Genomic DNA, 66779 nt, shown 5'->3' on the forward strand with positions numbered 1-66779 from the left:
ACTCGAAGATGAAGTGCCACAAGTGCGGACTGATCGGTCACCGGGCGAAAAATTGTGAGAAGACAAAGAAACCGAGCGAATCATCCGAGAAAAGTGTCGAAAGTGTATGTCTCGCCGCGACGTCGGACACGTCGGAATACGGAACATTTCGAACCGGGAATAACACGGATCGCGGCGGTTGGTGCTTTGATAGCGGTAGCACGTCACACATGTGCAAAGACATCGAATCGTTCGTACAGATTAATCGAAAATTCAACCGCGGAAAACTAAATCTCGCGAACAGCGCATGTGCGGACATTGAGGGAGTAGGCACAGTATCGTTCGAAGCATGCACAAACGGTAAAAGGAAAGCGATCGAATTTAGCGAAATGCTATTCATACCGGACCTACGGGCAAACCTTATCTCGGTTGGGAAGATTACCGATAAAGGGCATAAAGTCGTGTTTAGTGATACGAAAGCCGAGGTCATTGATCGCGCCGACAAAGTGTTGCTCACCGCGAAACGCGAAGGGGGACTTTATTATTTTTCCGCGTCGACAGACGCAGAGTGCAGGAAGATCTCCGGATCGGATAACGCGACGAAAACGATGAAGAAGAATTCCCTCGAAGACTGGCATATTCGGATGGGACATCTCAATGTCCAATCTCTTCGCGAGGCCATCAAGACGGGATCCATTCAAGGAGTCGACGTCGAAGACATCAGCGAAGATTTCCAATGCCATGTCTGCCTCCAGGGGAAGATGTGTCGAGCACCATTTCCAAGGGTTTCGGAGAGAGTGACAGACGCGGGTCAGCTCATTCATTCTGACATCTGTGGCCCGATGAGAGTCAATTCACACGGAAAGAAGCAGTACTTCGCAACCTTCATAGATGATTTTTCGGGATGGTGCGAGGTAAGATTTATCGGCCAAAAGAATGAAGTAATGAGCGAGTTCGAGAGTTTCAGAGCGATGATGAGCACGCAACACGGGAAGGAGATAAAGTGTCTACAGTCCGATAACGGACGAGAGTACGTTAATCAAGATTTCGACCAGTTGCTCAGGAAACACGGCATCTTGAGACGGTTGACGGCCCCATATAACTCGGAGCAGAACGGCGTTGCCGAGAGACGAAACAGAACGCTGATGGAGATGGCGAGATGTTTGTTGATTCAGTCAGGACTACCACCAACTTTCTGGGCGGAGGCCGTCAACACGGCTAACTTCACCCACAACAGGTCACCGACCAGTAAGCTCAAAGGAAGAACCCCCTACGAAGCGTGGTTCGGAAAACCACCGGACGTGTCCAGCTTTAGACGTTTTGGAAGCAAAGTATACGTCATGGACAGATCGCCAAGCAAGGGGAAGCTGGAAGCACGGTCAAGGAAAGGGATCTTCGTGGGCTACAGCTCTCAATCAAAGCGTATAGCAAATCAAAAGCGTATAGAATATGGGTGCCGGAGGAAAGGAGGATCGAGACGTCCCGGGACGTGACATTCACGGACAAGGTCTCAACTCAGTCAATTGATAACTGGGAGGACTTCCTCCCGCGGGACAACCCTCCCCCCCAAGAGATGTCCAGTTCATCAAAAGACGCCGACGCAGTGGAAAGCGAAGCACCACATGTAATGATAAATCTCTTCAACAACCGGGACTTATACTTCGATACCGAGGATCAAACACCAGAGGTGCGAAGTGACGACGAGGAGACTGACCACGATGACGAAGAAGCTACCCGCGAGGAATGTGAACCAGCAAGTATATCAAAACGAGGTCCGGGTAGACCGAGGATAGTACGAACCGGGCGCCCCGGAAGACCTCGCAAGGTTCATGGAACGGCGAGCTATGTCGACGAGAAGGATTTTGCTTTCCTGAGTGAAATTCCAGTAGCTCGAGCAATGGCCAGCCCGGAATCGGCTGAATGGACGAGGGCCATGGCTGACGAAGTGAAATCGATTCTCATAAAGGACACGTGGGATCTAGTGGACAGATCAAAGGCATCCAAGGTAATCGGTAGTTGTTTCGTACTGCGGGATAAATACAGCACGGATGGCGTCCTGGAAAAACATAAGGCCAGGGTAGTAGCAAAGGGCTACGCCCAGCAATACGGTAAAGATTTCCACGAGACATACGCACCAGTCGTACGATTAGCTTCAATACGATCAACGATTGCATTTGCGGCGCAAAGCGGAATGCATATACGACAATACGTGGCGACAGCGTACCTGAACGGAAGACTGGACGAGGAGGTGTACATGGAAGTACCAGACCGGATGATAGAGATTCTGGAGTATATCGTCCGCACGGAGAGAAACAAGGACCAGTCGTCTATCAAGGCGACAGCCATGCTGAACGAGTTGGCTGCGGGAGACAAGGTTTGCCTTATGAACAAAGCTCTGTACGGTCTAAAGCAAACCGGCCGCGCCTGGAATAAACGACTGGACAAGGAACTGCGCGCATTGGGCGCGAAACCCACCAACGCAGATCCCTGCGTCTACACGAAAAATCAGAAAGAAACCCTGATCATTATCATCTACGTCGACGACATAATAGTAATGAGTCGTGACTCAGAGGAAATCACTCGTTTCGGACGGGGGTTGGCGAACATCTTCGAGGTAAAGGATCTCGGCGACCTCAAACGCTGTTTGGGGATGAACTTCTCCCGAAACGACGGGGGAATATTCGTCAATCAGGGGACGTACATTAAAGATGTTCTTCATAGATTTGGGATGTCAGACTGCAACGCCGTTTCGACCCCTCTAGACGTCGGGACGAAGTTGACGAGGGGCGAGGCTTGGTTAATCGTCGACGGCGAGAGACCCCCTTACCGGGAATTAGTCGGGTGCCTGCTCTATCTATCGCTGGCAACACGCCCGGATATAGCTCATCCTGCAAGCGCATTGAGCCAATTCAACGATTGCTTCAACAAGACACATTGGGGCGCAGCAAAAAGAGTGCTTCGATATCTCAAGGGCACTGATGACCAGGGGATCTTCTATAGCCACGGGGACAGTTTTCTGGCAGGTTACGTGGACGCAGATTGGGGAGGATCAGCCGATGACAGGCGCTCTTTCACTGGGTACGCGTTCATCATGAATGGAGGAGCTGTGGTCTGGGATTCGAGGAAGCAACGGACCATTGCCCTTTCAACCACGGAGGCCGAATATATGGCTTTAAGCGAGGCGGCAAAAGAAGCCGTACATCTTCAACGTTTTCTGCTGGAGTTGGGCGCGACAGACGTCAGGCCAGTTAAGTTATTCAACGACAACGTGAGTGCGCAGAAAATGGCAACCAATCCGGTCTTCCACTGACGGACCAAACATATAGACATTCGGCACCACTTCGTGCGCGAAGTCGTGGAGTCGGGTCAAGTGATTCTGGAGCACGTGGCATCGGACGAGATGCCGACAGACGTACTAACCAAGGGTTTGGCGAGACCGAAGCACGTTCGATGCGTCGATCTTCTAGAGCTGAAGATGTCAACCTAGGATCCAGCGGATGTTTCGAGGGGAAGTGTTGGAATTACCGACACGCACGATCCAGCCACTGCCGATCCGTTGCAGGGAGAGCCACCGTCGGCGGTCTAACGAGCTTACCTCAGTCTTCTCTAGCACACTACACACGACACGTCTATCTTTCTTATCTCTCATTTTGTACGCGAGTATCCTCGTACTCTTTGACAACATATATAAATCCGTAAGGCGTATTGACGTACGTGTCCTATATATGCGAGAACCTAACTTTTACATACGGTTGGACGGAAAATGGCGGACGATTATACCTGCTCTTACAGAGCCTTAGTTTAACCAGAGGTTAAAGTTAACCTGGCGTTGGTGAAATTTTGCGTCCTCATCTGACAAGTAAACCTACGGAAGTGTCACTCTCCGATTTTTCTGAAATTTGGATATGTTATAATACATGAAAAACTAAGGGACACGTATTTTTTTTTAGCGGCGGAAAAACATATTTAGGGGGTGAAACGACCCCTCCAAAATAGGGGGTAAAATGGAAAAATTGCGGTATCTTTGAGATCAGTGAAGCGATTTTAATGATTTTTGGTATGAAAGTATCTTTTGATAGAAGACGAAAATCGGCCTAGGTATGTTCGAGGGGGAGTGAAAATTAGGGGGCCAACTACCCCTAAAGTGACCAATTTTTTGCTGCAAAAAATCAGTTTTGATCTAATCGAAGTGAAATCTATTAAAACTTCAAAAGGAAAGCTAATTAAGGAACACGTATTTTTTTGTTTTTTTTTAATATAAATATTTGGGGGGTAAACAACCCCTATATTGCCGCGCTCGTTTGACATTGCGCATGAAACACCTTGTGAAACTATATTTTTGAACTGTTCGATCTTTTTAATATATTGGTTTTTGAAGTCGCTGAATCCGAATCTGAAATCAGATCTTCAAAATTCAATATGGCGGAAGCCAATATGGCGGACGAAAACTCGAAAAATTACTTGAATAGACAGTAACTCGACATGCGACTTTCAAAATACAATAAAATCAACTTTTGACATTTATTGTTAGTTATGTGAAGTGAATTAAACATATTAAAAATATTAATTGTTTATAACCGCCGGCGTTAGCGTTACCCGAGATGTACCGCGCGGAGGTCGCACGGTCGGATTTACATCTCTTCGGGGTGCTTGATTAGGGTGAGTCCCCTTGCCTCTCACTATTTTCTGTAAGTGTGTCAGAACACGATTCATTGTTAGAACGCTTATGTACAGGTAACGAAAGATTTTTTTTGTTATTTCAATTTTATTATTTTTTTTGTCGTTTTAATTTTATTTTTTTTTTGTTTTTATTTCATTTAGTTTTTTATTATTACTGTTATTTTATAAATGGCTGATTTGACGATTAAATCATTTTTTGAAAGTTTTGCATACATGATATTCGTTAAAAAAATGTATTATGCACAAAGATTTTTTGCACCAAGCACATCTTATTACTGCACACACATTGCAGAACCCGCAAGATGTCTCACAATTTTTAAAACAGAAATCAACGGGGTTATCAAATTCCAACGGTTTTTCTTTTATATACCCACTTTTATACCATGAGTATTTAATGAGATTTTGAAATCGAGGAGAAGCAAACTGATTGTGTATCAGCGATTGCAGTTTAATGACGTTATTTCGATGGTGCAAATTTATGTCATATTGATAGTTGTGTAAATTGACATTATCTGAAAAATACCTAATAAAATTCTTCCAAGGTCGAAAGAAAAAGACATCTAGGGGTTGAATCATCCCCGTTGTACCAGCAGGAATTGTTTTAATTAGAACGGATTTTCCAGACGTTGATAAAGTATTAAGCATTTGTGAATTCTGTCCACTCCAAGAATCTAACAATAGAATACTTTCATTGTTAGTTGATGGCAGGAAAACCTCTTTAAACCATTCTTGGACTAGGTTTGACGTTAATTTATCTGATTTAGAGGCAAGTACATGGACATTTTCAGGAGTGAATAAATTCTTTTTTATTTTAATATACCATCTTTTTCTTGGAGTACCATTAACAACGGAGATAATAAAGTACCATTAGCAGAAATAAGAGGTTGAATCGTGTAACTGGGAGTCATCGAATTTAAAGATTGCGCCAGTGCTTCGATTTTTAGTTCTCCTTTAAATGACAGAGTGCATCCAGTATGCATCTCCAAATTAAATCCAGACTGATCAGTATTAAATATATTACATTCCCCTACTTCTGAAATAAGTCTGCTTATATCAACGAATTCTGTAGCTTGTTCTTTAAGTTTAACTTGATCACGTACAGATTTTTGCGTTATAAACTTATTAACTTTTCTTGACACAATCTTGTACTTTGTTTTAAAAGTGTGAAGCCATTTCGATGATGCTGTGAATGAATCAGGGGAAAGTGAAAAGTCATCTCGAGCTTTTAAAGCCCATCTACGAATATCAACATCGTGAATCGTTATTGACTTTTCAACCGTTTCTTGAAATTGGGATATAACATATTCAGAAATTTTTTTCAATTTCTCATTCCTAGTTCCACCTTTTTCAAGTTGAGCTTCCCAACGATATAACTGACGCTTTGATTTTAATCGCTTAAATTTACTTTGAACGTTTTCAAATTTCACTTTTCTTTTTTTTCCTGATTTCCAATATTCAATGACTTTTCGTTTATATTCATCATCAACTTCATCAACTTTGGAAGAGTCTAACTGTAAGTCAGAAGATGTTTCATCCTCAAAATCAGAAATGTCGTCATCTTTGATTAAAATAGGACCTTGAATATCATTTTGATCTTCAAAAATTAAGGTTTCATGTGTTTCTACAAAAAAGGCATCATTTATTGAATCTTTTATTAGAGTTTCTAATTGAAAACTAAAAGTCCTCTCATCGTCGTTTACAGCAGATTCAAAATCATACTGCGGTTGATCAAACGCTTCTTGCAAAAGCCGTATAATATTTTTTGGATTCATAGCGGACAGTGATACCGAACGGCGGAGAATTTCCTTTTCCATCAATTACGCCGCGCCGCTATAGATCTCGGCCCTCCACCATTCGGCCGCGCGGAGGCTATACAAACAAACACGGCGTGTCCGTCTGATGTGAATCCTCTCCGCGCTACCGTCTCGTTTTACTTTTCCCTGCTTTTTCACGAAAGACGGTTCTGCTTAATTTTTTTTTGTTTCATTATACATGTCTTTGCACTATAACCACAATTTTGTTATAAACAATTAATATTTTTAACATGTTTAATTCACTTCACATAACTAACAATAAATGTCAAAAGTTGATTTTATTGTATTTTGAAAGTCGCATGTCGAGTTACTGTCTATTCAAGTAATTTTTCGAGTTTTCGTCCGCCATATTGGATCCGCCATATTGAATTTTGAAAATCTGATTTCAGATTCGGATTCAGCGACTTCAAAAACCAATATATTAAAAAGATCGAACAGTTCAAAAATATAGTTTCACAAGGTGTTTCATGCGCAATGTCAAATAGCGCGGCAATATAGGGGTTGTTTACCCCCCAAATATTTATATAAAAAAAAACAAAAAAATACGTATTCCTTAATTAGCTTTCCTTTTGAAGTTTTAATAGATTTCACTTCGATTAGATCAAAACTGATTTTTTGCAGCAAAAAATTGGTCACTTTAGGGGTAGTTGGCCCCCTAATTTTCACTCCCCCTCCAACATACCTAGGCCGATTTTCGTCTTCTATCAAAAGATACTTTCATACCAAAAATCATTAAAATCGCTTCACTGATCTCAAAGATACCGCAATTTTTCCATTTTACCCCCTATTTTGGGGGGGTCGTTTCACCCCCTAAATATGTTTTTCCGCCGCTAAAAAAAATACGTGTCCCTTAGTTTTTCATGTATTATAACATATCCAAATTTCAGAAAAATCGGAGAGTGACACTTCCGTAGGTTTACTTGTGAGAGGAACTAAAATTGTCGATAATTGTTGATAATTTTAGTTCTGCCATACCGACAGCGTTATGCATATTAAAAGAGCAATAAAAAAGCAAATAAAAATTGTGTTCAATATGTTAAAAAGACATCATATATTATGTCTACTGTTCTATCGCTTCGTACGCGAATCAAAGAATATCGAAGCGCATAGATAACAGTATATCATATGTGTGTCTGCCTTTATTATATGTATGTACATGTTTGAACACAATTATTCATATATGTGAACGTATTGCGTTTATAAATTTCTATTATATATAAATATTTATTTATACTGTTATAGCCCGAACTATAACCAGTAGTTATTAGAAATTAGAATTTACTGAATATCTTTATAGAATACTGTAAAACATTTTTGCTTATAAAAGAGCGCTCTCGACAAACGCTCGTCGCGTGAAAACGCTAACGCAGCGAGACACGCGCGAAGCACCGGAAACCGCGAGATGCAAGCGAAGACCAGGGACTTCGACCTGCTTCGCTTGCAATTAGACCAAAAACGCGTGAGTATTGTTAACCAATCAGAGACCTGTTTCCAAGGGCCTCTCCCGAAAGAAATCCAAGAAACAAAGAGGATATAGGACGGAGAGCCCGCCCGCGAAGGCAGTCTCGAATACAACTCCTAAACATCAAGACGGAGTCTCGAATACAACTCCTAAACATCAAGACGGAGTCTCGAATACAACTCCTAAACATCAAGACGGAGTCTCGAATAAAACTCCTAAACATCAAGACGGAGTCTCGAATACAATTCCTAAACATCAAGACGTGGTCGCTAATAAGAAACCAGAACATCAGAACGAGACTCACTAACAACGACCTGAATTATTGAGAGGAATACGAATATACGCTCATCGAATGTTACGCGAATATATATTTAAAGAAAGGACGAGAAATAAAGCGAAACCATATTCAATCCGAAATAAAAGTGTATTTTAAGAGAAAGAAAAGAGTACAACACTCCTAACTTCCTACGAAGTCCTGCACGACCCGAGGATCCTCATCCTTAATTCGGCGCAACCCCAGTGCCTTGTTCGAGGCACACAACAATACAATCAAAAATATATATACCTATAATGTTTATCTAAATAATACATTGTTATAGTATATAACCGTCGATTATATCGATTAGAAAAAAACGAACTGTTAGATTGTATTATAATTTACTAGAACGTTACATTATAATATCCAGTTATATATGTATTATGCACATACTTTGTATGCATTATATACATTTCTTACATTTACATACATATATGCTTAAATAATACATATATATATGTATATATATACGAGATATTTTATTTGATACAGTAGAGATTATCACAAAAATAAAACATTTTCGGAAAAAATGTTTCATATAAAAATTATAAGATTTCGAAGGGGGACAATATCGTGAATTGTTCTTGAGTGGCCTTTTTCAATTAAATTTAGACCTAGTTATTTTAATTGAACTATATTATTTGTATAATACCTATATATAAATCGAACTCTTGCAACATTCAACATAAAAAGTTATAGGATGGCTAAAAAATGAAAACTTTATGAGATATTTTATAATTGATATAATTTTATATAAACTATGAAATATTTCATAAAATATTCATTTTTCAATAATTTTATCTCAATACTTATGCACAAGATAAAGAAAAAAATTGGTGTAAGAAAAACATAATTGTTTTCAAGGAAAAAATATGTAGCCCTTAATTTCAATTTACATACTTTTTCTTGAAAACAACTATATGTATTTTTTTACAGCAATTTATTTCTCATTATTTTGTGCATAAGTAGAGGTAAGATTATCAAAAAAATTAATATATTATATGAGATATATTTCATAGTTTATGTAATTATATTAAAATTATAAAATATCTCGTAGAGTTTTCATTTTTTAACCATTTTATAATTTTTTATATTGAATGTTGCGAGGATTCGATTTATATATAATAAAAATATAATAAAATATAAAACTATAATAAAAATAAAGTAGCTTTATTTAAAAAAACTAGGTTGACCTCTAAAAATATCTTAGAAAAACGCCAATCAAGAACAATTTTAAATCACGATATCGTCCTCCTTCGACACCTTACAACTTTTATATGAAACATTTTTCCCGAAAATGTTTTATTTATTATTTTTATAATAAAATTTATTTTTATAATCCACTGTATCAAATAAAATACGTATTATATATGTATATGTATTATTTATGTATGCATACGTATATATAAATATAAGAAATGTATACGACGCATGCAGATATGTGTGGATAATACCTATATATTTTGGATATTACAATGTAGTTTACACATTACATACATATACCTATATATATACAGGGTGTCTCTAAAATCTGACCCAGGCTCTTTATTTCGGAAACAGCTTTCGATATGGAAAAATGTTTCAGACAAAAGTTGTAGGACTTGAAGGGGGACAGATGATGAAAATATGGACTTGACCTTGAGTGACCTATTGAAGGTCAGGTGAAGGTCATCGATGTTTTCTTAAATGGAACCCCCTATTTTTTATTGCATATTCTTATAACCCTTGTCGAGACGTTTTCAAAACAGTCTGCTTTTTTAGAGCCACTTGATGTACAAATTCGACTTCAACCTCCCCGCGGTGTACATCGGATAATGCGAATGCCGATGATATGTCAACTTTGAAACTTCGTACCTTGGGAACGGCTTCCGCAAAAGACCCACATAGGTAGTGTTTTGAAAACGTCTCGACAAGGATTACAAAAATATGCAATAAAAAATAGGGGGTTTCATTTAAGAGAACATCGATGACCTTCATCTGATCTTCAATAGGTCACTCAAGGTCAAGTCCATATTTTCCTCATCTGTCCCCCTTCAAGTCCTACAATTTTTGTCTAAAACATTTTTCGATATCTAAAACCGTTTCCAAGATAAAGAGCCTGGGTCAGACTTTAGAGACACCCTGTATAAACGTGTGCATGAACGAGTATAATAGCATAAATGTTATATTATATTCGTTATAAATAATTAATAATATGGTTTTATCTGCCTGTTTATTGTGCAAAACAATATGAAATTTTGAAATGCCTCATGGCCCCGTAGCTCCATGAGCCGCTACTGGCCACATCGTCTTGTCTCTTTCTACGTCTGTCAACACGGTTTTGGTAACATGCTCCATCCAGTACTATATATCGATGAAAGAGACGAAGATAATAATATGATTTTGTCCTTGTCAACTACACAGATTGCAGCTCTCTTTATCGCGATATCACGCAACTAATTTTTTGCTCTGTTTTATGCCTCATCTCGCACACACACATATAAATGAAATATTTCTATATCGAAATCTTTTTTATAGGGTGCGAACCCATGCAGCGGAATAGCAGAACGCGGAACGAGAGCGGAACCAATCGCGAGCGTTTTTCATTCCGTGAATTTCAAATCTCTACATCTCCATGGAGCGGAACGAGCGTAAGCGAAACGAGCAACATGTCCCTTAAATGACTTTAATATTGTATTTATCACTCGTTTTTATTATTATTTATTTTATTATTATGTAAATGTTGAAATGAATTAGTTTCTTATTGGAAATATTTGCTAAAAATATTAAATAAATTTTAAACGATTTTAATCCTTGTAAAATAATGACTCGTGATTGATTGCGCAAAGTCCGCGATGCGCTCATTACGCTCCATTGGTACTAAGGACTCGCGTTTTCGCGTAACAAAAATGACGGAATTGTATGTGCACATATACTTTTGTGTGTTAAATTTTTGTGACGACTTGGAATAGCGAGTCAACAGAGTCTACAGAGAAATAAGTAATTATTAATGTAAATTGATACTAATTTTTATTACTAACAGTTGAAAAATAAAGGAAAATTGAAACTTAATAATTGACAGGTAAGATTTATGATATATAATATATTAATAATATAATATACATATATAATATATTAATAAATATAATATACATATACCTATAATATATTAATAATATAATATACATATATAATATATTAATAATATAATATACATATATATAATATATTAATAATACAATATATACATATATAATATTGTTACGTCCTTGGATTACATCCCCTATGCGTTTCCAAGATAACATCGTCAAGGAGATTATTTATTAACAACCGACACGAGATTGTTTCTGGACGCCATGATTTGGACTGGAGTGACAGCTGTCGAGCTGATCGGTCGCGCGGTCTCTTGTTACATTTATTTAACGTGCTCTTGTATTCTAATTCCATTAAAGTTATCGAGTTCTTTTATATATCGTCTGGTTCATTTCCCGGCGCGAGTGTGTGTGAGAGTGTGACGTTGCGTTGCGCGCTTTGAGCTATCGCGAAACTGTCGCGCGGACGTAACATTTTGGGGGCTCAGCCGGGATCGAACGAGCAACGAGTTATCAAAGATCGTCTACGAGAACAACGCTGAGAACGATGATGCTGCAGGCGGTGGAGAGCGAGACTAAGGAGCGTCGCGAAAAACAGCTGAGTCTTTTCTAATAATAAAGATCAAATATGGAAATCGCGTATATATATCAGTTCTGATATAGAATTATGGCTTTCGTAGAGATGAGGGATTAATTCGCGTTAAAAATTTTGAATACTCGTGCGTTTTTTTTGTTTTCGTGCGTGCAGGAAATTGTTTATTTGGAATGGACGTCGTTGTTTGTGGCGTCTCTCTTACCGACTACCAACTATTTATGTATTCAAGTTACCGACGAAGATTATGTATTGATTTATATATGTAACTAATTTCAATTATTTTATTGTTATTGATTTATCCTTGACAACGTTATTCATTCTTTGTAAAAACTTTTATTCTTTTATTCGTTCTCTGTATTACAATCTGTTCAGACGTTTATACAACAAATTAAATATTTGTAATATAAATATAAAGAGTCTAGTTATTCAGCTTTAGAATACTAGTTCCTCTACAGTGGTGACCCCGATAAGCTTTGGCGCGAGAAGTTTAATTCGGCCATCTGTGAAATCCTCAAGAATCATCTTTGTTGTGGAGATTTATTTCGTCGAGATCTTCTGGACTTTGTTTCGAGATACAGTTATTGCTTTCCAAGATGCCCGTCGTTAGATCTCCTCCACCTCAACAACCTAGTATTCTAAGTACATCAACATCAGCCTTAGAAGAGCAAAAGGATCTACATGTCAGTATGGAGAGATCTTTTCAACTTACCAATCTCGAGTCGTCTAATTCAGGTGAGTCACGAGAAATGAATGCCAATGAGTTTCGTCTTCTTAAACTTCCAACGTTCTGGCATAAACAACCAAGACTCTGGTTTGTCCAGCTTGAGAGCGAATTTTTGATATTTCGAATTCGTTCGGATGACATTAAATACAGTACCGTAATTAGACATCTTGACGAACAAGCTCTCGTAATGGTTGCGGAATTTATTGAAAGACCTGAAAAAGATAAATACGATAATTTAAAAAATCTTATTAATCGTTTTACTGATTCTGATGAAAAACGGCTTCGACAATTATTAGCTGGAATTGAATTAAATGATAAAAAACCGTCTGATTTATTAAGAGAACTGAAACATTTAGCGGGAGGAACTATTTCTGACAATGTATTACATTCTATATGGCTTCAAAGGTTACCATATCGTGCACAAGCGACTTTAGCTGTAGTTGAAGATAGTCCTTTGATTAAATTAGCTGAATTAGCCGACAAGATTATTGATCGTGAGTCCGGTCTTCAAGTTGCTACAATAACTCCGTCAGCTGAGTCTAGCAGTGCTAAATGTTGTGATTTCACTGAACTTGAACGTCGAATTTCAGCTTTAGAAGTCAGACATTCTCGAGACAGGTCAAAATCTAGATTTAATGGAAAAAGAAGATTTAGATCAAATTCAAGAAATAAAAAATTTGATAAAAAGGAAGAAAAAATTTGTTTTTATCATAAGAAATTCGGTGATAAAGCTGTTAAGTGCACAATACCTTGTAGTATGTCTAAATCCCTCACAGATAATGAAAAAAACTAAGTATTCCGTTGAGGGTGGAGACGGCTGTCAACGGTTCAACCAGCAATCGTCTCATCATCACTGATAAATATTCAGGCCTTAATTTTTTAATTGATACAGGTGCTGATGTATCCCTGGTTCCAAAAAGGTCAGTATCAAATGCTCAATCTTCTTTCCTTAAACTTTTTGCTGCCAACGGTACCAAGATTGACACCTATGGATCAAAAACCTTAGCATTAAATCTTGGATTACGCAGAGTTTTTAAATGGAGATTTTGTATCGCAAGCATTCAACGACCTATTTTAGGAGCAGATTTTTTAAGTCATTACGGATTACTCGTTGATATGAAACGTAAACGATTAATTGATACTGTTACTGGATTAACTCATAAAGGAAGACTGTCGAAAATTAATCACTTAACAGTTTGTACAACTTCTCCAGATTCACCATTTCATAAAATACTTACTGATTTTCCGGAATTAACTCGTTTTGCTCCGATTTCTAATGACAAGATTCACCAGGTAGAACATTTTATCATCACCGAAGGCCCTCCAATAGCTTCGACTCCCCGTCGATTATCTCCAGAGAAATTAAAGTTCGCACGAGACGAATTTAATTTTATGATCGAACAAGGAATCTGTCGTCCGTCAAATAGTCCATGGGCAGCTCCAATCCACATGGTTCCTAAAAATGGACCTAATTCTTGGCGAATTTGTGGAGACTACCATGCGTTGAATGCAGCTACTACACCAGACCGATATCCCCTTCCGCACATTCAAGATTTCACTGCAGGGTTACATCATAAAAGTATATTTTCAAAGATAGACTTAGTTAAAGCATATTACCAAGTTCCGGTTGCCAAAGAGGATGTTTCCAAGACCGCTGTAATCACTCCTTTCGGATTATTTGAGTTTCTGTTAATGCCTTTTGGTCTTCGAAATGCTGCCCAAACCTTTCAACGTTTGATGAATTCTATTCTTTCCGGACTTGATTTTTGCTTTTGTTACCTCGACGACATTTTAATTGCTTCTTCCAATGAAAATGAACACATCAGTCACCTGAATACTATTTTTACACGTTTAAAACAATTCGGTATGACGATTAATGTTTCTAAATGTCTTTTTGGAGAAGAAGAAATTCCTTTTCTAGGATATTTGGTTTCCAAACAAGGAATTAAACCCACTACAGAAAAAATTAAAGCAATAATGGATTACAGGAAACCTAAAACAATTCATGAATTAAGAAGATTTTTAGGAATTATTAATTTTTATCGTCGTTGTTTGAAGAATGCGGCGACACATCAAACTATACTCACTGACTATTTAAAGGATAGCAAGAAGAAAGACAAGAGGTTAGTTATCTGGACACCTGAAGCTGAAGAAGCATTCAAATTTTGCAAAGATGAACTTTTAAGGATTACAACCTTAACTCATCCTGCTCCTACAGTCCCCCTTATATTGACTTGTGATGCTTCTGATTTAGCAGTAGGCGCTTCACTAGAACAGATTATTGACAATGTAAACAAGCCTATAGCATTTTTCTCAAAAAAACTAGATAGTTCTCAATGCAATTATAGCACATATGATCGGGAACTTTTAAGTATTTATTTAGCTATTAAACATTTTAGATATCTCCTCGAAGGACGTCAAATACTTATACAAACTGATCACAAACCTTTAATTTATGCCTTTAAACAGAGACTGGATAAAGCTTCTCCCCGGCAAGTTCGTCAATTGGACTATATTGCCCAATTTTCAAGATATTAAACATATTGCTGGAAAAGATAATGTCGTTGCTGATTCTCTTTCTAGAGTGGAATCTATTTCTTTACCAATTATTGTTTCTTTGGAAGATCTAGCAACTCACCAAAAAGATGATGAAGAATTAAAATGCCTTTTAACAAATTCCTCTCTCAAGTTGCAGAAGCTTATTCTTACTGGATCTACTTCCCCAATATTTTGTGATTGCTCCTCTATCAATATCCGTCCTTATATTCCTCAACTATTACGAAGAAGGATATTTGATGTTGCACATGGACTCTCTCATCCCAGTGGCCGTTCAACCTGCAAGTTAATTCAAGAAAAATTTGTTTGGCCTTCCATGAAGAAAGATATTAAGGAATGGTCAAGAACTTGTTTACCTTGTCAGCGTGCCAAGATTCACAGACACACGAAGAATTTTCCTCAGAAGATCTCCATTCCAGATCAACGATTTCAACATGTCCCTTTGGATTTAATTGGTCCACTTCCTGTTTGCCAAAATTTCAGATATTGCCTTACTATGATTGATAGGTTTTCACGATGGCCAGAAGCAATTCCTTTAGTTGAAATTTCTGCAGACACCGTTACCACTGCCTTTTACTCACATTGGGTAGCAAGATTTGGTGCTCCACAGATTATTACTACGGATCAAGGTCCTCAATTCGAAGCAGCACTTTTCAGAGCTCTCACCAACCTTATTGGTTGTGAACGCATTAGGACTTCAGTTTACTATCCGGCTTCCAATGGGATCCTTGAAAGATGGCATCGTACTTTAAAAAGTTCTATTATGTGTCATTCTAATAAGAACTGGATAGAAATTTTACCAACTGTTTTGCTTGGCTTACGTACCTGTTTCAAAGAGGATTTGCAAGCATCTCCAGCAGAAATGCTTTATGGAACTACTTTACGAATTCCAGGGGAATTTTTCATTGAAGAAGATTTTCCTGTTGATCCGGAAATTTTTGTGGAAAAACATAGAGTTCACATGAGGGAGATTAGATCTCAACCAACTGCACATCATCACAAAAAAACACCTTTTTTTCACAAAAATTTATTTGATTGTACACACGTTTGGATTCGAGAAGACACTATTAAAAAATCTCTTCAACCACCTTACACTGATCCTTTTCGTGTTATTAATAGAATAAACAATAATCTTTTCACTATTGATGTTTCAGGCAAACTTGTTAACGTCTCTACGGAGCGACTTAAACCTGTATTTTTACCCAAGGAGATTGATTCTGATGTAATTATTGCTAATTCACCTTCTAATCCTGCTGTTTCAACAAACACTGGCCATAGAACACTGAGAACCTATTCTGGCCCTAAGAAGAAAGTACTTTTCGCAACATAAGATGTCGCTAGGAGGGGAGTACTGTGGCGTCTCTCTTACCGACTACCAACTATTTATGTATTCAAGTTACCGACGAAGATTATGTATTGATTTATATATGTAACTAATTTCAATTATTTTATTGTTATTGATTTATCCTTGACAACGTTATTCATTCTTTGTAAAAACTTTTATTCTTTTATTCGTTCTCTGTATTACAATTTGTTCAGACGTTTATACAACAAATTAAATATTTGTAATATAAATATAAAGAGTCTAGTTATTCAGCTTTAGAATACTAGTTTCTCTACATGTTATTGGGAAGAGGGACCACCTATCGTGTCGTGAAAGATGTAAAGAAAGTTCATAAGAAGACTGCCTCACTCGCGGTTTTTGACCGTAGTTTTTCCGTGGGTCGTAGAGCAAATGCCGAGGCAGGAACTTGGGCATGGGTCCATGGAAAAGTTACCCCACCCTTGTTCGAAGACCCCTAGGATGCCGGAAGTCGCAGCCAAAGGATGCTAGGACGTGTCAAGAGAAAGTCGCTGAAAGTCGATTGGGTTCAGGATGGCGGATCGCTCGGTAACCTGGGCAGGAGCTCAGGGTAGAGCAGGAAGATTCGTCGGAGCCCTGGAGTCGACGTTTGGAAGTGTTCGTCAATTGGGACCAGTTTGGCGGATTGCTCGGTAACCTGGGCAGGAGTCCAGGGTAGAGCAGGGAAATTCGTCGGTGCCCTGGAGTTGACATTGGAGCACAAGAAAAGATTCAGCTAAGAAGAGACTCCCCATTGTTGATTGTCGGGACGACAATCTTGAAGAAGGGGGGTAGTGTTACGTCCCTGGATTACATCCCCTATGCGTTTCCAAAATAACATCGTCAAGGAGATTATTTATTAACAACCGACACGAGATTGTTTCTGGACGCCATGATTTGGACTGGAGTGACAGCTGTCGAGCTGATCGATCGCGCGGTCTCTTGTTACATTTATTTAACGTGCTCTTGTATTCTAATTCCATTAAAGTTATCGAGTTCTTTTATATATCGTCTGGTTCATTTCCCGGCGCGAATGTGTGTGAGAGTGTGACGTTGCGTTGCGCGCTTCGAGCTATCGCGAAACTGTCGCGCGGACGTAACAATATATTAATAATATAAATATAATTTTATCCGCAATAACTTATGTCCTTGGATAGGACACTTACAATAATTTAATTATTCTAGTAGTATTTATTTTAAGCTGTTATAATTTTATAAAGATATATTGTGTTAAATGTAATATATATCAATTAAATTTAGAATCAATAACTTCAAAATTTAAATTAAAACTACATGTGCTATGTGCGTACATTACACAATATATACTGTGATATTACGCAGTCTGTGAAAAAGCTATTCCGCTAAAAGCTGCTAAAAATCGCGAGCGTTCCGCTTTTTTCAGTAGTTTTAGTGGAATAGCTTTTTCGCAGCGGAATAGCAGAACGCGGAACGAGAGCGGAACCAATCGCGAGCGTTCCGCGTTTTTCAGTAGTTTTTAGCGGAATAGCTTTTTCGCAAACTGCGTAATGACTGCGTAATATACGCACACAATTGCATATTGCATGATCTAACCTCCAAATAAGTGCAATAAAAACGTAGTGCAATAAGCGGCAGGAAAAGAAAAATCCGACATGAGCAATATTAATGAATTACCACAAATAGTAAGTACATATACATAATATTAAAATTAAGATGAATTAGTTTTAATTAGTTAATATACAGTTAATGCCAGTTTACTTTAAATAATGTTTGGAATTGAAATATTTATTTTCTGTATAAAGGAATATTATATTTAGGAATTATTTGAATGTTTTATGAATCGCAATTACATTATTTTTATATGTATTGTATTTGATCTTATTGACGTTTCTCATATACTTTTCATATGTATATATGTAAAATACATCGGAAAACTAGACCTGCTTTTGTATATATAAAATCCTGTAACTTCACATACATTTTTTTTCTATCCTAGGCAATTATCTGTATGTACTAAATGTATTAAAATTGATCTGTGCAGAACAAAAAATGCGGATACTGCGGGTGGATTATAACACCACACGTACCTGGACTTGTTCCAACCATGGAGGTAAGAAATAACAGGAGGGAGTGTAAAGCCTTTTAAGTAGGGGGGGTAACAACACCAAATGTGATTGGTTGGCCACAGTAATATGGCGTTTTGTATTTTTTTAAAATCTTATCTAACCTAACTGAACCAAGTAAGTGAGAAACATGTTTGGCGAATAAATCGGATCTCACATTAATTTTGTTTTAAAAAGATATAAAAGTTATAAAATATTATAAAACAAAATGCCCATGCTACTAAATACATACAGATTCGCTTACAATAGGCTTGTTTTCTATTCCTGAACTGATGCAATAAGTTAGAATGAAACAATAAAGTATATTTTGTCTCACTCTAATTTATTGCACCAGTGTGCACAGTTCAGCCAGTGCAGGAATAGAAAACAAACCTTATATGGCATAGCACAATATATATATTACTATTATACATACAATATATATATATATATCATATTTATAAATATTAAAAATGACGAAGATTAAATCGACCAATTCTGGTAAAATTGAACTTTATTAATTCACGACGTTTCGACCGTAGATTTCGGTTCTTATCAAGTGCTATGATACAAAAATATATACAATTATGAAACCAAAAATTAAAAAGTCACGCTAAATTATTTCACAATTTTTTACACATTTTGCAACATACCTGTGTTCTTAAGACATTAGTCAAATAAATAAGTTATTCGATGTACAGAAGATAACATGTTTAAATAATTAGAGAAGAGAAACGACTGTGTTGTATATGATAGAAATGATGAGTAATCTAGGAACAGAACCGAGGCCCCTTATACGACCTTTATTACTTTATCATAAATATTATTTAAATTCTCCGTATCTGTTTGTAAGTTGATTGTTTCGTTGTGTTTTTTAATATAGAACATCTCAGCAATTTCTCTTTTCTTGACAAATTTTTCATTATGTAAAATAATTGGATCTAACCAATTAGTAAGTACATAAAGAGGGTTTCCCATTACGGATTATAGTATCGTCAATAGGTGGGCCATTATATAATTTGTCTAACTATATGCATAAGATTCTGTTTAACTCCATTAAAAAACCTAGATCGTTCATTAAAGATGGATGGTCATTTGCTTTAAATATGAAAGATAAATACATTAGTGACAGCGAACTATTAATTTCCCTAGATGTCACATCACTCTTTACGAACATCCCGAAAGAATTAGTAATCAATGGTATCAAAGACAGGTGGACAGAGATTTCTTCTAACACGAAATTTAACTTACCCCAATTTGTACATGCGATCGAGTTTATTATGGGGTCGACTAGTTTTTCTTTCAATGGACAGTATTACGAACAAATTTTTGGCACACCGATGGGATCTCCGCTTTCACCTATATTAGCGGACATTGTAATGGACGATTTAGAGATTTATTGCTTGGAGAAATTGAGTTTTAAAACGTCGATGTTCTATCGTTATGTTGACGATATTTTTGCGATTATCCCTGTCAATAGTGTCGATGAAATCTTATCCGTTTTTAATAGTTACAACCCTAGACTCAAATTCACTCACGAAATGGAAAACAGTGACTGCATTAATTTTTTGAATACTACGGTCTTTAGAAAAAATGGCATACTCATGACTAACTGGTTTATGAAACCTACTTGCTCTGGTAGATACATCAATTATCATTCGAATCACCCATTTATACATAAAAAGAATACGATTTTTAGCCTAGTGGATCACGCAATTTTACTATCTGACGATCAATTCTATAAAAAGAATATTGACATCGTTAAATTGATTTTGTCTAACAATTGTTTCCCGCGGAATATTATTAATAAGTTTGTTAGTGATAGATTAAATATACTTAAGAAACGTAGTAATGTTGATCAAACCGGTGATAATGACATCCTGAGTAACAGAGAACATGATTATATACAGATACCATACGTTAGAGACCTTAGTGAAAATATCGCTAGATTGTTACGAGATATAGGCCTTAACACGGTTTTTAGCATACCGAAAAAACTGAATACAGTGATTAGACGGGTTAAAGACACAATACCTATAAAAAATAGAACGGAGGTCGTCTATAGAATTAATTGTGAAAATTGTCCTTCAATTTATATTGGTCAAACTAAGAGACATTTAAGTACTCGGTTGAAAGAACATTTTAATAATATCAAAGCACACGCTAGCAATCATTCTGTAATTAGTAAACATAAATTGGAATGTGGTCATGAGTTTAATTGGTTAGATCCAATTATTTTACATAATGAAAAATTTGTCAAGAAAAGAGAAATTGCTGAGATGTTCTATATTAAAAAACACAACGAAACAATCAACTTACAAACAGATACGGAGAATTTAAATAATATTTATGATAAAGTAATAAAGGTCGTATAAGGGGCCTCGGTTCTGTTCCTAGATTACTCATCATTTCTATCATATACAACACAGTCGTTTCTCTTCTTTAATTATTTAAACATGTTATCTTCTGTACATCGAATAACTTATTTATTTGACTAATGTCTTACGAACACAGGTATTGCAAAATGTGTAAAAAATTGTGAAATAATTTAGCGTGACTTTTTAATTTTTGGTTTCATAATTGTATATATTTTTGTATCATAGCACTTGATAAGGACCGAAATCTACGGTCGAAACGTCGTGAATTAATAAAGTTCAATTTTGCCAGAATTGGTCGATTTAATCTTCGTCATTTTTAATTATTGTCTGGTGACCCTACAGTTAACATTTGTTATTTATAAATATTATTTATGAATTTTTCCTTTTTTTGTGTGTGCTTTCATCACTATTTCAAATGTCGCGCTTCGATAAGCACACCAATATGGCGCTTAGTGTTCCCCCCTTACGTCTGCTTGCCAGGCAAGGGGGGTATATCCTCCCTCCTGTTATTTCTTACCTCCATGGTTCCAACATTCATGTTTCTCTCAATATGACGAAGCCAGAAACACAATCGTCATCGATGAGAATAATGTTGTGACTATAGGTAAGTTTATCATTATTTATTATCCACGAAATATTTCTTTTCGCATTATCGTCGGATCTATTTACAGTTATTAGGTTAATAGTGCCTATATTATGACAATTATATGTATATTTTTCAGGAAATAAACTCTGTCCCGTTATTGATCTTCTTGAGTCACAGGATGCAGAAATGACAATGGACAAACTTTTAATATCATGTGTTGGCCAAAAACCCGCTTTGTACGATCACCGGTTACCGGTTGCCGAGCGGACACAATTAAAAAAAAACGCTTTGTGGCAAGAGGTCTGCAATATGATGGGAGGTATATAACTGTATAATTATTTTTTACAATTAACATACAAAAACCAATTGGATGTTTTAATACAATGCGAGAATCAGTTTTCTAAATCTTTAACTGTATATTAATTTTATTGTATTTTCATGTATTATATGTATGTACCGTAAAATATAATCTTTTGTAAAATAATATCTTCAATATCACAAAGATATCATGGACGTCGCCAGCGCAAAAAAAAGATGGAAATACTTGAACACTATACTTATACTTGACTGTTATGCGAAGAACAAGAAAAAAAACAATGAATACATCCCAAGTGGGTCGGCAGCTCCTCCAAAACGAAAAAGTACTTTCCGCTTTTATGAGGCCATGAGTTTCTTAAGCGACTGTATGGAAACGAGACAGTATGTATAGGGTGTCTCAGACCACCCGTACATGCCGAATATTTTGAAAACGATTTTAAAGTTGACCTTGCGACTTCTTTCATAATTGCTGCCAAGTCAAATATGTATCACCATTTCATGTATTTGTTAAAGACCTACAACTTTTGTTCAAAACATTTTTATCTGTCGTGCTCAGTTTTCAAAATATTCGGCATGTACGGGTGGTCTGAGACACCCTGTATATCACTTTTAATAAATAAGAACTGAAAATGTAGGTTTGTTGGTGTCAAGTTAAAAATTTTTTAACGATTTTAAGAATTGCATATTTCTTCATATTTAATTTTTTAAATTCAATGTTTATTTTAAGTTTCTAAAATTAAACGTAGAAAATGTCTTTTCTTTATATATGTTTTTTATTTTTTATATATCGCTAGTAAATTAATCAACAGGGTAGTTAAATTAATCGACCACACTAGCCAATGAATTTGTCTAAGCTATGACTTTATCGACCATATGGTTGTGGTCTTTATAAAGTACAACTTGAAATTATTAATTACAAATTTTTCTTAAGTGAGAAAAATATTGGTCCGAAAGTCGCTGAATCGGGAATAGCTTAGAGGTAAGAGCAGTCGCCCGGCAAGCGAAAGACTCGGGTTCGATTCCCGATTCAGCGACTTTCGGACCAATATTTTTCTCACTTAAGAAAAATTTGTAATTAATAATTTCAAGTTGTACTTTATAAAGACCACAACCATATGGTCGATAAAGTCATAGCTTAGACAAATTCATTGGCTAGTGTGGTCGATTAATTTAACTACCCTGTCTTTTCTTTATGTTGTACCATATTTTTAAGTTATGAACTAATTTTTTAACTGTTATTTTCTTTCTTTATTAATTAGGACAGTATAAGTTCTCTGCTCAGAAAGTCGTCGTCGATATTATCTTCACCGATGTCACCGATATCATAGATATCACCGATATCATTCGCATCAGACCTCAATGTATCAAGAAACACTGCACCGATCTCGCCTGCGAATGCAGAGGAATGTTCTATGTCGACATCAAGCTTAGGAAACAGCTTTAATTTGCATTAATCGAAAAGTATGTACAATTACTATTATATGTATAATTTGTCTTAAATGTTTATTACAATTATGTTTATAATGTTTATTTATTATGTTTATTATGTTTATCATATTGTAAATTATAAAAGTCGTGTAAAGTAATATACATTTTATTTCCCTTATATTTTAATTTATTTTCTATAATAATCTCTAATAAACGAGAATTCACAGTTAATCAAAATCTGCGTAATGAAACGAATTCGCGTATTAGGAATTATAAAAACACCTAGAAATATTCATTCTTCAATTTCAAATTTACAAGAATATGAATTTAAAATATAATGTTTCAATAAGTTTTTGTTTGTTGGTAAGCTTACACTCATTTTTTAAATTAGATATCAATCTTATGTATTACCTGTATGTTCTTTTAGAAAGAAAATCACCGAAAACAAATGAAGGCAATTTAGAAGCCTTCATTACGACACTGATGGCCGAGCCAGTGGCACAAACTAATGACCCCATACATGGCTTTGTGCTAAGCTTAGCTGATGGGCTCCGTCGGCTCCCTTACAAGGAGAGAGCAAAATTGCAGATAGAGTTTCTCAGTAGGATAATGGAAGTTCAGAACAGATTAGGTAATGATTGCACATACATAGGGTTTGTTTTCTGTTCCTGCACTAATAAACTAGTGCACACTGGTGCAATAAGTTAGAGTGAGACAAAAATATACTTGTCTCATTCTAACTTATTGCACCAGTGTGCACTAGTTCATTAGTGCAGGAACAGAAAACAAACCTATAATATGTACGTATATAATAAGCATACAATAAGTATATTCGGATGTATAGACTCATGTGTTCTTCTGCTTTTTTTCGCATCAATTCTACATGACAAATATTTTCATTTCAGATTCGGAACTCTGTCCATCATAAAGACCATTGCACGTAAAAAAATTTAAGTCGTAACCGTAAAGCGTAAGCAAATTAACGGTTACGACTAAAACTTTTTTACGTGCAATGGTTTTAACACTACGATGTAAAGGGCTTTCTGGCCCTTTAGTGACAAATTGATGTTATACTGTGTTCACTGTTCAATATTACATATATACTACATATATAAAAATTATAAAGTTATATTATATAAAGTTTATTACACAAATATGAAGTGTTACTATATAAAACAAATAAAAATTATTTATATATTTTCATAAATTAAAGCTGCTTACATTTACATTTTATCTCCTTTCTTTTGAATCCTTCTTGAATTTGTTCTTTTGCATTTTATTAGCATAATACAAAATACAAATTAAAAGTACAAAAAATAGACAAAAAACAAAGACTGTGTTATGATAATATAAAATGTATTTAAAAGTCATTGTTCAAAGCCTTATCCCACTGCCATTCGACTGCACCAGTATTCATAAAAAAGTCTGGATAATGCTCTCGCACTTATGTAGCATATTGGCATGTGAATTATTATTGAGCGCATCCATTTCTGTAAATGCACCTGCGTGAATCAAGTTCGTATTATCTTCTGTGCTGTTCTTGGAGTAGATTCTTTCTGCTGAAGGTAGTGTCGCCTCATGTTGCATTATATAATTATGCGAAGCTGTTGTAGCTTGCACTATTTTTACCGCTGTGATTAAAGAGGTGTTAATTGGTTTCCGGTAAATTCTCCACCGAGCTGCAAGCAATCCAAAGGCGCTTTCGACTACTCGCCTTGCTCTGCTTAGACGATAATTGAACACCTTCTTCCTTACGTCAAAGTGCTTGCTTCGAGGAAAAGGTCGCATCATGTACGGTGTTAAAGCAAATGCCTCATCTGCCACCAATACATACGGAAGCTCTGGCCCATTCACTTCCACTTAAGTTGGTTCAGGTAGATCCATATTTACATTTTCGAAACCAATACCAATTTCGCTCCTTCTAAATACACCTCCATCGCTTTGTCGACCTTCAGCATCAGTATCCACCATCAGAAAACAATATTTTGCATCGCTAATGGCCATTAAATTTATGCTATGTCTTCCTTTATAATTATAAAAAGTTGATCCACTATTTGCTGGGGCCTGTAATAATATAAACAAATTATTTAAAAATTATATTCAATTATTGCATATTATACATATATATAATAAATACACTTATAAAAAGTTTTCATGTAATCAACATTTCAAACATTTTTTAAATTTCATAATGTAGAAATAATAATATAATATATTTACCTCAACGTCTACGTGTTTACCATCTATTGCTCCAATACAGTTAGAATAATTCCACAGGTTTTCAAAGTCTTTGGCTACCTTATGCCAGTTTTCTGCCGTCGGATTGAGAAAAACTTTTTCCTTCAATTCGTCCCAAATACATTGACATGTTTCGGAAATTATCGTCGATACAGTATTCTTTCCTACACGGAACGCGTACGATACCGATGCCATACTGTCTCCGCTGACTAAATATCGTAAGGTAAGTTCCAATCGTGTCCGTGTTGCGATTGGATCTCGAATTGCATACTGCTTCTGAATTTTTGGTCCAACAATCTCCAGCAGTTTCTCGAATAGTATCGGTGTAAACCGCAAGAAATTACAATATTTTGGGTCAACATTTCAGGGATTAGGTTATCACTAGCACCCTGCAAAAATCTTCTTTCGGGCTTGAAAATAGGACGAACCCAAAATTTTCTTTCCTGCTTCTCTTTTATTGCATTCTCACGTTGCACCATTTTTTTATATATAAAATATAATCTGAGCAACTTCCTTTGGTCCGCTCTCTGATATGCTGAGGATTGTTTCAATTTCTTCCAATACTTGTAGATGCATAATAATGCAATTTTAGACTCCATCGCAGATTTCCTTGTAGCTGCCAAACATAAGTTATCACATAAAATCACAATATTCATACAATATTATTAATATATTATATATTTCATTGTATATCATATATTGCCTGCTAATTATTATTAATAAGTTTCAATTTTTCTTTATTCCTCAACAATGAGTAATAACTTGTAATAACAAATAATTTACCTCTGTTTTGTATTGACCACGCTGTTCCACACTGCCACGAATTTAACAAGGTATGTGTGCACATACATACAATTCCGTCATTTTTGTTGCCCGGAAACACGGCTCCTAGTCCCCATGTAGCATAAGCAAACTTTGCGCAACCAATTACCAATCATTATTTCAAAAGTATTGAAACACGTTAAAATTTATTTAACAGATGTTAACATTTTCAGTAAATATTTCCGATAAAAAATGCATTCAATTCAATATTTATGTATATGATAATAAAAACAAGCAATGAAAACAATATTAAACAGTCATTTTAGGAACGTGTTGCTCGTTCCGCTTACGCTCATTCCGCTCCATGAGGATGTAGGGATTTGGAATCCGCGTAACGAAAACTGCGGAACGCTTGCGATTGGTTCCGCTCTCGTTCCGCGTTCTGCTATTCCGCTGCGAAAAAGCTATTCCGCTAAAACTACTGAAAAAAGCGGAACGCTCGCGATTGGTTCCGCTCTCGTTCCGCGTTCTGCTATTCCGCTGTATGGGTTCGCACCCTTTGACTTCTAAACTCATTTCTGCAAGTTCACTGATACTCCTTTATGCAATCCTTAGGACGAAGCTCTTATTTCGAATGTACAAATTGTAAAATTTTTATATTAAGTAAGTATTGTTGTGAGCTGACACGAGAAGCTAATAAACTAGTAATGCGGAAAAAACAATTCCGCGAAACCAATCCTCTCATAAAGTAACTAATGCGTTCTGTTGTGAATTCTCGCCAGGTGGAAAAAAAGGTGGAAAAAAAAGCTGTTGTCACTCTAATATTTTTATATGCCGAAAACCCGAGCTCGCTAGGATTTTCCTGAGCCAAGTTTTAAAAATACGAAGAAGAAATTATGAAAAACATAAGAGGGGATTAAAAAACTTGAATTTTCAAATTTTTTGTCTTTACATTAAATTCGGATCGCTTCGCGGTAGATTCCCATACGGCACAAAAATATTGCAGCAACATTGTAGAAATATTTCTTTGCAAGATTGCAACATTGTAGAAATGTTGCAAAATGTTGCTGCAGCATTGCTGCAATATTGCAGCAACAGTAAAATGTCCGCTTGTAGCAATATTGCAATACAATATTGCAACAATATTGCAATGTAATATATACAGGGTGTCACTTAATTCGCGCCCACTTTTTATACAGTGATATTCCTTACGAAAATCTGAGTCAAAAAGTCCTGAACCATTTTTTTTATGCTTAATAAAGCAGTAATTGTTAAGTAACGTTAATCCAATCAGCGCCGACTTTTAACTGGGCGTACGTCAGTGAGCCGCGCGTCTGCTAGTGTGCGTGAGCGCTCAGCCGCCGCTCTGCTACAGTGAGGCGCTTTGCCTACTGAGCGCTCACGCACACTACCAGACGCGCGGCTCACTGACGTACGCCCAGTTAAAAGCGGCGCTGAGCGCTGATTGGATTAACGTTACTCAATAATTACTGCTTTATTAAGTATGATAGAAAAAAATGGTTCAGGACTTTTTGACTCAGTTTTTCATAAGGAATATCACTGTATAAATAGTGGGCGCGAATTAAGTGACACCCTGTATATTATAATGCTTTGTAATGACATAATAATTGGTATTTTTACATTCTAACAATCTATTGTCCTATCTACACCTGTTACGTCCTGTGGACTGCACGATTCTTTTCTCCTCCCCGATTTACGCAGATTCGCGTTCCGCGAACATATTAATTATAAGACCGAAATTAGTTATAAGAATTAAACGGAGAAAGACAGTGATTGTGAAACAACTCGATCGGTGAGATTACGAAACCTACACTTTGATCAATAAGTCATAGGTAATGTTGAAATATCACGATCGACACACGCTATCAGTAGACCAAAGATCGGAATTAGGAAAGAACTCTTCATGGAACACACAAGGAAGCAATACGTTGCGCAAAGGGGATTAAACACCGAACGTATGACTATGAGTCACAAGAAAAGAAGACGCCCTTTGCCCTATAGGAAGGGCAGACGAATAGTATAAAAGCAGCGAATCTTCCAAGAACGCTCTATTAATTCCGCCTACATCGTGGCAGTTACACACTTCTGGATCCTCGCATTAAACATACATTGTGACCATCGAGGCTCAACAACCAGCTATCAGTCAACCTACACCTTCGCCCACACCACTCGAAGGAACCATCGATCCTGAGGATCAACCTATAGCTGCCAACCCGCTCACCAAATAATATACAGCCAACAGTGAGTACTTTCATTCTTCTACGATCACGGAAGTGAATAAATCCCCGGAATCGCGACTAAACTTAATAAGTAGTGGAAATCGCTGCCCGTCGAGCATTGAAACGCGCTCTCCGATTGAAACGGGACGATCAAAAGCCAACGCGAATCCTCAACCGCCTCATAGCACATCAACGTTACACACACACTCATATATAATTGTTTATACATGTCCACAAATTCAAATGTCTAATTCTCCGAATATTATTAAGATTTTATTTTTTTTGAATAAATGATAATTATTTGCATTACGCGAATTTAAAGTCTTATTTAAACCCCTGCGTTCCTTCATATATCCCCCGAGATCGCACAAGGTCCTATCCCGCGTAAAAGAGATTTAATTCCCTTACCGAAAAGGACCGACGAACGGACCCTTGAAATAAGCCAGGTAAAAGCGACTATCCAGTCGTTGACCTGCAAAAGGGCCAGACAGTCCGTTCGACCCGAAATCACTCCGATTTCGGGAAAACGCTGTTACGACCTTCGAGCGGCCTTTCCTTCGTGCAGGCCAGGACGTAACATACGTTTAATTGGGGGCTCGTCCGGGATTGAAATGTGCGATCTTTGGGAATAGGAATGAGTAAAGGGACTAGAAGCACAACGGACAAAGACGAAATAGATGAACTTTACAAGACCGCGTTAGAAACACCACACAGAACACGTGAATCTAAATCAAAATTCACAGCATCTACGCCTCGACACGTACATTTTTTAGGAGATTCTAATTTAACCGAAATAAGTGAATTACCCGACGAATCCGACCAAGTCGAATTTATTGACTCAAAAAATCAGATTTTCAAAATTAATATCGATAATTCTAACGGCGAATCCGGAGGTCCACCAATAAACATGGCTAACGCTAATCCTTTCGCCACTTTAAAATACGCGGTCGAAGCCGTTCCCTTTTTTGACGGTAGTAACACCCCACTAAATTATTTTATTGAGGGATGCGAGGAAGCAAAATCTATGCTCCCTAAAGAGGCAGAGTGTCAATTCGCTAAAATTATAAGAACGCGAATAGTGGGGGAAGCGCGTCGTACTATACAAGATCAAGATTTTAATACCGTAGCTGCATTAACAGTATTTGAAGAAAATTTACGGTCCCTCCAAAAATGTCTATCAATTACAAGGAGAATTAGGTTGCGTTTATCAGAAAAATAATGAAGATGTCGTCACTTACGCGAATCGGGTTAAACTTCTCGGAAAACAAATACTAGAGGCATATCGAAGCTCAGGGAACGCCATGCCTGAACAGGATATAAAAGCAACTATAGAAACAGATATGTGTAAATGCTTTATTAGAGGACTAAAACCCGAAATAGAACAAAGAATAGCGCGAGACTTAAACGTACAGGAAACCGTGGCCGACGCGTTAGAAATAGAAAGAGAGCTTCAACAAATGACAGATTTACGACAAGGCGCTAAATCAAGTCAAAATTCACCGCTACCTGTTAATCTATCTCGAGAAGTCTGCCAAATCTGTTATAAAGAAGGGCATGCAGCAAGTAGTTGTCGAAAGCTCACTCAACTTTCATCTCAAAATCAAAATCCTTTCGGAAACACCGGAACGGATATTTTAATCTGTCAAATTTGTAAAAAACGCGGGCATAGCGCAGATAAATGTCGGTTACGCGACCCACGATCTCGACAATCAATTAACGTAATTCAGGAAAAGGTCATTACTTGTCAATTATGCTCTAAGATTGGTCATAATGCAAAATCATGTCGACAGAATAATTTTAATCAACAAACAAATAAATCTTTAGTAATTTGCCAATGGTGCGATAAATCCGGTCACTCGGCTAATAATTGTTGGAAGAAACAAAATGAACGCAATACTAATATCGTGTGTCAAACTTGTAACAATTATGGCCATATCTCTAGAAATTGCCGCTCTAAAATCAATCCAATACCAACACATAAAGACAATTTATTCTGCCGATATTGCAAAGAACAGGGCCATCTTCTCGATACATGTCAATTACGAATTACGAGTAACAATCGCCGCAAAGAAAAAGAGCAGGGAAACTACAACGGACCCTCGACATCGGGTGTAAAATCGGGGGCCGAGCGAACATCACACCCATCCGTGCAGCGGCAAGCCAAGTAAATAACTACGAACCCGAAATCAGGCCTGTAACTGTAAGCCTCGACAAACATAGTCGCGTGCCTACGGTACAGGTTGAAATCGATAAAATTATCACTCAAATAACCTTTATGTTAGACACGGGATCCGGACCGAATATAATTAAAGAAAATTTTGTGCCTAAAAATACAAGTATTAATTATTCGAATATTTTAAAATTAAATGGCATAAACAATTATCCTGTCTATACCCTAGGAGAAATTACACTAACACTGTTTGAATTACCGGTATTATTTCATATCGTTGCCAACGATTTTCCGATTCCACAATCCGGAATATTAGGAAACGATTTCTTCAAACAAACTTTTTCAAAAATAGATTACGCTCAAGGACATTTAGATATTTCCGGAATTAATGTGCCCTTTTTCTCCCCGGAAACCATAATAGTATCTCCAAGATCAGAATCGCTATTTTTTGTGAGGATAGAGAACCCTGAGATTAAAATAGGATATATACCGAAATTAAAAATAGAACATGGAATTTTCCTAGGAGATACTATCGTAGAAACTATTTCTGGAAAAGCATATCTAAATGTCATAAGCACTCTAGATGAAGAAATAGAAGTTCGCGTACCGACACTTCGTTTAAAACCACTGAACGAACTATTTAACGATATCGAAATTATTGATAACAAGAAAGAGGGGTCAGATAACGACCAGACTAACGTTAACACGGACCATGAAGATAAAGATACGATGATATTTAGAGACAATGAGGATGAATTTTCAATAATGATTCAAGGAAAGAATAAAATTAAAAGTAAGAGAGGGAATAAAAATTATTTAAACGAAAATTATAATAATCCAAAAATCCTTGGAGAGGGAAGTTACCAAACCTCTCCTGAAAATTATAATAATCCAGAAATCCTTGGAGAGGGAAGTTACCAAACCTCTCCTGAAAATCATGATAAATCAAAAATCCTTGGAGAGGGAAGTTACCAAACCTCTCCTGAAAATTATAATAAATCAAAAATCCTTGGAGAGGGAAGTTACCAAACCTCTCCTGAAAATTATAATGATCCAGAAATCCTTGAAGAGGGAAGTTACCAAACCTCTTCTCAAAATTTTGATAATCCAAAAATTATTGGAGAAGAAAGTTATAAAAATCTCCCAAAAGAAAAAATTCCTAGAATTTCGAAGGAAAAATGTCAAACCTTGTCAGAAAATTCTAGCTCCGTCGATTCCGAAGAGGGAAGTTACCAAACCTCATTTCATAATTCGACACAACCTTTTTCCAAAAATTCAAAGGATCGTTTATCCCTTCCAAAACTTACATTTCCAAAAACTGGATTATCTGTTAGAAATAATGAAAATGAATTAGAAACCTCTCAAGTTACAATGGAAAATCTTCTAAAAGAAGCTCAAGAATATAATAAAGATATTGAAAAAATAAATAATAAAACAGTCAAGAATAAAAAAGGACCGTCTCCAAAAATCTCAGCATCCTTATTTGACAAATCTCAAGAAATTATAAAAAATTTCCCACGAAAACGAAAATTAAATCATAAAGAAAAACACCAAATTAATGTAGAAAATATCGATCTACATAACTGCCTAGTAGTTTCCGAACAACCAAAGGAAACTCGATTTACTCAAATTATGGAATTACTGCGGTTAGAACATCTAAATAAAGAAGAACAAGAGAACGTATTAAAATTAATAACAAACAATCAAGATCGATTTCATGTTCCTGGAGAAAAACTGACCGCTACTCATGTTTTACAACATCAAATAACCACTATAGACGATCGACCGATTAACACTCGTCAGTATAGATTCCCGCAATTACACAAAGAAGAAATAAACAAGCAGGTAGAAGAACTGTTAGAAGGAAGCATCGTAAAACCGTCTCAATCACCTTATAATACGCCCATATGGATCGTGCCAAAGAAAGAAGACTCGAAGGGAAACAAACGCTGGAGAATGGTTCTCGATTTTCGAGCGTTAAACGACAAAACTATCGGTGACGCTTATCCATTACCCAACATCGTAGATATATTGGATCAATTAGGAGGAGCACAGTACTTCTCAGTATGCGATCTAGCTTCCGGATTCCATCAAATAAAAATGGATCCTGCCGACAGTCATAAAACAGCATTTACCACTCCTTTCGGTCATTATGAATTCGACCGAATGCCTTTCGGATTAAAAAATGCACCTGCTACCTTTCAACGATTAATGGACCTAGTATTGACTGGATTACAAGGCGAGGAATTATTTGTCTATATGGACGACATTGTTATTTATGCTACCTCTCTAGAAGAACATGAACGAAAATATAACGCATTAATAGAGCGACTTCGTAAAGCCAACTTAAAATTACAACCAGACAAATGTGAATTTCTAAAAAATGAAGTAACATATTTAGGACACGTAATTAGCAAAGATGGAGTAAAACCCGATCAAAAAAAATTAGAAGCAGTACAACAATTTCCGAGACCCAAAACACTGAAGAATATTAAACAATTTTTGGGACTTGCAGGTTATTATAGACGATTCATACCGAACTTTTCTAAATTTGCAAAACCACTTACTTCTTTACTGAAAAACGACACCCGCTTTGAATGGACAGCCGTACAAGAAGAATCATTCGAAATTTTAAAACAAAAATTATGTGAAGAACTTGTATTGCAATATTCTAACTTTTCGAAACCATTTATCTTAACCACAGACGCATCAGGAATAGCAGTAGGAGGAATATTATCACAGGGAGAAATAAATAAAGACCGACCGATCGCGTACGCTTCTAGAACCCTCACCGATAACGAAATAAAATATGACACATACGAAAAGGAAGCTTTAGCTATAGTATATTGTGTCAAACATTTTCGACCGTATTTATATGGGAGAAAATTTACATTAGTCACCGATCATAAACCATTATTATGGTTTAAAAATGCTCAAGACGCAAACATGCGAATATTACGCTGGAGACTAAAATTAGCCGAATACGATTACGATGTCGTATATAAGGCAGGAATAACTAACGTAAATGCAGACGCATTATCAAGAAATCCAATAAATCTAGAAGAAATCGATTGTAAACTAATAAAAGAAAGAAAAACCTTAAATCCAAACAACCCCGCAGATGCAGAAATAATTTCAAAAATGTTAGAAGAATCAGATAGCGAAGAAGAAGAAGAGGAAGACGATTTTCATTTATATCTCTCAGATAACGAAGAACCCATACCTGAAGCTAATTTTGTCAAAAACAATAACGATTCTATACCTTTTACACTCGAAGAAATAAATGAACCGACCGTAATACAAACTACAGAAAAAGTATTAATACACGATCCACCTAAACAAGACAGAATACAGACAAGAAGCCAAACTGCAGGACAAGGTAATAAACAAAAAACCACTAAGGAAGAAGATAATATTGAACAAAACAAAGAAAAAAACGACACATCAGACAAGGACCTCGACGCCGAAGAGGAAGAAGAAGACGAAGAAGACATTATAAATCAAAATCTAAAGGCAAGGAAAGCGAAACCCAGAATTATCGAAAATAAAATAATTAAAAGCAACATCATAGATTCTCGCGAATTATTATTCCTACGAAAAGATAACGTAGCATATTTTGTCGACACCCAAGGAAATCCTTTAGACTCAGGATCTCAGAAACTTTCCGAGCGAAACGAACTACCAAATTTAGGATCTCTTACCTTGGGCGAAGCCAAGGCCATAAAATACAAACACTACTATCATATCGCGCTACCTGTTAACGATGAACAACGAGTAGGCCCTACGGCAACTCTAGATCACATCTTAAAAACCTTGAAAGATTTAAATAACGTTATCAAAAATTTAAAATTAGAAACAATTAGCATTGCAAAAACCGATTTCATTAATAACGTTCCCTGGAACAATATCAAGGTACAACTACAATTGATATTTATTAACTCAACTACGAAAATAATTATTTGCAATGGACAAATTAAATATCCACCGAAGGATTTGCGTTCTGTCATACTCGACGAAATGCATTGCTCACCAACAGGAGGACACCGCGGAGTAACCAAAACATATAATAGAATTAAACACAATTATTATTGGGAAAATTTGAAATCGGACGTTCAAAAACACATACAACAATGTTTACAATGTCAACTGAAAAAACTCGTTCGAGTTAAAACAAAACAACCAATGATAATCACAGACACGCCTGGCACTTCGCTTGATAAAGTAGCTATGGATATCGTAGGCCCACTACCTAAGACCGAAAGAGGCAACGAATATATCTTAACACTACAAGATCAGCTAACAAAATATTGTATGGGGATACCGCTACCTGACCAAACCTCAGAAACCATTGCGGAAGCCTTTGTAGACCGTTTTATTTGCGTGCTCGGAGCGCCGAAAGCTATACTTACAGATCAAGGAAGAAATTTTATTAGCGATTTAATTAAAAAATTGCCAAATTATTCAAAATACGAAAATTTCGCACAACAGCTTTTCATCCTCAATCAAACGGATCATTGGAGAGATCACATCACGCACTCAGCGAATACTTAAAACAATACGCAAACGAGCAAAAACAATGGGACAGATGGATCGGATTAGCTATGTTCAATTATAATACTAGCGTACACGAAGCCACAAAACACACTCCGTACGAACTAGTTTTCGGAAAAATAGCACGAGTTCCGTCAAATGAACTTCTTCCACCTGAAGATAAATTAGCAAATTATGAGGACTATTTAATAAATCTTGTCACACAACTTCACACGATTCAACGTAATGCGCGCGAAAACGTAGTAACAGCAAAAGTCAAATCAAAAAAATATTACGACAAAAAATTAAACCCTCAGACCTTTAAACCCGGAGATCAGGTATTCTTGTTAAAAGGATCGAAACCAGGTAAATTCGAAGACCAGTATACCGGACCTCATGAAATTTTAGAGATATTAAATAAAAATAATGTAAAGATCAAAATAAAGAAAAACAGCCGCATAGTACATCCTAATCGTTTACGAATATCGCACATCAAACCAATATCTAATAATAAATAACCAACTTTCAGATGGACCCTCGACTCAGGAGATTAACCGCACTATTAATTATTCTATTGCAATATTTACCTCACACTATTGGAATAATAGGATACGACTGCGGTTCATCATCTGCTAATCTGACAACGTTATCCTTGCTAAATACCGAAGAATGCGATATACCTCAGAGGAAAATAAATTCAACTCAAATTTACGTACAACTATTGCAGATCAATGAATTCGAAGCCGTTCAAGTCGTACAATGTAAAATCGAAATTGATAGACTAATCAAAAAGTGCGGAATGTTTTCTCACACCTTGGATGTACTTAACGGGAAATACTCATACATAGAGGAAATAAACCGCGAAACCTGTAAACGAATGCATAATCAAGGAGACTATCGAATGGGAACCACATATATAACGGGAATAAAATCAAATTCAACAACGGCACGTCCAATAACCTTGGCCGGTCACGTTGACAACGACAGCTCATGTTATGGAGGAGCGTACTCCGACCCCTACGGAACATGGGCAGAAGTTGTAATAGGAACTGTAACAATTACATTACAAGATTATACCGCCGACGTACGAATAAATACCAACAGAGTACAACTTAGATCAGGCGTCACGTGCGAATTCAGTTCAACACATTGCGTGGACGTTGAAGGAGGAGATACCTACTGGGAAACTATACCCGTAGGTCCTTGCAAGTTCAATAACTACGGCATATTATATGAGGAATACGCTCATAAAATAGTCGACAACGAACAACATCAAACGGTTTATTCTCTCACCACACAAGAAGCGATATTCGCTCTTACCAGCAAAGGAAAGCAAGAAGTTTGCGGATACTCTCTCGTACGAACAGAACATCCTAAACTAATGATTTTCGAAACAGTACTCGGAACCGTCATCTTTAAAAAACAATCACGCATCTCAAACCTTGATATCTTTACGTACATGAATTCGAAGTTCGTCTACGTAGAGAAGCACATCCGTACACAAATCAATCAACTTTATCATGATATTTTACTTCAACAATGTAACCTGGAGCAACGCATGCTACAAAACGCCTTAGCCATAGCCACACAATCTCCTGATATCTTCGCGTATCACTTGATGAAAGGTCCCGGTTATATGGCCCTACAAGCCGGCGAAGTAATACACATAGTAAAATGCGTACCTGTCGAAGTTACACTCGCCCAAACAGACCGTTGTTTCAATCAATTACCCGTACTCCGGGAAAATCGAACATATTATTTAACACCACAAACTCACATATTATTACGACAAGGTACACAAACAACATGTAATACGTTAGCACCCGCCATGTATCAGTTGGGAGATTCCTGGTATAAATTTATGCCGAGACCGGTGGATACCATACCGCCCATTATCATGAAACCTTTAACCAAACCGGTATGGAAATACATCAGCCCAGGATCATTGGCTACTAGCGGCATATACTCAGAAACGGACTTAAAGGACCTAAGAGACCATATAATGTTCCCAGCTGAACGACCTGCAGTTCTTAACTCTTTGGCAAGAGGAATAATGGGCAGAACAATCTCTCTAGAAGAAGGGTCGATTTCCAACTTATTAGACGCAAAAACCATAGAAAAAATAGCAATATCCGCTTGGCAAAAATTCTGGAGTAAATTTTTAATTTTTGGAAATTTTAGCGCGGGACTGTTAGGAATATACATGGCCATTAGGGTCGTGAAATTAATATTAGATACCATAGTCCATGGCTACGCCCTACACACCGTATATGGGTGGTCCTTATACCTGATAGGGGCCCTATAGGACTCCCTGACCAACCTATTATTGCACCTAAAAATGAGACGACCAATGAAATCGAAACCAACCGCCCCAGACAGTGAAACGCTTGAACTCCATAACGGTGAAGATAATACAACGACAACAGTCTATCCCCTCCTCCCCAGAAGAGAAGATAACACTTACTCCTTCGAACTCAAGGAAACCAAATATTGAACCACTAATACCTTACATCTTATCAGCTTTATAAAAAAAAAAATAAAAAAAAAAAAAAAAATAACAATCAACACCGTACAACTGTTGGAAAAACCAACGTTAATATAATTAAAATTTTTTTTTCTACAGAGAAAAATGGATATTCAATTTTTAAGAACCGATCTCCTCACACGCAACCGCCTAGAAGCGACTGTAATAAAAGTAAAGTCACCACACCTCTTTTGGATACAACTCCAAAACAGCGCAAAGGACCTAGAGGACTTAGAAGAAGAATTAAAATTCAGAATGGACAGAAAATCCTCATACCTCCATTTATGGCCAAATGCCATGCAAATAAACCTAGACGTCGCAATTAAAGAAGGCGACAGTTGGAAACGAGGATTTATTAAAACAATAAACGAAGATACCCTAACAATTAAAGTCATCCTAGGAGATTGGGGACGACTCGTACAGCGACGCATGTGCGACGTATTCATACTCGAGGACAAATTCAAAGAATTGACTTGGCAAGCGCTTCTCTGTGGATTAGCACACACAGAATCCGTCGAAGAAACCAAAACATGGCCAATACTAACTCGAAAAATATGTCAGACAATGCTCGAAGGCAATAAAGGATGAATAAACATAATTAACCCCCCACGGGATGGAGTGGCCTTCGTAAAATTAGAAATACAATCAAGAAACAACATCTTTCCCAATTCTGTATACAACGTCAGGGACACACTGATTCAAATGGGACTCGCAAAAATCAGCGCTCAAGCCGATGCTAATGTTAATCCATCCATATAAATAAATATATACATCCTATAAAATTACAACATAATATAATCCACTCTTACTATCAATTATATATTTAAAATCATAAGGCATACCGCCGGATTTCTCTATACATAGACAACAATTTCATTACCACTTTAACATATTAAATATAATATCTACTACAGAAATGGAGATCCAGTACATCGAAACGGAGTTCCTGACTCGCAGCCGCCTAGAAGTGACAATACTGAGAGCGGATTCACCACTCCTCTTCTGGGCACAATTAAAAAACGGCGAAGCAAACCTCCAAGAGATGGAAGAGGAGCTCAAGTTTCGAATGGACAGGAGAGCAAAATCGTTATATATTTTACCCGAAAACCTGAAAGCAGAAATGGAGGTCGTAATCAAAGAAAAAGAAACGTGGAAACGCGGCTTCATCAGAAGGATCAACAAAACTACCTGGATGGTCCAGGTAGTACTAGGCGACTGGGGCAGGACAACCTGGTACCACGCGAACGATGTCTACATCCTAGAAGATAGATTCAAAGAATTGCCATGGCAGGCCATTATCTGCGGGTTAGCCTATACCAAGGCCCCCACCAACAAAACCACTTGGCCCAGGAGGACACGCCACTTATGTCAACTCCTTCTAGAAAAACAACAAGGATGGATTAACATCATACATCCCTTGAGACAAGGAGCGGCACTCGTAAAACTACATATGAAAACCGACAGCGAATTCAACAGAGCATACAACGTTAGAGACGTGCTTGTCAAACTAGGACATGCAGAGCTGCACACAAAAATCACAGCCGACGTCGAACCCGCCGTATAAATAAAAACATATATATATACGCATATATATACGCAAATATATTCATCCGTAATCTTAAATTAAACTATTGTATTTTCTTTATAACCTCGTATACTCTATATTACTATTCATATATTATATTTCGTTAAATACCTTCTCTTTATACATATATATATATATAAAAAATTTTTTATATAGTCTCAAATACATAAAATATTGTCTTTTTATCTCTAGATTAAAATAAGTTATATTTTGTTAAAAACAATATCATGTAACTTCAGTAGTAAGAAGAGAGAAGGAATTTACCTATATACATATATATATCTATAACCAACACGTATACACCAATATTTTAGTTTAATATTCTTCGTAATCGTGAACGTGGAATCATTTTCCATTCTATAGAAAAACTACCTGATCGTCAGTTCCAGTATAACAATGCCAATATATCATCAACTCCAATGGACTCCTGAAATAACAGAAGAAATACGGCAAGGACCCATCGACGGCGTGAGACCACAAGATCACCCTGAAACTTATTTAAAATTGATGGAAATCCGATGTGTCATACAAGCACGGGGGAACATCTATCAAAATACTGAAGACCACTCTAAAATCTGCCAAGAATGTTATAATAAAATACCAACCAAGGAGGAGTATATGACACTACCACCCCACAATCTAGTCCATAAGGACTCAGCAGACAACCAAACAAACTGCACTAAGTGCGAAATAATAATCGTACTAATAAAACCTGCAGAAGAATGTATCGAATGTATAGAAGAATTTCTATACGTCAACTACGAACACCTGGTAGACGGATGGGGCCAAGCTGTGTTTCCCAGAGGGAGAGAAGAACAATAAAAGGAAAAAGATTCCACGCGCACCTTACCAGTAATAAAATAAAATTAAAAAAAAAATATAATAAAAAAAAAATGTAAGAAAAGAACGAAAGAATAAGGAAGGGGTTTTGGTGGTCGCCTTTTTCTTTCCTCCTTTTAAAAAAAAAGAGATACATGTTAACTAAAGGAAGCACAATTAACCAACGGATTAAATGTGGTTCTTTCTACCGATATTCACAAATCGCAGCAAGAAAAGAATCGAAAAATTTTATTTCTCTTTTGCAAATGTTGTGTTACACCCCCAACATTTGTCTAAGACGGGGGGTGTTACGTCCTGTGGACTGCACGATTCTTTTCTCCTCCCCGATTTACGCAGATTCGCGTTCCGCGAACATATTAATTATAAGACCGAAATTAGTTATAAGAATTAAACGGAGAAAGACAGTGATTGTGAAACAACTCGATCGGTGAGATTACGAAACCTACACTTTGATCAATAAGTCATAGGTAATGTTGAAATATCACGATCGACACACGCTATCAGTAGACCAAAGATCGGAATTAGGAAAGAACTCTTCATACAAGGAAGCAATACGTTGCGCAAAGGGGATTAAACACCGAACGTATGACTATGAGTCACAAGAAAAGAAGACGCCCTTTGCCCTATAGGAAGGGCAGACGAATAGTATAAAAACAGCGAATCTTCCAAGAACGCTCTATTAATTCCGCCTACATCGTGGCAGTTACACACTTCTGGATCCTCGCATTAAACATACATTGTGACCATCGAGGCTCAACAACCAGCTATCAGTCAACCTACACCTTCGCCCACACCACTCGAAGGAACCATCGATCCTGAGGATCAACCTATAGCTGCCAACCCGCTCACCAAATAATATACAGCCAACAGTGAGTACTTTCATTCTTCTACGATCACGGAAGTGAATAAATCCCCGGAATCGCGACTAAACTTAATAAGTAGTGGAAATCGCTGGCCGTCGAGCATTGAAACGCGCTCTCCGATTGAAACGGGACGATCAAAAGCCAACGCGAATCCTCAACCGCCTCATAGCACATCAACGTTACACACACACTCATATATAATTGTTTATACATGTCCACAAATTCAAATGTCTAATTCTCCGAATATTATTAAGATTTTATTTTTTTTGAATAAATGATAATTATTTACATTACGCGAATTTAAAGTCTTATTTAAACCCCTGCGTTCCTTCATATATCCCCCGAGATCGCACAAGGTCCTATCCCGCGTAAAAGAGATTTAATTCCCTTACCGAAAAGGACCGACGAACGGACCCTTGAAATAAGCCAGGTAAAAGCGACTATCCAGTCGTTGACCTGCAAAAGGGTCAGACAGTCCGTTCGATCCGAAATCACTCCGATTTCGGGAAAACGCTGTTACGACCTTCGAGCGGCCTTTCCTTCGTGCAGGCCAGGACGTAACACACCTAATAACACTGAAAAAACAATTTTGTTGACATAACCAAAATTTGGTAAACCGTTCCAAATAATTTGGTTCCTTGTATTTAGTTCTTACAACTAAAATAAAATAAAAAACATTTTGAAAACGTGTATAGTAACTATATATATATATATATATATATATATGTGTGTGTGTAAGTTGATAATAATTCCTTATTTTAATATTTTATAATTCACAAGCGGTCACCACCCATCCAAGTATTAATCGTGCCAAACGCTGCTTAACTTCAGTGATCGGACGAGAACTGGTGCTGTTGTTGAAGCTGTTTAAGTTGTTTATTATGCCAATTTGAGTAACAATTTTTACAAAACTAATAAACAAGTTTTTACATGTATGACTGTTGGCAATATTTTATAATTTAAAAAATATTTGTATATAATACTTTTTTTTATGAAGGTATTCTAATTTGCACATACATTATATTATACATATATGCAAAGAATAAACTGATTTTTTGAAAATATTTTTTAATAATATTCAAATTTTATATATATATAAAATACACAAATTAATATATTATTTTTTATATTATATTATTTTTACATAAAATTATACCAGTTAATTTTTTTACAATGTTGCTGCAACATTATTACCGCATTATTGCAGCAACGTTCCATATTTATATTTCAGCAATGTTGCTGCAATATTGCTGCAAGGTCCTGTGCCGTATGGGTTAGTTAATTATATTCACTTTAATCGTGGAAAAGCTTTTTTTATTCTATTAAACCAATAAAAAATTCTCGATATAGAAAAATATAACCGTTTTGGTCGGTAAGACAGACGCTTTAGGATCCCCTTAATATGCATGTTTACCAATCTTTTTTGTTAAATATTTCAAAAACTATACGAAACCGCCAAAAAAATAAGTAAATCCTAGATAGGAAAGCATGCTGAAAAATTTTAGCATTATTTTAACTTTAAAATATAATGTATTATATATTGTTATAATTTTAAATTTAAATTTTGAAGTTATTGATTTTAAATTTAATTGTTATAACATGTAGCAATCTTTATAAAATTAATTGATGCTTAAAATAAATGTTACTATAATTGTATTAGCGCGTATCATTTTAGCAAAATTATTGCTGAGTACATATCAGAAATTAATTTTGTAATTATGAAAATCATCATTACAATATAAAATTGTATAATTTTTATCCAAAAAATTCTTGAATCTAAAATTTCATCAAGAAATTTCAGGATAGCATGCATCAAACATTCATGAAACATGAGACATAACTTATAATTACAAAATTCTATTTCAGCAAAAGATGTGCGTTTTATACAGAATAACTTGAACTAAATTATTGTAAAAGTCATCTTGGGATATTAATGAGCAACCTCTACAACATATATCAAGGTTAAAGTCATTGGCGAGGTGTTCGCTAATGTAAACAATTACCTAGTAAAGAAACAGAATATAACATTAAATATATAACACATGAAAAATACAATATATATGCATAAATTAGATGTATTTTATTAGTATTTTATATATTATAGGAGTAATATTTCAGCATAATATGCTCTGAATATAGGATATATAATAAGTATGATAAGTATCTTGTGAATGAATAAAGATAATTTTATCTAAAAATAGCATCTTATCTTTTAATATAAAGGACACCGCACTTTTTGTACGTAAAATAGATCCCGACAGATTTTCTTCAAACTCCGTATTACGTATATACGATTAGCAGTGTTTGCTGTTATCTAAATAAAATTATATAGATGATCATCTAGATGAAATTTTGGCGTTAGCTTATCTTTATGTAGATGTAGATAATAAAAGTATGTATCATCTATATCTGCATCTTAGATGAAAAAAAGTGTTATCTTTACTAAATTATCTAGAATAATATTCAGATAATTTGGTTTAGAGTTTCATAGCACATAAAAATACTTAAGTAGTGGAACTTGAGCAGTTAAACGATAAAAACTTATAAATAAAAGTATGAATATATTTTTATATCTCTTTTATAATTTACATTTTTTTATAACTGTGTGTTTACATAAGCGGTGTTAAAAATAATATTATCTGGAGGTTATTTAGATGAATCGCCATATAATTTTAGCTTTTATTTAGATATATTTAAAACAAAATCATCTTCATCTTATCTAAGATGAATTTACATATTTTCATCTTATCTTTATCTAGTTAGTTTTAAAATCATCTAATAGTAAGCACAACACTGACGATTAGATATATATCATATTAAACACTAAGAATATAAAGGCTCGATATATATCAAATATAAATCGGGAATAGATTGGCTATTCGAGCCGTACGCGGATGTCGGTGCGTCGATTCCAACGAAAATTAATTTTTCGTTGGAATTAACTAATTGTGCACGGGGCACACATTTTGCTTGGTACACCGCCAAGACTTTATTAAGGAACAATCTCAATTCGAGATTTTTAATTCCAAAGATCCCCTCTAACCCCCCTACAAAATTATAGGCGAGAAAAATATAGATCCGAAAGTCGCTGAATCGGGAATCGAACCCGAGATCTTTCGCTTGCCGGGCGACTGCTCTCACCATCTGAGCTATTCAGACTTCGACTCTATATTTTTCTCTGCCTTGATAAATAACTATTTGTATATCATATTAGGTAGATCATTATTAGGTAGATCAACCATGAAAAAGATTTTAAAAAAAAATCACTTTTTCGTGCTGTTGAAGCGATATACCTGATAATGATGCAGAGTCCGTATTATACGATATTTTGAGATTTGCATTGGAAATCATTTTTGTGAAAAAGGAAAGGGGGATATTGTTTTGAAAGGAACACTTTGAGTTGACGGCAGCTCTTTTGCGTACTGAAACTAGATATCAAAACAGTATTATATACAAAATTTCAGCCGCGGTAAATCATTTTTTCCAAAGTTTTTACCTAAAAGTAAAATTGGCAAACATTAAATGGAGCAATGAGACACCGTTGTGACCTTGATAAATGTTGTCAAAATCCTGAATAACATTTAAAAGGTTTTAACCATCCCTCATATTGTTTACTAAAAAAATTATTAACAAGAAAATGTAAATAAGACAGCACTTATCATAGGTTTTTGAGTTGAACCTTGCTTCGCGTGGAAAGTTTTGTAAACACATGTGGAAACTCACTTCGCATTAAAATGTGTATGCGTGGAGGCAGTGTGTTCCGCCTCCCTGCAGGGGGGCACGACTACAAAAAACTAGACACACAGATTTGAATTGAACTTCGCTTTGCGTGGAAAATTGTAAACCCATATCGTCGTTGGCGTCGTCGTCGTCGTCGACAAAACGAATCAACAAAGTTTTTATTCGTCTTGACTAGCACAACTCAGCACAAGTTGAGAAATTTGATTATCTGTTACGGTTTGAAAGTTATAAGACTATAAAGTTTTAGATTTGAAAAATCGACGTTTAAATTTTGGCTGTACTGCGAGCTCTAATGGTCTGACGTCATTTTGTCATTAGAAAAAGTTGTTGTGCTCGACTAGCACAATTTGACACAAGTGGAGAAAATGTGAAAAAATTAAATTTTTCTTTCATCCCCACCCTTTTTGAATTATCTTTGGCTAATTATCGAGGCTAGTAAGATTTCTTTTGTACGGTTTTTATCCGTCTTGACTAGCACAATTCAGCACAAGTTGAGAAATTAGATTATCTGTTACGGTTTGAAAGTTATAAGATTATAAAGTTTTGGATTTGAAAAATCGACGTTTAAATTTTGACTGTACTGCGAGTTCTAATGGTCTGGCGCCATTTTTTCATTAGAAAAAGTTGTTGTGCTTGACTAGCACAATTTGGCACAAGTGGAGAAAATTTGAAAAAATTAAATTTTTTTATCCCCACGCTTTTTGAATTATCTTTGGCTAATTATCGAGGCTAGTAAGATTTCTTTTGTACGGTTTTTATTCGTCTTGACTAGCACAACTCAGCACAAGTTGAGAAATTTGATTATCTGTTACGGTTTGAAAGTTATAAGACTATAAAGTTTTATATCTGAAAAATTAACATTTTAATTTTTTTTCTGACACGGAAAGAAATACATTTATAATGTTTGCGGCACAATGTATAGTAGCTAAAGCTCCATCCAGCACAATTTTTATTTTGTCGATAAAATAAAATGGCGGTGCTGGCAAAAAATATTATTTTTGTGATTTATCGCTTTGTTTTTTTAGTAATGTGATTAATTTTTGCGGCACAATGTAGCACAAACCTAGCACAATACAGCACAATTTTTTTAAAAACAAAATAGTGGTGCTAACTTCACGCACATCATAAACTCCTTGTGTTCCTTTCGGAACAACAATCAAGGAAAGAGATGTAATAGCCTACCCAAGGAACACATCACAGTCAAAATGACGTCATTTTGACGTCATAATTACATCATGATAGAAAAAGTCAATATGATGCTTTTTGGTCTGAAAATTTGACGGTTTGTTGACGTCAAGAAAACATCAAAAAGAAATTCTATTGTACTAATATAGGAACCAAAGCGGTCTAAGAGCCGGAGCACAAACTTTTGCATAACGTATAATGCATAAGAGAATCAATGAATCAGAATTCTTCATTTCTATCCTCAGGATGAAAATGAAAGCTTCTGATTGATAGTTGATTCTCTCTTATGCGTTATATACAATATAGCATCAGTCTGTGCTCCAACCCTATAAATAATATACAAGTTTATTTCTTTACTACAATATTATAAGAAGATTGAAAATATAACACATTTATCCAATAAAACATGAAACAAATTTATTATATATAATATATATATATTAAACTTATTTGACTAATTATATAATTATAATATAAAATTAACAATAAACATTTTAAACATTATATATATTATATATATAAAACTTACTTTTCTTGTACACATTGCAATTTTTTACATTAAATGTTTACATTTTCAGTCATATTCTGTTTGAAAGATTATTTTTAGTACGGACTAGAAAACTCAAATCAAAATTTCGTATGCAAAAAAGAAACTTGTCTATATCTAATAGTAAAAAGCATACATATAAATATAGTTCTGACATAAGAACGATAAATAAAAACGAATGCGAAAGATTCAATTGCACATTGAAATTTTTGTACTAAAACAAAAGTATTAAAGCTAGCCTTTGCTATGCACCAAGTATTCAGAAAACAAACTAAAAATGAAAAAGTAAAAAAAAAACTAATTATTCTTTTGATAATGTTTAAAAATAGAAAATGTCGCGCATTTACACCACTCGCTGAGCACTGGTGCTAAACCAACGTTTCACATAATCTTCGGGTTTTTTTAGATCGACTGTTTTCCCAAATTTCTGCAGAACAGTGGCTGCAAAAAAATTATTTAATAAATTTTATTTAATAAATTTGTCTCTTTTGAAATAAAATGAAAAAATGTTATTCAGTGGCATTTTATTTTAATAATTATGAAAATCTATGTATCACTTTACTAAAAAAAATAAATTTAAATATAAGAAATCAGACTGTGTAAAAATTGCTCTAGAAGTTGATTTATATCAACTATTTCTTGCTAAAAAGCTTACTTAGATTTTCTCAAAATATAAAGTAGATTTCAATTACTGTTTGTAAATAGAATGCAACGATGTATAAAGAAAAGTAATCACTTTGAATAACCTCATATGTTTTGCTCTTGTTGAAAGCAATTTTGGTTTTCTGAGTGCCTCTCCAACTAATAACTCTGGAGAGAGAATTCGTAATTATTTTCGGAAGTACAGATTGCACAGCAGCAGTTTCTGATTCCTGGTTTTTAATTTTTGCCGCAATGACATCTACCTGTACAATAATTTTCACAGATGAATTAACATTATTAATGATTTTAATTTTTTCGAAACACGCAGTAATGGGAAAATATGACACGAACGGAAAAATATAAAATTGTAGGCAATTAAAAATTGTATAAATTCTGAAGATATTTACCACATATGTAAATACATCTGCGAGAATTTCTTCTAGATTTTCCCACTCCTCTTCCGTGCGTAGAGGAAATGCCGGAATTCCGCGTAGTCGTTTTAATTTTACTTCCTCTGGAAAGAGTTTCTTTAAGATACGGTCTAATTTGACTTCCAAGTGGTCAAGCTTGATGCGTACTTCTTCTTGAACTTTGACAATATTGTCAATATTTTCCGATGTGATATCTGTGCTGTCTGAAAATACTATCCATAATCGCTTAATCGATTCTACTCTCACCTTGTAATTAATGAAATGAAACTATTACAAGTATTTACCATTTCTTTTTTTCTTTTTGCGGGAGAAGTTGCTAAAATCTGATCACGCTAAAACTAAAAATACATCGTGTGTAATTAAAATTGAATAGTTGAGAAATAAGAAAAAATATTCTCATCTTCTGAGGACGATTTTATATTTTTTTCTGAGCTCTCCTTATTGTCACCTTGTGCAGATCAATGTTCCTCAAACTTCATATCATTGTCACTACGCTCATCACTGCTTTGGGAAACCTTTTCCGGCTCTTTTTGACCTCCTGGCTGCTGCAGGGCGAGAGAAACTTTAGATCCTGATGATGTTTGCGTAGCGGACATCTCTGAATCAGAAGTCATATCTGAAAAAATAAAAGAGTATTTAAAACCTTGTACTGCCTAACTTGCAGGAATTTCAAAGTCGACTGAACTGCTGTATATTTTCTTTTTAAATTTAAGTTTGAATTGTATAAATGATCTTGCTAAAAACTTACTGTTACTATCCAATGGAGATTGAAGAAGGTTGAAGGTATGAAGATTTGCATGTTGAGATGTACACTGAAGATCAATAGCATTTGTATTCTCTGTATCTGCAGGATTCTTTTGATAGTTGATAATTTCTGTAACAATATAAATTGTGAGGCGTCTGCACAACTTATACAAATATGATAAAAATGAGTAGGAACACAGTTACGAGTCATGTCACTCAAAAATTTAATTTCTTACCTTTTGGTGGTGATTTTCTGGAAGATACTTTATTATTTACTGCTTTACTATATTTTTTCACATACAGGACTTTCTTTTTTAGATTCAAATGAGATTCGTTAGACTTCAGTTTTTTGAAATCAAAAGCTCTCAATGCAGCGAATTGCTCTCTGATATTTACTGCAGGGGCTGGTATGCTATTTACTTGAGAGACATCTTGGCAGTTTTTACGCTCTTCGTTCTCTGTACGTTGCATTTCTCGATGGGATCCTCCTGTGACTTGTCGTTTACGTTTTGTATACATAGTTTCTGGTTCCGAGTCATCATCATTAGAACTCTGAGTAAATCTGGTTGGAAGTTGACGCTTTCGCGGTTTGTCGTAATCAGTCTCTATGTTGGAATCAATAGGTTGATCTTCGGCGGCTAGTACAGCGGCTTTACGAGCCAGGTTATAAGTTTCTGGAAACACGTGAGGAGATCGTACTTTAATATCCATAATTGAGTACAATGCATAAAAATAAATGACTAGGCTACTTACTGTAACTATGCAAAAATTCAACGTTACATTCTTCCCAGTCTTCTTGTGCATTCGCAAGTGACATAACTAATTCCGTAGGGCATTTGTTTTTAGTGGGATACACAACACTCTCTTTACACTTATTCATCCATTTAGTTGCTACAATGCATATGCCACCATCCGGCCAAACAACAACTGAAAACTGTCAAAAACAGAAAAAGTAAATAAAACAAAGAAACATTTTGTTGTCAAAAATAAATATCAATAATGCCTTTCTAATTAAAGTTTTTTGGGTTGGGGTTGTGTATCTAGATTTTCGTGCTTCAGTATTCAGACTATGATTACATAATTTGGCATCTGTTAGCATTTAATATGTAAAAGATTAAATGTTAAATTAAAATGTCAACAATAGAATAATAAATATACATATGTGATAACTAGAATAATCAATAAAATCGACGTTTTTATGTTACATTAAGTAAAAGGAGCAATGAAGGGTTCGGACAACTGCATATTTATTTGCAGTTTAACAGAATATATCTCACCCTTATTTTACTCTTGCCCACCATGAACGAGCGGAATAGATAACTATTATCAGCAGGAATGAGAATGCATTTTTGGAGAACTTGATTAAGAGGCCAGACTTTTTCGATTTCTTCAAGTTGCGATACCTTACAGATGCCCAAGTCTGTAGAGTGAATAGGAAATGTAAAGAAGTCACAAATATTTCTAAATCTATGTCCATGTAAGGAAATTTGTGTGCCACGAAAGGAATAAGTAATTTTTGAGAGGACCACCACCTCGCTATTTTTTGACTTAAAGCAACAATCAGCTTCTGATGTGGAAAGTATCATTCCGTGCATGGTCAATTTGAAAAAAACTTCTACTTCATCGTTTTCCTCGTAATGTTTTTGACTTAATTCAATGCATTTTTCGTCAATTGTCTTTCTGCATGAGTCGACCTCCTCTTTCAAAGTCTCTATTGTAAAGTTGCTGAAGAGGGATGTATGTTCCTCTTAGGCAACGCTTAATAATACCTAAGTAACTTTCGTACTTAAACGCACTGAAATTACTGATAGCCAGATAAGTGCGGCATTCCATAGCTAAATGGCAGAGTGCATGAATGTAATAAGTGACAAATTCTTTTCCAAAGATATCCGCAGCATGGCTAACAAATGAACGGAGAAGAAGATCTGCTATTTGAATCATCCCGTCCTTTTCAACTAAGAGTGGGCTTGAAAGAATGTACACTCCGCATTGCAAAAATAAATAGTATGTGTATAGATTTCGATCCAGCAAACTGAATACCATTAATTCATCATATAAAAGAATTTTTCTAAACTCTGATTTTTATCTTCCAATATAAGATAAGTTGCGAGGTCTTCTGCAAAATTCGATCGGAATATGAAGTTTAATCTTGTCAATAAATGTGGAAACAACAGCCTTGTCGCGCGCTGAAATTTTCCCCCGATTTGGTCCTTTTTTCCCCAAAACAAACTCCAACCATCGCTAAAAAACTCCGCTATACAGAAGATGCATTTCGTCCAATCTAAACTGAGACACCATGCCGATCCCAATTTCTTCTAACGGAGATGTAATCCCGAAAATATGATGGCCAGCATCTATTTTTAATCTAAATTCTTCATCATTGCGAAGAGGTGCATCATGGTCCAGAAAAACTTGTCTGTTCTTATAGCGTATACCAGTGACATGACACTTCTCACAAGCTTTCTTTGACATATGTCCTCTAATGCATTTGACAAATGCTCTTGCAGGGGCATCCAAAATAAAATTCCGTATTTCAACACGATACATAATATCATTAAATATAATTCCATTTATCATTAAAATGGAAAGTTCGTCTACAAATTGCCGTAGGAAGGGTTCTAATGGAGGTTTACCTTCCCCATGAAAAACTGCTATTATGAATGGCTCCTTTTCATCCACGAGGCAACCCAATATTGGCCAGAATGCTTGACGGGAACTAGATATAATTCTAGATCGTCAATGTTCACATCAAATCGTATACTTTCTTTGTTAAAAAGATACTTTTCTGATAGCCGCGGTACAATACTACAGTAAATTCCTTTGTACCAGAATTTGCCATTTCCCATATCCGTAAGATTTGTAGTCCTGCGAGTTTTTAATAAACTTCGATAGGTCCTTGGTAGAGTAGGAAATATTATCTGCAGTACTTGGAGAAGCGCATCAATTTTTTTGCAGGAGACCCCTTTCAAAGCCCACTTCTTCAATTCGCGTAGAATATACGCATTTATTTCTTCATTATTATCGCGTAAAGTTCTTAGATCCTCAATGTCAACTGCTTCACAAACATCACTGAGCTCTGAGAAATCTAATTCTGAGGAATCGTACTCTGGATTACTGCTATCTTCATGAATGCCGTTTGAAACTTCAGTTATATTACTGTCACTGCTCTCCTGCGTCTCGGCAATGTTGAACTCTTCGACATTATTCCTATCAGAATCGGATTCTTCGTGTTCGGATTCACTATTACTGTTATTAGTACTACTGTTTGAAGAAAGCAAGGGATTGAAGATGTTTCTAATGTTTCTAATGCTGCTGTAACTTTATGACACGCAATCGCGATGCTGCTTTTGTTTTGGCTTTACGACTAATTTTTCTTTTACAATCCTGTATAAATACAAAGAAGATATAAAGTATACAGAATGCTTTCACCTGATAAAAATTTTAACATGATGAAAAAAATTTTCAAAAATCTAAAATATTTCATGTGCAATTGTCAGACTGATTAAGATTCAGACACAATAAGAAAAATGAGGAATTAGAAATAGAAATTAGATATAAAGACTTAAGTATGATAAAAATAAAGATATTCTATATATATATATATTAATATATTATAACTCAATATAATTTTAATTTAGAAATAGGAACGAAGTAAAGTCGACCCAACTAGCCAAAATTATATTTATTTAAAAAACACACAACGTTTCGACCATATGGATGTGGTCCTTATCAAGTGTAATATTCATTAGTAGAGGTGCAGCCAAATTAACGATAACGTCAACTTTTCCATAATATAGTTACAACATATTTAAATAAACATAACATAAATTCAATTTTGTCAAAACATTTGAAAGAGAGAAAAAGAGAAAACGATCCTATCGTTATGATGATTCGTCAAAAAGGTCACGTATCGAATTCCCATCATTACCGTCAAAAACTGACAGTTTTTGACGATAGGATCGTTTTCTCTTTTTCTCTCTTTCAAATGTTTTGACAAAATTGAATTTATGTTATGTTTATTTAAATATGTTGTAACTATATTATGGAAAAGTTGACGTTATCGTTAATTTGGCTGCACCTCTACTAATGAATATTACACTTGATAAGGACCACATCCATATGGTCGAAACGTTGTGTGTTTTTTAAATAAATATAATTTTGGCTAGTTGGGTCGACTTTACTTCGTTCCTATTTTAAAATTTTACTAGCGACTTTTTAAGTATCTAATTATTATTATAATTTTAATTGATAGAATTATTATTGTCGCAGCATAAGAAGAGTTAAATAACAAATAAAATGACTTGTCAAATTTATTGGAAATGTGATACACATGCAGAATGTTTCTGCTAATACTGACAAGCTATTTGATTATTTAATTCTTTTATTATATGCCACATACTAATAATAATTTTATTAATTAAAATTATGTTACGTTATAACATATAATAGAATATTCTTATCTTTATTCTTATCATACTTAAATCTTCACATCTAATTTATATGCACATTCCCTGCACATGACTTGATATTTATTTCCTTCCATGCATGGCACAGAGACATGTTGACAAGATTAATCTTAAATGTAAGAGATTAATCTAACCTATAACCTAACCCTAATCTGTTTGCTGTCAGTATGCCATAAAATGCATGAATAATTTTTGTTCTTAAAAGAAGCTTAATGCTAATTTGAACTTTCTTCAAAGTGTTAAATACAGAATATAAACAAAAGTTAAACACAACATAAGCAAAATATTGTAATGCACGGCTATATAATACTTACTGGTTTTTCGATATCCTCCATCTTCGAAAGAATATTATTTTAATTACAGTAGAAAATTCTTTTAATATTATTATTACTGTAATTAATAGCAATGCTTTCACAGGACTATTTTGGCTCACTTCACAAACATTCGTTGAATAACGGGAAATAATACTGTTGCCTGTTGCCGTTGCACGCATTTGCACGTTGCACACATGGGCTATTGCAAATGCGCGGCGGTGGCCAATCGGCTACTCTTCCAGAAGTAGCAAAACATAGCAAGAGATGATTGGCTACTGTAGCGAATGTATGAACACGCGGTAAATTCAAATGAGTTAACAGCATCTTTTCAATAATATTGCACTTTCTATATAAAATTTTTTCAACTGTATTACTCGAAAAACAGTTTCACTGCGAAATTAATTATCACATACACATAATACACCATAAATAGAACTCCTACAAGCTCAAAAATACGTTTACATATAAAAAGTAAAATGATAATGGAAAGCCTATTAAATTATTAAAAAAATGATTTATTTTAGTGCATTATGAATAATAATATATAATTTTGAGAATTTTTTATCATTTTTAGAAAATTTTCACACATTTACTAAATTTGCAGGGCCAGCGTAAAATCGATCATTTTTTCGTCATTGAGCAGCACATGTCATAAATCAAATTTTCGTCACACGAAAAATGCGTGACTATTTCAAATCAAAATTAAGTCATTTTGACTTTTTCTTGACTTCAGTGTGTTCCTTGGGTAGTTTACACGTCTTTTGATACGCGAACCAAAAGTAGTGCGCACCAAACGTTTAATTTGACTGCATTTACATCAAACGTATCAAGTTTGTTAAAAGTATAGAATAAATTTTAAATAAAGTATATATTACAATAATACAATAATGATGAAATAGTGAGAAATGAAATAAACTGCTGACTAATGAAAATAGATCTTTCGTTTTTTGATGCACAAATGTTTACAGCGCTACAGATATGCTTGATACGCGTATTATTTTGATACAATACGCATTCTTGATGTATCAACTCAGTACCCCGAGTAGAAATGTCGTCGAGTTTACCCAACATGCATCGGGACCCGATATGGTTGATGTAGGGTATCAACTAACGGGTTTTATCTGATGTGAGTCTTATCGGTTCTTCTTCAGGTCAACCCTAGTTGAAAAAATAGTAATCGGTTTTTGATAGAATTGACGCCGGGTATTACCGAACAGAGTAACCCCAGTAGTACTTCATCGGTACCCTATTAGGTATACCTTACGTAAAAAAAGAATATTTCCGGTAATGTATTTCTGACCGGGGAACCATCAGGGCCCCATGACTCTATCTGCAAGATATTAATTAAGTAATTTTTGTTACAATATTTGTATTCTTATTATGTATTTACTACTACTCCCGTGTGGAAAATTGTCTCATGAAACTGAGGCAAATGCTTGTGGCTAGCTGTTCTAAACTATATTGAATATCTAGCTAGTAATATTATTATCACTTGCCAGAATTTTCGATGTATGTCATACTTTAAATGCTTAGTCAGTGATTACATAGTTATTTGGAGTTAACCATGATATCGTATTCAACTACAAAAATTATATAGTTATTAGATAGCTACTAGCTAAATACTAGTCAATTTTAAGTAAAAAAAAATCATGTTTCTCATAATACATATCCAATTTCTATCTATATATTATCTAGTTATTCTGAGTTATAAATGGCGTTATTTAAAACTTATCTAATTATCACCTCATACTCGTCTAGCAAAAAACTTTAATTAAAAATGAAAATCATTTTGTATACCATTTAAACTTTTTATATAAGTAACAAATTTACTGAATGTATCAATTCGAATTTGGCGCAGTGAATAACGCGCACAGATCATAATGTGAAGATTCCAGGATCGAACCAGGATCGAATCTTCGAAGGTACCGAGATTTTTCTGCGATTGAAAAAGTAAAGTAAAAAAATATAATATCAATATATTGATAATTAATAGACTAATAAAAAAAATTTACAGTTACAGAATAATCGAAAATAAAAAAAAATTATATATGGTGTGTAAAATGTAAAAATTCGAGAAATCAATTTTTTTATCTTTTCTTTAAATAATTTTTACTAGCTAGCCACAAGCTTACTTCAGTTATCTAGTGAGACAGTAATATTACCTAGTATATACAAATAAATTTAATTCCGGAGAAAATGCGTAACCCTTGCAAGAAGTCCACGCTTACCCGACTTGGTTCTGATTCCTATCCCGATGAAGTCCCAGTCAGGTAAACCTGATAAGTTTTCGATCGGGGAGCTGCGTGACGCTGAGATAAGGTCATCACCGGGTGAACATTATCATGTCCCGATGCTCAGGTCGGGTTTGCCCAGTGCTTTCCCGATGTAAACCGAACGAAATTTCTACTCGGGACGTCATCGTTTACGCCTCGTTGAGATCAAAGACATTTAGTACGAATATTGCGACCAGCTGCAAGTCGCGGTCCAGTAGAAAGAACCACTCAGAAGGATGTCCATGGATGCAGCTCAACCTGGAACATCAAAAGACTTATAAATATATATTTAATTAGGATAAGTTTCATAAAAGCTATAATTACTAAAAAATTACAAATTATAAAAATAATTAAAATAGAAAAACCAAAAAGTGAAGTCTATTTTAGTGTTAGATAAGTATTTCAGAAGTCTTAATTTGATTGTAAAGCGTTTTAGCAAAGTTCAGATTATTTATAAAAATTCAAATTTTAGTTCCGTTAATTATTTATTTTATTTTGATGAAATTACTTTTAGTTTGACGTAAATTGATTAACGCAAACTAGTTTTTATTTTAATTACAATTTTTTACTCTGATTAGCAGAAAGCTAAATTTTGAACTTTAGTTTTAAAAGTGTTTAAGACTCAATCTACATTTGTTTGATGATAGAAAAAGCAAATCGAGCGTTTGCGACCATTTCTGCTAAAGTTAGCATTAAGCGAGTTGATAGCTGACAAGCACGAACTCTAAACGCGTAGCAATCAACAGAGCGAAAGTTAATTTGCGTATGGCATGCGAAGATCCATGCATTAATGTAAAGAGAGCGCAAGAAAATTAATTAATGCGTAAAGTCAACTTTAACCGCTAAAGATCGAAAGCCGTAAAGAACTGCAAACTGAGTGACATCGCGAAAGGCTCAGGGACAGCTAAACAAATGCAGATTAATTGTAAAAAATATAAATACGTGTATATAAATACACTACGCAAAACAATTAGGGGAGCTCTTTAAAACTTGCAAAATTTGATGATTTTAAGAAGCCATATCTCAGCTCAGAGAAGTCGTAGAACAGTGTTCCTGGGCGCATTTTAACGGGTGAAGCCTCGACTTTAAAGTGGGTAAGGCAGCATTATTCGTCTCATCGAACTGTTTTTCGTGTGAGGCTTAATATCAGATCGCGAAAAAACTTTGGAAATTTCTTGACTTTGTAGTTGTCCATGGAAAAAGCAGGGATGGAACCATAAATGCCACCACATTGGCTTTGAAGTGGAAAACCTTCCCTTTAAAATGCCGCAAGGAACATTGCTTTATCATGTCTAAGAGCCGAGTTATCGCATTTCAAAGTCATCCTTGCATTTTGCAAAATTTTTAGCAATACCGCCGGCATTCGCGTTATCCAATGTGTACCACGGAGAGATTGTTTGGTCGCACGATTTTGCACATTATGTGTATGGTGTATGTGTACGTCAATGTTAAGCGTGTGCGTGATGCGTGATCGTTATCGTCTGATGCTGACGTTCAACCTGCCCATCAGACTGAGGATGAAAAGTGATAGTTCTAGTCTTTTTGATCCCGAGAAGCTTTATCAACTCTGAGAAAAGCTGAGACTCAAAATTCTTTCCTTGATCGGTATGAACTTCAATAGGCACCCCATGCCTAGAGATGAACTGACTAACAAAAACTTCAGCCATCGTCCTAGCTCTGATATTCTTAGGGAAAGCTTCCACCCATTTGGTGAAACAATCTACAATGACAAGCAAATACTTATTCCCTAGTTGAAGGAAGAGGGCCAAGTATATCCATTTGCACCCTCTCTAATGGAGCTCCAACATTGTAATAAAGGAGATTTCTCTTTTCCTGAGGGGCTTTTTTTCAAAACAGACTTTACATGTTCTGCACCATTCTTCAACATCCTGCTTACAAGTTGCCCAGAAAAAACGTTTTCGAACTTTCTCTAGAGTCTTATTAACTCCAAAATGTCCTCCTGTTAGAGAATCATGCGTTTCCTCCAAAATTTTCTTAATTCGCTCTCGAGGAACTACGAGCTGAAGAAAACTTGACTTAAGATTTGGAGCTTCCCATTTCTTATAAAGAATTCCATTTTTCAAGACTAAAGAATCCCAATACGACCAATATATCTGGGATGAAACTTCTTCGGGTATTTCCGAACGTGGCGGACGTATTCCCATTTCTTTGCCACGAAGTACAAATAAAATACTAGGATCCTGCCGCTGAGCTTCACGCCAATTCTCTAAATTTTCATCTTCTAACACAATGTGAGCGACTGCTCGTCCCTTTCCATCTGAATTTTTTCTTTCCACCTTTGTACAATATTCGCAGCCGCTCAACTCACATAGCGCTCTAGATAATCCGTCGGCATTCTTGTGAGAAAGTCCTTTACGATAAATAATTTCGAATTCGTATTGCTGTAATCTCTCCAGCCAACGAGCCAGTTGTCCCTCCAGATCTCTGAAAGACAAAAGCCATCGTAACGAAACGTGATCCGTACGAATCAGAAATTTCCGCCCCAAAAGATAATGGCAAGAAGACTTAATGGAGTCCCCTATCGCCAAAAGTTCCCGTCGAGTGACGCAATAATTTCGCTCGGCTTTGTTGAGCACACGACTAAAATATGCAATAACTTTTTCTTTTCCTTCTTGCTCTTGCGATAACACCGCACCGATTCCGATATTCGAAGCGTCGGTATCTAAGATAAATTCTCCTTCTTCCTTCGGAAAAGAAAGAGTTGGAGAACATAATAAAAACTTTAACTTCTTAAAAGCCTTTTGACATTCTTCTCCCCACACGTATTTGATCTGACTCTCTGTTAACACGTAGAGGTTTGGCTAAAGAAAAAAAACCTTTTACAAATTTCCGATAATAAGAACAAAACCCTAGAAAACTACGTAATTGTTTCTTCGTGTGGGGAATCGGCCAATTTTTAACAACGACAATCTTTACGGGATCCGTGGTAACGCCCTCCGCAGAGACTACATGTCCCAAACATTTCACATTTCTACTAAATAAAACACATTTCTTTGGATTTATTTTTAAATTTGCTTCCCGTAATCGTGAAAACACTATTTTGAGATTGTCAATCATCTACACAAAACTTTTTCCAAAAATTATCACATCATCCAAATAAACGAGGCAAATCCTTGATAATAAGTTCTGTAAAACTCTTTCCATAAGGCGTTCAAATGTCGCAGGGACGTTACACAGACCAAAGGGCATTACTATGAACTGCCAAAGTCCCTTGCCGACCGAAAAAGCTGTTTTCTCTCTGTCCTCTGGACGAATCTTTATTTGCCAATATCCGCTTTTAAGATCTAACGTGGAAAATCAAGAATTACCTGCTAGCTGATCAAGAATCTCAATACGGGGGAGGGAATAGGAGTCTCTAATAGTCACCGCATTCAATTTTCGGTAATCAACACAGAATCTTATAGAACCGTTCTTCTTTTTAACCAAAACTGCAGGGGAAACCCAAGGACTTTGTGACTCCTCAATTACTCCTCGAATGCTCATCTCATCCAAAATCTTTTCCACTTCCCCTCTCATTTGAATTGGAATCCTTCGAGGAACTTGTTTTATGGGGAGAGAGTCTTGCACATTTATAACATGTTCAACATTACAATTTCCCGCAACAATATCTTCGGAAAATACATCCTTAAATTCACTAAGGAAATCAACAAAATTTTCTTTTTCTATGCTATTTAAATTTTGCGAATTTGTATCATAGAGTTCTTTCAAGGAAATCAGAACTCTTTCAGAAGAATCTTCAATCCTAGCTACATATCTCTTTCTCTAATACCAAAAGCTGACTCAAAAACTTTTTCTAAATTAACCATTTTCAGAGAATTTATACCCAAAAGACATTTATCATTAATATCTGCGACAAACATTGGTACCTCTATAGAATATTTTTCCAGTTCAACTTTTACTTTCATCTGAAATACTACAAGAACTTTTTCTCCAGTAGGATATCTTAAATTTACACGATCCTTACAAATTTGTTTCTTTTCTTTTTTACAAATTTACTATTTATTATAGAAACATCGGAGCCCGTATCGACCTTGAAAGAACACTCTTTACTATTAACTTTTCCTTTATAAATAAAACAATCAAATTCTTAATTCTATTAACATTTAATAAAATTTCCGGGGAATTCATCTCGCAAGCCGAACTTTCCCCGATAAGCTCGACTAAGCTGAGTTTTCCTTCTCGTTAGGATATTCAGAACGGAAATGTCCGGTTTTCCTGCACGTCCAACACTCTTTTTGGCTGGCGCCAAATTTGCTGCCATGCCAATTCTTTTTTACCGCTTCCTTCTTTCCTTCCCGTTCATTTTCCTTTTTATGCTCTTGCGCGTCTTTTTTTCCATTCTTTTTAAAATTTCTATTAAAATTTTCTCTCTTTCTTTAATATGTTTCTCCCTGAATCATTTTTATTGTTATTGCTCTCTCAATCGCTAAATTCAAAGAATTTATGTTCTCAAGTTGTAAAGTTCGCTTTACAAAATTGTCCTTTTTATCCTCCTGCGCGTCTTTTTTTCCATTCTTTTTAAAATTCCTATTAAAATTTTCTCTCTTTCTTTCATATGTTTCTCCCTGAATCATTTTTATTGTTTTTGCTCTCTCAATCGCTAAATTCAAAGAATTTATGTTCTCAAGTTGTAAAGTTCGGTTTACAAAATTGTCCTTTTTATCCTCCTGCGCGTCTTTTTTTCCATTCTTTCTAAAATTCCTATTAAAATTTTCTCTCTTTCTTTCATATGTTTCTCCCTGAATCATTTTTATTGTTTTTGCTCTCTCAATCGCTAAATTCAAAGAATTTATGTTCTCAAGTTGTAAAGTTCGGTTTACAAAATTGTCCTTTTTATCCTCCTGCGCGTCTTTTTTTCCATTCTTTCTAAAATTCCTATTAAAATTTTCTCTCTTTCTTTCATATGTTTCTCCCTGAATCATTTTTATTGTTTTTGCTCTCAATCGCTAAATTCAAAGAATTTATGTTCTCAAGTTGTAAAGTTCGCTTTACAAAATTGTCATATCGCGGAAATAAATTGTGCGCAGGCGATCTTGTCACGAATCTCGTGCGGGCATTCGGGATACGCAAGGCAAACCAATCTTTCAAGTTCGGAACCCAACGCGGCTAAATCCTCTTCAAAATCTTTGTTTTCAATTTGTAAACTGAACGTAATAATTTTGAGACAAATGTCCTTCCCCAAAGCGCAATTCAAGCTTAGATTTTAATTCGTAAAATTTTAAATTTGATACGTCCTCTACGGTTTCTAAAACAGAACGCACTTTTCCTTTCAAGCACGAAGCAAGCGCGACGGTCTTAGTCGCGTCGTCCCAACCATTTGACCGCGCGATTAAATCAAATCGAGAAAAAATTCTCGGAGCGACACCGTCCCATCGTACGTATCTGGTTTTAATTTGTATCCTAATGCCGCGCGCCTATTGCTTTCTCTTTGATTTTCGAATTGCGAACCCGAATTCCCGCACGCTCTATTCATAGAAGGACTTAGCTGAGTGTTTCCTTGCAGCCGGAAAAGCTCATCCTCATAGCGCTGCAGTCTCGCCGCAAGCTCCGTCTCTCTCTGCGACTGTTCCTCGCGCATCATGCGCATCTCCTGCAAGACCGCCATCAGAGTCGTTCCAGCCGAAGATTCTGTGAGGTCCATTGATGACTTAGCCATCTTCTTCTTCTTTCTGAGTACTGGCAAAGCCATGTCCTTTGTCTGCTCGTATTTTTCTTCAAATCCCAAAATGTTACGTCCACGCGACGACTCCGCGATATATCGAAGCGCGCAACGGAACGTATCACTCACACACTCACGCCGGGAAATAACAACGCGTCTTTTAAAAGAGAAACGATAACTTTAATAAATAACAGGAAACACAATACAGAAACGGGCAAATACAAATAATTCAAGTAATCGTTAGCGAAAGCGTCTGAACGGCACGACAGCTGTTAACCAACTCGAATATGGCGCTGTTAAACAACCACGCGTCGGTTGTTAAAACAACCCCCTTGACGATGATCTCCCGGAAACGCTAGGAGATGCAATCCACAGTGAGGTGGTGAAGATGGCAAGACAGAAGATCGATCTGGCGGAGTTGAAGATAGAAAAGGTGAGGGCCCGAAGGGCAGCCACCGGGGCGATCATTTATGAAATCCCCGGTTTGGACAAAGCCCAAAAGGCTGACACCTTTGGCAGCAAGCTTAGGGAGGTCCTAAAGGATAAAGAGGGAGTCCGAGTAGCCCGTCCCTCCAAAAAGGGGGAGCTGAGAGTGCGAGGACTCGACGACTCCGCCACGGCCAGCGAGGTGGCGGCAGAAGTAGCAAGAGTCGGAGGATGTGACGTCACGGAGATGAAGACGGGCGTCATCAGGTTCGCCAGACAGACCATGGGCACCCTGTGGGTGCAATGCCCCGTGGTAGCGGCGGATAGGGTCGCGAACATGGGGAAAATTCGGGTGGGATGGGTCACGGCAGAGGTCGAGACCCTTAATGCGAGGCTCTCCAGTGCTACAGATGTATGGAGAGGGGCCACGTACAGGCGACGTGCACTGGCTCGGTGGACAGGAGCAACAGCTGTTATAACTGCGGCGCTCGTGGACACAGGGCCAGTGAATGTCAAAATAAAACGAGATGCGTCATCTGCGCTGAAAAGGAGCTGCCCTCGGACCATAGATTGGGAGGGAAAGCGTGCAGCCCCAAGAAGGCGAAGAAGATAAATGAGAAGAAGACGGGGAAGGAGAAGGATATACAGACCCAACCCCAGGAGAGGAAGAAGAAGACGGATCCCAAAGGGGCAGCCAAGAAGGCCGTGGCCAACAAGGCTCCCACCCAGGAAAAGGGAGAGATCTCCAAACCCTTGACAAGGAGCAACGCGAAAACTAGCGAGGCCAAGGACAAGAGCGAGGCCAAGGGTAAGAGCGAGGTCAAGGGCAAGACGGCTCCTCTCCCTAAGGAGGTAAAGGACGCCCCGGAAAAAGAGGGCGAGGGTAAGGAGGCGAAGCCTTCGAACCCATGGAGGTGGTCGCGGAGGAGACCGACAAATCATAGACAATATGGTTGTCGGCCTCCTCTAGGCAAACTTGAACCACGCCAAGAGGGCTCAGGACCTATTTGTCCAGGCCCTCATGGAACAGAAATGTGGTGTGGGGATAGTGGCTGAGTCATACCGAGTCCCCCAGAGGCATCCCTGCTGGGCTACCAATGCGGGGGGCTCGGTGGCAATAACGTGGAGGATGGAGAGAGGTTCTCCCCCCCTGTTCCAAGATAGGGGAAGGGGAACACTTTGTTGCGGTGGAATGGGGGCCCATTATAGTGGTGGGAGTGTATGTCCCCCCAAGGCTCGAGCCTGTCCAATATGAGGAAGCGCTCGACAGGACAGCCGAATTCGTGAGAAGGAGGCTTCCTGGATCTGTGATTGTGGCCGGGGACTTTAATGCAAAATCTGCGACGTGGGGTTCCCGGCACACGGACAGAAGGGGCAGGGCCGTGGAGGAATGGGCGGCGGCACTCGACCTGTGCCTGATAAACACAGGTTCGAGGAGCACCCTGGTACGCCCGCAGGGGGAATCTATAATAGACCTGACGTGGTCTTCTCCCCCTGCGGCAAATTGTATCACGAACTGGCGGGTGATGGAGGAAGAAACCCTCTCTGACCACCTCTATATATATATGGAGGTGGGAGTCACACGCCAGGGAGAGCTCAGCCGCGCCCACGGGGAGGGAAGCACCCGACCCAAGAGATGGGCCCTCAAAAAGCTAGATGAGGACAAGCTGATGGCTGCCGTTCTCTCGGCGACCTGGCTTGGCAACACTATCCCCGACGGGGACATAGAGGGCCAGGTGGAATGGCTTCGGGGCATCATGACAAACGCTTGTGACATTGCGATGCCCCGAGTAAGACCTAAGCCGCGAAGGGCGGCGTACTGGTGGTACGGAGATTGCGGAACTACGCCGCACCTCCGTCCAAGCCAGACGCCGCTTCACGAGAAGAAGAAGAGGCGGCGACGCCGAGAGAACAGCCGAGGCGCTCGAAGAATATCGAGCGGCGAGAAAGGACCTTGGCGCGACCATCAGACGATCCAAGGCCAGAGCGTGGGACGAGCAACTGCTCTCCCTCAACTCGGACCCATGGGGGCGCCCTTACAAACTTGTGATGAACAAGTTAAGATACTGGGCGCCCCCCGTGACGGAATCCCTCGAACCCCAGGTCCTCGAGACAATACTGTCAACTCTCTTCCCGAGGGTTCCTGGAAATCAGATACCTGAAAACCGGGGCCCCTTGGAGTGGAGCGAGGAGCTGGAGGTGACGGGGAGCGAGATGACCGGGTTAACCAAACGATTAAGGGCAAGGGGCAATAAGGCCCCGGGCCCCGATGGTATACCCGGTAGGATCTGGGTTCTGGCCTTGGACCACTTGTCCGAATGGGTGAGGCAAATATTTAATAATTGCCTCAGGGAGGGTTACTTCCCTCCAGTTTGGGAGGAGAGCAATGTGGTGCTCATCCCTAAAAGAGGCAGGCCTGAGGAAACTCCTTCCGCATATAGGCCAATATGTTTGCTGGACGAGGCGGGTAAGCTACTCGAGAGAGTGGTGGCGAACCGTCTCGTCCGGCACCTGACGACGGTGGGTCCCGATCTTCACGAGGAGCAATACGGATTCCGCGAGGGACGCTCAACGATGGACGCCATCCTGAGAGTTAGATCCTTCGTGGAGTCCGTAACGGAAGAGGGCCGGGTGATGCTGGCGGTATCACTAGATATTGTCAACGCCTTTAACACCCTGCCCTGGGGGAAGGTGATGGACGCGATGGTACATCACCGCGTCCCCCAATACCTCGTGAGGATCGTGAGGTCCTACTTCGACAAGAGGGGCCTAGAGTACCGTGACAAGGAGGGTACCCAACGCGGAAGGAGTATGTTTTGCGGTGTCCCGCAGGGGTCAGTTCTGGGACCTTTGCTCTGGGACACCGCATACGATGGCGTGCTCAGGTCTGTCCTCCCCCCCGGCTGCAAAGTCGTCTGCTATGCAGACGACACGTTAGTGGTGGCCGGGGGTAAAAACTGGAGGGAAGCTACAGTGACGGGAGAGGTTGCAGTGGCATGCGCCGTGCGCGCAATACATGGCATGGGTTTGAGGGTGGCTCCCAGGAAGACGGAGGGAGTCTTCTTCCATGACGGCTCTCATGGGAAGCCGCCGGAAACCCGTGTCATGGTAGATGGCATCCCCGTCCGGCTGGGCTCCAACGTCAAGTACCTGGAGCTCCTGCTGGACGGAAAGTGGAGTTTCAAGGATCACTTCGGTCATCTGGAGGTGAAAGTTGAGAAAGTGGCGACTTTTTTGAGTCGCCTACTGCCAAACATGGAAGGCCCGGATGATCGAGTGCGTCGCTTATATGCGAACACCGTCAACTCGGTGGCCCTTTACGGGGCACCGGTGTGGGCGGACACCGTGGTGGCCACCAGGAACATAAGAGACTTGCTTAGACGAGTACAGCGCAAGGTGGCCATCAGGGTGATCCGCGGATATAGGACGGTGTCGCATGCGGCGGCTATAACCCTGGCAAGCCTTCCCCCAATGGAGCTCGTCGCTGAGACGTACGCCAGAGTGTACGAGCGACAGCGCGAGCTCCGGGGGCTCAACGTCAAACTGACGGCCAGGGCGAAGAGCATCGTGAGAGTCCAAGCCCGGCGACGCATGTTGGGGGGGTTTTCTGAATACCTCACCAATGTGCCCCAAACGAACTCGGGGCAACGCGTCGTCGGGGCCGTGGGTCCACAGTTGGAACAATGGATGGAGAGGACTCACGGAGGGATGATCTTCCACACTACGCAGGTGCTCACCGGGCATGGCTGCTTCGGGGAGTACCTGCGTAGAATCGGGAAAGAGCGCACGGCGCAATGCCATCATTGCGACTTCGACCGGGATACGGCCCAGCACACGCTGGAAGAATGTCCAGCGTGGGCTGGGGAAAGAGTGGAGCTAACGGAAATCGGCCGGGACCTATCGCTCCCTACAGTAATATCCAAGATGTTGGGGAGCGAGGGGTCCTGGAGAGCGGTCACCTCCTTCTGCGAGAAGGTAATGTCGCAGAAGGAAGAGGCTGAAAGAGAGAGGGAGACGGGGGAGGCGGGGAGGACTCGCTCTCTCCCCTGAATCCCGGGAGGAGAGGGACGACCTCTCCTGGCTACCTGGGCGAAGAAATCGCCGTGGTGGGGGCCGGGGGAGGGTCGGGCCCCGTCCCACTCCAGACAGTACTGGGGTGGGATGAGGTCAGCGGGGGGGACTCGGGACGCCTAAGCCCTGAGTTTCTCCCCCGGCGACCTCGCGGGAGGAATAAGGGCGCGAAGGCGCTCGCAATCAGGACGAAGAGGAGGAGGACGAAGAAGATCGGCGGCCACAACGTGGCAGATGGAGGGGCCGACAGTGCCCGAATCCTCGACGCCCTTCGGACACAAGGGGGCAGCGACATAACTTGGTGGACGGGTAAACCCGCCCACCATAAGTCACGTGGGATGGGGAAACCCGCTAATATTAACATCGATTTGATATTGACGGGTCCCCGATAATAGGTAGCTCCCAGTCGCGGAAACACGCGACGACAGGGATGGGGGTTCGAACGGGGTGTTTTGGATCCTCATCCCGCCCCCCGAGGGAAATTTCTATCCCCTCGAGAGGGCGCGGCGTCGGGGTGCGACCCCCCGGCGCCGCAACGAGGACGGGCTGATAAAACCCCCACAAATGGGGAAGCGGGGGAGGCGGTTGACTCGAAGACCGCCTCCCCCAAATGGGCAGGCAGAAGGGTGAGGGATCCCCCGGAAGTAATACAATGTGGTTCCCGGGGGATCCCAACCAACGCCCGAGATGGTCGCCGCAGGAGGTTTAGCGGGTCGGGGTAGTCTTCGCAAACTGTGACCCCAACCCCGCATAACCCGCCGTTCCGCTCCCGCGGACGGCGGGTATCTGGATGGCAGATTCCTCCTGCGTAAAAAAAAAAGGGGATGCTATCCAGAGACGTAACAATATATATATATATATATATATTTTCAGTAAATATCAGAAAATAGCGGACGAAGAAGCAATATAAAAAAAAACTATATATTTTAATATATTTTAATATATTTTAAAAGATTACAGAATAATATATATAATACATTAAATAATATAAAATAATATAAAATTATTTAATGTATTATATATATTTTTCTGTAATCTTTTAAAATATATTAAAATATATTAAAATATATAGTTTTTTTTTATATTGCTTCTTCGTCCGCTATTTTCTGATATTTACTGAAAATAAAAATAATAATATAATATTAAGAAACGGCTATTTTGTATAAAATCTTATACA

The 66779-nt window shown here is 37.3% G+C and overlaps 1 protein-coding gene, 1 long non-coding RNA gene and 1 pseudogene across 2 annotated transcripts; 2 read left to right on the plus strand and 1 right to left on the minus strand.

The window, feature by feature from the left end:
• The first annotated feature begins 23763 nt into the window (after nt 1–23763).
• On the plus strand, nt 23764–24407 carry LOC145949126 (uncharacterized). The gene is made up of 2 exons (XR_014427547.1): nt 23764–23961; nt 24236–24407. It is a non-coding gene; the product is annotated as an uncharacterized LOC145949126 (long non-coding RNA).
• A 12125-nt stretch (nt 24408–36532) lies between these two features.
• Nucleotides 36533–37729, plus strand: LOC145948890 (uncharacterized). Its single transcript, XM_083058470.1, has one exon. The coding sequence runs from the start codon at nt 36652–36654 to the stop codon at nt 37573–37575; it is 924 nt and encodes a 307-aa protein (XP_082914596.1). The 5' UTR covers nt 36533–36651; the 3' UTR covers nt 37576–37729.
• Nucleotides 37730–46898: 9169 nt separating this feature from the next.
• Nucleotides 46899–53179, minus strand: LOC145932812 (uncharacterized; annotated as a pseudogene).
• Between the last annotated feature and the right edge of the window lie 13600 nt (nt 53180–66779).

This window comes from Prenolepis imparis, unplaced genomic scaffold (assembly GCF_030444845.1).
Source record: "Prenolepis imparis isolate NDT839.2.m4 unplaced genomic scaffold, iyPreImpa1.0 SCAF_2, whole genome shotgun sequence".
NCBI classification, from domain to species: domain Eukaryota; kingdom Metazoa; phylum Arthropoda; class Insecta; order Hymenoptera; family Formicidae; genus Prenolepis; species Prenolepis imparis.

Bases quoted from the DNA above. Each gene is read 5' to 3' on its own strand.
- LOC145948890 (XM_083058470.1), top strand. From the start codon at position 36,652: ATGATTTTCGAAACAGTACTCGGAACCGTCATCTTTAAAAAACAATCA.